This window comes from Rutidosis leptorrhynchoides, chromosome 5 (assembly GCF_046630445.1).
Source record: "Rutidosis leptorrhynchoides isolate AG116_Rl617_1_P2 chromosome 5, CSIRO_AGI_Rlap_v1, whole genome shotgun sequence".
In the NCBI taxonomy this organism is placed as follows: Eukaryota; Viridiplantae; Streptophyta; class Magnoliopsida; order Asterales; family Asteraceae; genus Rutidosis; species Rutidosis leptorrhynchoides.
Window position 1 is genome coordinate 215,395,127 of NC_092337.1, and position 72,089 is coordinate 215,467,215.

The 72,089-nt window shown below is 34.7% G+C and overlaps 3 protein-coding genes and 1 long non-coding RNA gene across 12 annotated transcripts; 2 read left to right on the forward strand and 2 right to left on the reverse strand.

The window, feature by feature from the left end:
• The first annotated feature begins 28,691 nt into the window (after positions 1 to 28,691).
• Positions 28,692 to 33,320, forward strand: LOC139847159 (uncharacterized). 9 transcript variants are annotated; one of them, XR_011759341.1, is made up of 9 exons: positions 28,692 to 28,968; positions 29,057 to 29,278; positions 29,542 to 29,636; positions 29,910 to 30,072; positions 30,602 to 30,908; positions 31,640 to 31,681; positions 31,878 to 31,965; positions 32,377 to 32,489; positions 32,588 to 33,320. It is a non-coding gene; the product is annotated as an uncharacterized lncRNA (long non-coding RNA). The 9 variants fall into 9 exon arrangements; XR_011759345.1 differs by having other exon boundaries at positions 32,599 to 33,320; XR_011759340.1 differs by having other exon boundaries at positions 28,692 to 29,020; positions 29,235 to 29,278; positions 32,377 to 33,320.
• Positions 33,321 to 36,171: 2,851 nt separating this feature from the next.
• Positions 36,172 to 36,903, forward strand: LOC139849266 (uncharacterized). Its single transcript, XM_071838924.1, has one exon. The coding sequence runs from the start codon at positions 36,172 to 36,174 to the stop codon at positions 36,901 to 36,903; it is 732 nt and encodes a 243-aa protein (XP_071695025.1).
• Positions 36,904 to 37,866: 963 nt separating this feature from the next.
• LOC139849267 (uncharacterized) lies at positions 37,867 to 39,965 on the reverse strand. Its single transcript, XM_071838925.1, has 4 exons — positions 39,567 to 39,965; positions 38,914 to 39,191; positions 38,579 to 38,718; positions 37,867 to 37,937 (listed from the first exon to the last, which is right to left on the reverse strand). The coding sequence occupies exons 1-4, from the start codon at positions 39,963 to 39,965 to the stop codon at positions 37,867 to 37,869; spliced, it is 888 nt and encodes a 295-aa protein (XP_071695026.1).
• A 170-nt stretch (positions 39,966 to 40,135) lies between these two features.
• LOC139849268 (uncharacterized) lies at positions 40,136 to 41,086 on the reverse strand. Its single transcript, XM_071838926.1, has one exon. It carries the CDS (start codon positions 41,084 to 41,086, stop codon positions 40,136 to 40,138), a length of 951 nt encoding a protein of 316 aa, XP_071695027.1.
• Between the last annotated feature and the right edge of the window lie 31,003 nt (positions 41,087 to 72,089).

Genomic DNA, 72,089 nt, shown 5'->3' on the forward strand with positions numbered 1-72,089 from the left:
CTAGACTAATTCGTTAGATTCTTCTCCTACAAGAATTCGACATTGAAATTAAAGATAAAAAAGGAGCTGAAAATCTCGCTGCAGATCATTTATCCCGTCTTGAAAATCCTAACTTAGAAACACTCGACGAATCTGTTATTCACGATACTTTTCCGGACGAGTTCCTTATGAGAATTGAAATAGAAGAAGAAATTCCATGGTTTGCGGGCTATGCTAATTATCTAGCCGCAGGAATTCTTGTTAAAAATCAAACTTATCAGCAAAAGAAGAAATTCTTTGCTGATCTGAAGTTTTACTTTTGGGAAAGCCCTAACCTCTTTCGTATAGGGGCTGACCATGTTATTCGTCGATGTGTATACGGCAAGGAAGCGCAACAAATTCTAGAGCACTGTCATGAAGGACCGGCTGGTGGACATTTCGGACCAAGCTATACAGCCAAAAAGGTTTTTGACTCAGGTTTTTACTGGCCTACAATTTTTAAAGATGCATACAATATGGTAAAAACTTGTGATTCTTGTCAAAGATCTGGAAATATATCCAAGAGAGACGAAATGCCACAACAAGGCATCTTAGTATGCGAAGTATTCGACATATAGGGTATTGACTTCATGGGTCCATTCCCCGCTTCTAACAAATGTAAATACATTCTCGTGGCAGTCGATTACGTTTCTAAATGGGCTGAAGCAAAAGCTCTACCCACTAACGATGCTCGAGTTGTTGTCAGCTTTCTTAAAAATCTTTTCTCACATTTTGGGATTCCAAAAGCATTAATCAGTGATCGTGGTACTCACTTTACAAATCAACTACTAGAGAAAGTGCTAAAAAAGTACGGAGTTAATCATCATTTTTCAACTTCTTACCACCCTCAAACGAGTGGTCAAGTTAAAAACACGAACAGAGGTCTTAAACGAATTTTAGAAAGAACGGTTAAAAATAATCCAAAAATCTAGCATCGAAAGCTAGATGATGCACTTTGGGCATTTAGAACTGCATTCAAAACGCCCATCGGTACTACACCTTTCCGGTTGATTTACAGTAAGGCGTGTCATCTACCTGTCGAAGTTGAACACAAGGCATATTGGGCTCTGAGAGAATGTAATACCGACCTTGTAAAAGCCGGAGAAAACCGATTCTTGCAACTAAATGAATTAGATGAATTAAGACTACAAGCGTATGAAAACTCTAAAACATACAAGGAGAAAACTAAAAGATGGCACGATGCACGGTTAAAAGAAAAGAAAGAATTTGAACAAGGGGATAAAGTATTAGTATTCCAATCATGTTTTAAGTTTTCACCTGGGAAACTTAGATCCCGATGGACTGGACCATATATAATAAAACAAGTTTTTCCATCTGGATATGCAGAATTATATAGCAAAGACGGTGGAACTTTCAAAGTGAACGGTCATCGACTCAAATTATACTTTGAAGGGATCAATACTACGGAAAGAGACGAGATCACATTCTACCCTAAGGACAAGTAAATTCAGGGTAACTTTAAAGCTTGTTAACTCCATTCTCAAACTTTATTTTCATCTTTAAGAGTAGGGTTCGTTTGGTCTTTCCCTAGCAGACACTAAAGAACTAGTCTTCTTCCTCCATTCTACCTTTTTATTTTCTTCTTTTCGTTTTTATTTATTATTTATTTTCAAGATGCGCAATCAATATGTCTACAACCACTTTTTTTAATGTGCGATAAAATTTTACCGAGAGATGTGGTGTTAGATATAAAGAGAAGATGCGATCAGGCGAATAAAGTGATAATGCTAAAAACGAACATATATTTCATAGCATTATTCCTCAAGAAAGACAAGCTTTTAGTTGCAATTGTTCTATTTACAAGTGATATTCGTTTAAATAATAAAAGGTGAAGACAAAAGACAGATTCGACGAATTGAAGACGCAAACAACCAAAAAGCTCAAAAGTACAAAATACAATCAAAGAGGTTCCAATTATTGATAAGAAACGTCTCGAAATTACAAGAGTACAAGATTCAAAACGCAAAGTACAAGATATTAAATTGTACGCAAGGACGTTCGAAAATCCGGAACCGGGACATAAGTCAACTCTCAACGCTCGACGCAACGGACTAAAAATTACAAGTCAACTATGCACATAAATATAATATAATATTTAAATAATTCTTATAATTATTTAATATATTATATTTATTTATAAAACGTCAGCAAACAAAGAGCCAAAAGCTGGTGAGCTGTATTCACAAACTCCGCGACTCGCGGAGTTTGAAGGCCAAAAGGGCCGCGAGTCGCGGAGCCCCAAAGTTTGAAACTCCCTATAAAAGCAACCGAATTCTGAGCATTTTTCATCCATCATATATCATTCTCTCTATCTATATACCTAAAATATATATATATATAATTTATATTTTAATTTTAATTTTAATTTTAATCCTAATAATAAGGGTATGTTAGCGAATATTGTAAGGGTATAAGTCGGAATTCTGTCCGTGTAACGCTACGCTATTTTTAATCATTGTAAGTTATGTTCAACCTTTTTCTATTAATGTCTCGTAGCTAAGTTATTGTTATGCTTATTTAATCCGAAGTAATCATGATGTTGGGCTAATTACTAAAATTGGGTAATTGGACTTTGTACCATAATTGGGGTTTGGACAAAAGAACGACACTTGTGGAAATTAGACTATGGGCTATTAATGGGTTTTATATTAACTAAACAATACCTTGTTAATTTAATATACAAACTTATAATTCGACGTATTTATATATAACCACATACGCTTTACTGGGTACGGTGGGCGGGATATCTATAAATACCAATAATTATTCATTTTACCGGATACGAAACTGGATTAATAGTTAATAGACTTGTTGAAACAGGGGTGAATTACATTCAAGGGTAATTAGTGTAATTGTTAACAAAGTAGTAAAACCTTGGTTTACACGCAGTCGATAACATGGTGTATTCATTAAACAAAGTATTAAAACCTTGTTACAATTCGAATCCCCAATTAGTTGGAATATTTGACTTCGGGAATAAGAATAATTTAACGAAGGCTTTCGCTCTTTATATTTATGACTGATGGACTATTATGGACAAATCCGTATGGACATATTAAATAATCCAGGACAAAGGACAATTAACCCATGGGCATAAAACTAAAATCAACACGTCAAACATCATGATTACGGAAGTTTAAATAAGCATAATTCTTTTATTTCATATTTAATTTCCTTTATTTTATATTTAATTGCACTTCTAATTATCGCATTTTTATTGTTATTGTATTTAATTGCACTTTTAATTATCGTACTTTTTAATTATCGCAAGTTTATTTTATCGCACTTTTATTATTCGCAATTTCATTATCGTTATTTACTTTACGCTTTAAATTAAGTCTTGTATTTATTATTTTACATTTGGTTTTAACTGCGACTAAAGTTTTAAAATCGACAAACCAGTCATTAAACGGTAAAAACCCCCCTTTATAATAATAATATTACTTATATATATATGTGTATTTTTATAAAAGTAAACTAATATAGCGTTAAGCTTTGTTTATAAAGATTCCCTGTGGAACGAACCGGACTTACTAAAAACTACACTACTGTACGATTAGGTACACTGCCTATAAGTGTTGTAGCAAGGTTTAAGTATATCCATTCTATAAATAAATAAATATCTTGTGTAAAATTGTATCGTATTTAATAGTATTTTCTGCTAAAATTAATAAGTATTTCGTATACCCCGCTGCAAACATCATAAAGAAATAAGGGAAGAACTTAACGAGAAAAATTATGCTAAAGGAAAATCAAAATCAGCTAAGAAACGTCGAGCACGTCATTTGGGCAAATGTGTAAAATGTGGAAAATCAGCTCATTATGGAAATTGTCCAAAGAACCAGACGGACTCTAATTTCGAGTACGTAACCGTATGCCGAGAAGGGCCTTTTAAATGTTCAAAGGAAAACCTCTTAAACCAACGAGGTTACGCCTACGAAGCCATGGGGGGTGAAATGGTACGACTCCACTATGAGGCAAATCGACGCGGTTTCACAATCTAAGTCTTTTTCTCGCCAATTGTGTTTTTGTGCATTTTTTGTATTTTTGCGCAATTTTGTATTTTTGAATTTTTGTGTGTTTATGTTTTGGTGTGTTTTAGTTTGTAATTGTTTGTTGTGATATTATTAAAAAGGGTCTACCATTTGAAATTGATAAACCTTGAGTTTAACCTGTTTTCATTGAAAACGATAATGCTAAGTGTAATAACTGAATTGTCGTTCTTCAAATTGCACGAAATTTATTGTCGGATTCATAATATATCTTTTAAATGGTAAACCACCAAAAACATAAGAAAAATTAAAACTACTAAAAATATACTTTTTATCAATAACCGTAAAGATATATAACTTATAAACTTTTGTCGTGGATAATGATAGGTGTAAAACCGAGATTGTCTCTACCTAGTTGATAGGAAACAAAGTTTTAAGTTTGAAAATTAGTTGATTTAAAAGTATATATATAAAAAAAATATAGTGTGTATTTTAAATTCATTTAATTTTTATTTTTCATGTACTTGTTTTTTAATTCTAAATATTAATTTTCTTCTATAAAATTTTAAAAAAATAAAAAAAAATTATTAGAGTGTTTCATTTTCAAGTTGTTTTTGAAAAATATTAAAAAGTTAACTTTTAAAGTATTAAATTATAAATTGAAAGTAAAAATTTATAAACGGATAAAGACTAGGTATACCAACCGAAATTTCCGTTACATCAAATATAAATTTAAAATTGATATTTTGAAATTTAAGTACTTATAAAGTTGGAAAAAAAATATATATATATATATATATATATATATATATATATATATATATATATATATATATATATATATATATATATATATATATATAATAAAAAATTAAATAAATAAATAAGAATGTTTTTATTTTTATTTTTATTTTCATAAAATATTAAAAACTTTAACTTTTAAATTATTAAATTTTATAAATTAATTTTTAAAATTTATAAACGGATAAAGACTAGGTATTAGAACCGAAATTTCAGTAGCAACACATATAAATTTATAAAAGAAATTTTAAAGTTTTAATTGATTATAAAGTTAAAAAAAAAAAAAAGACAGTCCACTTACGCGAAACGTGTGACACACCACACGAAACGCGTAGAATTAAATTCCACGCGAAACGCGTACTTCTACGCGAAACGCGTACTTCTACGCGAAACGCGTAAGGTTTAAAATCAGTCCAGATATCAGTCGACCAGCTCTTCTCCTCCACACTCTCTTATTATTGTTTTTGCTCTCTGTGGACGAAGGCTAACCCCAAAAATCACCAAAATCACACCCAAACACTAAATTAACACCATCAATCTCCTCCAATTCATCTACCTTTCAACATGCTGAGATTGGTAAGGGTCCTAAACCCGTTTTTACCACTTATTTTTCAAGTTTTTCATTTATTATTTTTATGGCTTTAATCTGAATTAATGCATGATATTGTTGAATTTTGCTTGATTAATGCCATAACTATGTTGTTAGTATGATGTTAAACCCGAATAGCATAAGAATTTGATGTTTAATGGATTATTGAAAAATTAGGGTTTATGTAAATTGGGAAAATTGAGGAATTATTATTGAATTGTGTTATTTTGGGTCTAATTAGATGTTTTTAGATGTTTTGATAGTAGTAGAAGCTTTGAATTTAAATTTGATTGATTGATTGTGTGATTTTTATTTTTGTCTAAATTTGATAATTTTTTGTAATTATCATGAATCAAGTATAAATTGTGATGATGATTAGAAGCTGGATTATACACAATGTGATTGAATTGGATTATATATACTTAGCTCATTGCATATTTCCATTTGTGATTCACATTTTTTTTTGAAACTTGATTTTTGATTAGGAATTTTTGATTTATTTTTGTTTGTTTTTTATTTGTTGTTAAGATATTGATTCATGTGGTGTTGAAACAAGCTTGTATGTCAAGAATAAATTCTTTGCTAACATTAACATACCTAATTGGGTCGGTTCTCTTCTTTTAAAATGTTATGCAGGGATTATTCAGAATGAGAGCTGTTAACCAACAGCAAGGGGAAGAACAAGTAACCCCAGAAATGGAACAACAACTACAGAATCTACACCCAAACCTGAGATTTCCTGATGATGTACCTAACCGATTACAAAAGGTTAAGGACTTACTTTCTCTGGTCACTAGAAACATCTCTCCAGTATACGTTGTGGACTGGGCTCCTTTAGGACCACCAGTCAATTTAGATTTGCAAATAAAGGGAATTTTAAACCAAAGTTTTACAAATGAATTTGGAATGACTTTGGTTTTTAATGATTTTGAGAGATTGTTTAGTTTAAATAGCCCTGTATACAGAGAATGGTGTTTAGAATTCTACTCTACCGTTAGAATAAGTTTACACCCAGAAAATATCGATGATATTAATTTTCTACAATTTAGGCTGGGTGGGGTAGATAGAGCAATGTTCCTAAGTGACGTGACTACCGCATTAGGGATTTACACCGTTGACGAGATGATAGCTCCCGGTTTTAGGGAATATATTTTTACAGGGGCTAGATATACAGGTAACTATGATTCTGGTTTAGTCTGGTGATCTTTCACTAATAGAAATACTTATGAGCCAGGCCAGGAATCTTATCTAAAGATCACTGATGTTCGCTTTAGAATAATTCATAAGTTTATAGCGAACACAATAAACCAAAGGTCGTTTACTAATACAGATAAAATTAATTATATTGACCTTTGGTACTTGGATGCGATCAGAGATAGGGGTACATTTATTAGTATTCCCTATGGAGTTGCTTACTTTTTGGCCCATGCTGGTAAGGGTGCTCGAGGGACGAGTGACATGTAGGGGGGTCACTATATCACGTGTCTAGGAAGCTGGTTCGGACTCGACCCGAATGAATCAGAACCTCCAATCCAACCGGTAAATCAAGCTGTTAAAACTTTAGGATTGGACGTGTATAGGACGGCTAAGGCCATACAAGTGAGGGGTGGGGTAATTAGTTTGAGACGGCAAGAAGTAGTCGCTCACGCTCCTATGGAGGAGGATGAGGAACCCGCTAGGGAAACTAGGAGGAGACGAAGATAGCCAGATGAGGCTAGTACGTCTAATGTAGGTGTGTCTGTTTTCGATATGCTGCAAAATTCATTTAATTCATTGAGTTTAGATTTAAGGAACTCGTATGATAATTGGGGACGGAGATCAGAAGAACAATACACTAGTTTGTCTAGGCAAATAGGGGAAATTAGGCATACCCAACTGGCCCAGGATAATATGTTAGAAAACATCCGCTACGATCAGAGGGGCCAGGGAGCACAGTTAGAGTGGGCGCATCATCGGGCTTATTTATACGTAGCTAACCCACAACATTACGCACCCTCAGCTTTTCCATCATACCCCCAGTGGCAAGAACACGGTGACCCTCTACCTCCACCTTATGATCCCAACGCTGCCCTAGCCGCGAGTCAGGAAGCCTATAGGCGTTTTTACGAGGAACAACGCCTAAACGAACAACGGCAGCAACAGGAGCGAGAACAGGAAGATCAGGGAGGCCCTGCGTGGTCATTGTTCTAGTTTTTCTTTTTATTTTTAGAATTATTTATTTTGTATTTGTTTGTATAAAATGATTTTTATGGTGTGTTAATTTATTCTTATCTTTATTTATCTTTACAAAAACTCTAGTGTGGGGTAAAATTTTTGTACTACTAAAGTACAACCCCATCTCGTTTGTGATTGACATATTTGTTGACAGGTATTTATGATGATGAGATTCGACATAGCGAAACACGAAAGTATTATTGTGATAAAATGGATTGGATATGTTCATACGATAAGCATTTTACAATATCCAATTACTTAACAAAGGAAGTTCTATATACTGTACACTTTTTGTCCTCTCAAATTTATACATTTTAATCTGATTTTATGTAATGAGGGCATTACATAATCTTAAGTGTGAGGTGGGAGTATATAAATTCTCGAGAACTTATAATTTAGTGGCTTCTATGAAAAAATTTTACAATTTTTAAACAAATATAACTAATCAATTTTTAAGGTAATTACGAGCAATTAAAGATTAGGTGTCAAAAACCGAAATTATTGTCTCCATACATTAAAAATACATAAGTTTATTTGATTGAAATATATAAAAGAAAACCAAGTATAACAGAATTTATAAACTCTATATGTTTAGAACTATTTATCACATGTTTCTATGAAGTATTGCAGATATCATCGCTTTGGAATGTATAAACCTGAATATCTCGTTAAGGAAGTAAAGTCTTCCAAAATGACACACTTGCTAACTTATGTTAGAAGATGTAGTCCAGAACAGCTGTAGGTTGACGAAAAATCTTGAAAAGTCATCTCTATCATCGGCTGGAAATCCACCTCACCTCAGCATCAAACAGGGTTTTTGGTGGTCAGACTTATCCTAACCATGAGATGGATCTGTCTCATACAATGGGGGGCACATTGCAAATTAGCTTTTAAGACTAATGAATCTAATCCCCAAATGGATGATCTCCGTAAAGATCAACTGCATCTATGTTTGACCGCGGTCAACATACATATGCCATAACAAATTGAGGTGTGCAAACTCATGGTTCACCGATGATATTTGGACACGATATAATTTTACTCTAAAACTTGTGCTATTTTATGAATTATATTGTGTAAAACCATTTTTAGGACATTCGGTTTCAAGTTCCATGATACTTCAATTATGGGGGCGGATAGCTTGCTAATCGTCGACTGAGACTTCGGTTGTCAGTTACCCTCGACCGGAATTTGAGGTTAAAACCGGAAAACGTGTCTAGTGTAAAAAATAGCATGACATTTTATAAAAATCATAAAACTTTTTCACAAGGTCCAATTTTCCCTAAGGATCCAAATTTTTAAACCTTAATCACGAGTTTTAACTTTGTTTCTGTTGTCAGAATTTCATTTCATGTGGTGTGCGTGTGATTCAATAAAAATTGTGTAGTGTTTCCAACTTATTCCATATAGCGTGTGTTTTATTTCGTGTAGCGTGTGTTGTGTGATTTAATGTTCGATAAGGAAAAATATGTAATGTTCCGATTCTACTTAGAAGATGTAATTGCTTGAGGACAAGCAACGTTCAAGTGTGGGGTATTTTGATATTGCTTTAAACATACATATTATTCGACACAATATCATTTATATTTCATAGGATTTTACTGTTTACTAAGACATTCAAATGTATAAATCACGAGAAAACAACAAAAGTTAACGCGAGCTTGCTGTTTGAAGAAACGACGATAAAACAACAATAAACGATGGATTTAAACCAATTACATATCAAGATAATGTTTACCCAAACGCAAGTTCAAGATGAGCGAAGAAAAAAAAGAGTTCAAATGAAAAGGTCCAAATCGATAAACGTCAACGCGGGATCAAAAGAGAACAAAACATAAAATAAAAACAAGAAAACTGTCGGCTGTTCTTACACGAATCGTGTGAAGACCTACGCGAAACGCGTAGTATTTAACTCTTACGCGGATCGTGTGGACTCCTACGCGAAACGCGTAATATCCAGTCCAGATCCAGATTCAACAGCAAATGGGACGGTTGCTTTTATGTTTTAATATCCATTCTTTTTCAAGTGGTACAGCAAGGACTACACTTTTGACCTACTACACAAATCACAAGATGTTATAATACGGAGAGAAGGCAGACACATATATTTTGCAAGAAGACTACACACACAAATATACATTAGTTACTGTAATTTTTAAGTATTCCGTACCAAATTAATTTTCAAGTTTGAAGAGTTAGGATAGTTTCAAATATTAAGGGTGTATTGTTCGTGATTAAGGGTATTATTGTACGCGCTAAAGGGGTGTTATTATTGTAATTTTCTACCATTGAAGTTAATGAAAGTGAAGAATTTTTAGTAAGTATATTCTGTTAAAATTTATCGTTTATCAATTTTTATCATTATTGTTATGTTTGCATATTTATATTTTTATGTTTACCCTAGTATAATGAGTAGCTAATTTCCCTAGTGTTTGCTTAGATGTAGAGCCCCTAGTGAAATGGATTGTTATCATTTGTAAAAATTAAAATGTAACTTTAGTATTTTTAACATTGAGCCTAATTAAAAGAACCATTATTATGTATTTGGATATTTAACTCTGTCACTTAATTTGTTAGATTAAAAATAACGAAAGTTATTTTTATTTATATAATTTAAGCTTCAACATTTAAAAAAGTGATCTAGACGAACTTATAACTAATTTACTAACACTAAATTAAAAAGCAAGGTTCGGTGGTTTGGGTAATATCACTAGTCATATAATAGTGAAATTGTAAAAAGGGAAACCGTTATGATTTGGGTTTTGGTGAAGGTCAAAACTGGGTTGGGTCTCAATTTAAATACCTAAGGACTAGTAACTATCTAAATATAATCCAATGAAAATTAGATTTAATTTAGTTAGTCAAAACTTATTATTTTTTCGAAAGGAAAATATAAGTTTTATACTAAACATTTTAATACGAGCTTAAACTTAAAACAATCCATGGACCTAGAGGTGACACATTTGAGTAAACACTCCCATTTTATTTATTGTTAATTATTATTTTTATTATTCACGTATATTTATTCAGTAAAACTAAAAAGAAAATAATTACACAACTTTATAACTCAGTTTGTTCGTCACTGTTTTGTCACATCAACCATATCATACGCGGATCGCTTATAAAACTACACGATACGCGTACATTTCAAACTATACGCGAAACGCGTAAGTATAATACGGGTACTGTACGAATTAGGTTAAAATTTAGGGTTTAATTATTTTATTATTATATTTAAATTGTTAGTTTATAATTAGTATTAATTTATATTTGGTAATTAGTTTATAACTAGTTAAATATTATAATTCCTATTAATTTATATTAATTTAGTTAAAATATGTTATTTAGTTAATTTAAATAAAATTATATTATAATTGCTCAAAACAAAATTCTAAACAATTAGTTTTATTAAAAAGTTATCATTTTATTAATTAGCATTTAGTAATAAACTTATTAGTATGATTTCAATTAATTCACTTCTAAATTAATAATTATAATTAATGTATTCGTATAAATTAATAAGTAGTTCAATTAAATTAGGATTAAGTTATATTTTATTATTATTATGTAGTATTATCAATTCCTAATCCAAAACTCCCTTAAAATAAGTTTAACTTCAAAGACTATTAAAAACCATTGAACACTGTCTCCCTGTGGAACGAACCGAATTTACCGACAAACTAAACTACGCGGATAGGACTAGTTGCCTATATGTGTGAAATCAACCTAAAATCATTAAAATACCACATATACAATAAATCAATTCGTGTAACAAAATAACTCAAATCCGTTCATAAATAAAGGTACTGTTTCAACGCATCAATTGTTAACTTAGTCATATAAATCAATTGTTAAATAAATATTTCAAATTATATTTCCAAATGAAAATATATATATATATATATATATATATATATATATATATATATATATATATATATATATATATATATATATATATATATATATATATATATTTTAACTTAGTCATAAAACGTTCTGATTTAAAATAATACATTTTGATAAATAACGAGCCACTGATTTATAGAAGCAAATGACCACAATGCTCAAGTTTATAAGTTACATTTATTATAATATGATTCATCGACGTTTAAGTCTAATGTTTGTAAAAGGTACACGTCGCGTAACGTAAAGTGTTAGTTTTCTAAGCGGCACGTAAGTCGAGCGTCAACGTACAAATTATCGGTACTAAAATTACAAATCAACTATGTACGAGAATATAATATAATATTTAATTAATTCTAAAGATTAAATATATTATATATTAAATAATATATATATATATATATATATATATATATATTAAATAATTGTGTCGGCAGATGAAATAAACCAAATGTGACCAGTTTCTCCTACCATGCGAGCGTATGGCAATTTCATGGGACACTCATGCGATCGCATGAGTGTCGGTGCCAGCAAACCTCTATAAAACGAATTGATTTTAAGCTCGGTTCATTCAATCTATTTATCTCTCGCATCTCTCCCTTTATATAATATATATTATAATTATAATTATAATTATTATTATTATTATTATTATTATTATTATTAAGATTAAGATTAATATTATTATTAATCTTATAATTAGGAGTATTATTATTAGTATTATATATAAAATACTACGACGAGGTCATGAGCGGGTTATTTCAAAATCGGATTTTATGAGCGGGATAGAGCTAAGGAAATTATTGGTTATAGCTATGGAGGTAATGGGTATGGTTCATGGGTATGCTCGTGAGGTCAATCTAGTATTTATCATCTCCGTTGCGTCTACGTACTTTCCTGCAATATTGAATCACAATATTGATACGTGAGCACTCATAACTTAACTTTTATATATTATTAGTGTATCCCTGACTAGTGCTCGAGTTTATAGGATTATGCATGCTTGTACGTTTGATATTGTCGTTAGATAGTTTATGTTGAATCCTGAATTAGATACATATGCTACTGAGATAGGGTATATGATATGCATGTCGTTGGAAAGCTAGCGAAAAATTAAGAACTTTTCATTTAGAAATCGAACGATGTCTATGAACAGATTAGAAGTTATAGTCAACTGAATTTTTTTATTATTGTTAAAATGATTATTATTACTATCGTCGTTATTATTATTATCTAATAATAATAATAATTATTATTATTACTATTAATATTATCATTATTATTATATGTATCATTATTTAAAAATCATTATTATTATTATTATTATTATTATTATTATTATTATTATTATTATTATTATTATTATTATTATTGATACTATCATCATAAATTATTATTAATATTATCATCATTATTATTATAATTACTAGTATATTATTAATATTATTATAATACTCATTAGTAACATTATCATTAAAACTAATATTAGTAACATCTAATTATTACTATTACTATTATTATCATAAATACGATATAAAAGAGGATTAAAAACAATTAAACAAATCGATTAGGAAACAATGAGTATATGTATCATGATGAAATAAAAATATTGTAAATTATTGAATTAGATAAAAATATCATTTTTATTATTTTTATCATTATTATTATTAAAAATATTATTAATAGTAAAATTATCATTTTTACAAAAATTATTATTTATAGGAATATCATTGTAATATAAAATATCATTATCATATTAATAAAAATTATCATTTTTATCATAATATCATTTTTAGTAAATATAAATATTGTTATTATTATAATAATAATTATTATTATTACAAAATTATACAATTTTTACGTACTATTGTTATTATCAATATTATTTTATCAAAATAAATATGTGATACAAAGATATTTTTCTACGTGTAATATAATTACACTAATAATACTTATCATATTATTTTTATGATATTAAATGAACTTTATAAATTTTATTACTTAAGATATATAAATGTATATTTTTATTATATAAATTTTAATATAAAATTTTATTTATTAATAAATGAATTATATTATTTACTCTAATAAATCTGTTAAAAATATTTAAAAATATAAAATGACTATATTTAAACTATATAATAATCATGTATAAATTTTGGAAATCATTTTGAGTCAAATTGACTTTTGTTAACTTTTGCATAGTAGTCTCGAGCATTAGGATTGTGGTACACTATGACTTGGCCTAATTTGTTAGACAAATATTTACCAACATATAAATATATATAATTAATATAGGTTCGTGAATCCGAGGCCAACCTTGCACTTGTTCAATGCCATCATATGTTTAATTACTATGAAATACAGTATTGTGAGTTTCATTTGCTCCCTTTTACTCTTTACATTTTTGGGCTGAGAATACATGCGCCGTTTTTATAACTGTTTTACTAAATGCCTTGAGACATATTTTTGAACTGAGAATACATGAACTGCTTTTATAAATATTTGACAAAATAGACACAAATATTCAAAACTACATTCTGTGATAGAATTATTTGGATTCAGAGGCTCGATTTCTATAAAGATTGTATTATCGACCATCAGTGAGATGATTTTGTCATTGCACGCACGCATTAGCTCCCGAAATGGTTCGATTTTGTAGTTAGTAACGGAGAGATGATTTTGCATTGCGCGCACGCATTAGCTCCCGTTTTAGCTACCATCGGCGAGATGATTTTGCATTGCACGCACGCATTAGCTCCCGATGTATTGTATTGTATTGTATTCGATTTTGTAGTTAGTAACGGAGAGATAATTTTGCATTGCACGCACGCATTAGCTCCCATTTTAGCTACCCTCGGAGAGATGATTTTGCATTGCACGCACGCATTAGCTCCCGTTGTAAAATTATATTGTATTAACTACCATGGTGAGATGATTTTGCATTGCACGCACGCATTAGCTACCGTTGATGAGTTGTTTGAAAGGTTTCAGTTTTCTTCATATGAATGATTTTACAGCAGGAGTAGACCTGCACAGATTGTTTTCTAAATATGAGTATCTTGTGGTCTATTATACTATTGGAAATGATTATTTATGATAAACTAATGAACTCACCAACCTTTTAGTTGACACTTTAAAGCATGTTTATTCTCAGGTATTAAAGAAATTTTTCGCTGTGCATTAGCTCATTTTAAGGATATTACTTGGAGTCATTCATGGCATATTTCGAAAGACATTGCATTCGAGTCGTTGAGTTCATCAAGATTATTATTAAGTCAATAATAGTTGGATGTATTATGAAATGGTATGCATGCTGTCAACTTTCGATGTAAAGAAAGTTTGTCTTTTAAAAACGAATGCAATGTTTGTAAAATGTATCATATAGAGGTCAAATATCACGCGATGTAGTCAACTATTGTGAATCATTTATGATGTATATGAACGGGGCATTTCAGAAGCTGATGAAGGCCTAAGTCAAAGACCTCAATGAACACCACGAATGTATCTTCATAGGGATCGCGAAGGTGCAACACAACGTCTATGGAAATACTATTTTTGTGATGATCTTACATTTCCTGCTCATCAATTTAAAAGACGGTTTTGAATGCGATCGCAATTATTCCTACGTATCATACAAGGTATATCCGAATGCTCTCTTAATCGTTTTCCCATGCATTTGAATTATTTAAACAAAAACCCGACGCTATTGGTAGTCAAAGTTTTTATATATATCAAAAGTGCACAGCTGCGTTGCACCAATTGGTCTACGACACATCAGGTGATATGTTTGACGAATCTTTACATATGAGTGGGCAAACATCATTAATGTGTTTAGACAACTTTTGTTTTTGTAATACTGATTTGTATCAAAGAGAGTATCTACGAAAACCAATGGCATGCGAAATTCAGCGATTATACACATAGCACGAAGTAAAACATGGTTTTAGATGGATGCTTCGAATCATCGATTGCATGCACTGAAAATGGAAGTATTGTCCTGTTGCATTGCAAGGTCAGTACACAAGTGGTTATAAAAAATACCGTCTCTTATACTCGAAGGTGTAGCTTCATATGATATGTGGATATAGCATGCCTATTTTGATGTTGCAGGTTCCAACAATGATATCAATGTGTTAAACTGGTCACCATTGTTTGATTCTATTAAGAACGGTACAACTCCACCTGCACCATTTATCGTAAATGGTCGTGACTACACATATGGTTATTATCTCGTTGATGGTATTTACCCGAATTTGGCTACACTTATTAAGGCATTTTCATCCCCAATTGAAGAGCCACGTGCAAATTTTACACGGTTTCAAGAAAGTGCATGAAAGGATGTCGAGCGCACATTTGGTGTTCTTCAAGGTAGATTCAATATCTTATGTGTGACGACCCGAAAATTTCCGACCAAATTTAAACTTAACCTTTATATGTTTCCGACACGATAAGCAGAATTTGTAATGTTGAATCTCAAAAAGTTTGGAACTACATTCATGTAATCAATTATCCTTTGACCGTGTTCGACGATTCACGAACAATTATGTGTATATAGATATGTATATATAATATATAATATTAACTGAAAACATTAACAAAGTATTAGATATATGATACTTTACATGAACGTATTTGTTTCGATATATTTATTGACAGAATTAAGAGATAATATCAAATGATTGAATTATCAGATACATTATATATGATTACGGGCCTATGTTATGAGGTCCACTGTGATTTAAGAAATCTATTCTTTTTGACCACTCATTACTTAACTAGTATGATAAAATAACGATATTTATATTTTATTTTATCAAATATATATAACGATTTAAATTAATATTATATATATTTATACGCTTATTATACGTACATAGTTTTATACTTTTACTATACTTTAACTTTACCTTTACTTTACTTTTACTTTAATTTAACTTTAATAATTCACTTTAATAATTCATACTTTAATAATTCACTTTAATAGTTCATACTTTAATAATTCACTTTAATAATTCATACTTTAATAATTCACTTTAATAATTCATACTTTAATAATTCACTTTAATAATTCAAAAATCTATTATAAATAGAATTCAATAGGTTTCATTATTTCATAGACTCTTGAAAATATATTTCTCTAAACTCTCTCAATCGAATTACATATATATATTTACTTAGTATTATTTCAAGATATTATTAGTATACATAAAATACTACGACGGAGTTATATTCAGACGATTTCAAAATAAGTTTTCAAACGGGATAGAGCTAAGGAAATTATAGGTTATAGCTATGGAGGTTATGGGTATTGTTCGAGGGTATTGCTCGTGAGGCCAACCTTGCACTTGTTAAATGACGTTATATGTATTTTTACTACGAAATACAGTATGGTGAGTTTCATTTGCTCCCTTTTATATATATTTTTGGGACTGAGAATACATGCGCTGTTTTTATAAATGTTTTACGAAATAGGCACAAGTACTAAAACTAATTCTACGTGGGTTTAAACCAGAAATATACCCTTAGCTTGGTAACATTAAACTACTTGTCTATGTACGGTAGGCGCGAATCCTAAAGATAGATCTATTGGGCTTGACAAACCCCATCCTGACTATGGGATGCTTTAGTACTTCGAGGTTATTTTAAACACACCTGATCTGGTGTACTTCAGAGGGTAAAAACTGAACGTTAAGGCTTGTTACCGGGTGCCTACAACTTATAGAATACTTTTATACACTCGCGAGTGTACGGATATTTATAGAAACTGAAATCTTGTGGTCTATTACTATTACGGAAATGATTGATTATGATAAACTAATGAACTCACCAACCTTTTGGTTGACACTTTAAAGCATGTTTATTCTCAGGTATTAAAGAAATCCTCGGCTGTGCATTAGCTCATTTTAAGGATATTACTTGGAGTCATTCATGACATACTTTGAAAGACGTTGCATTCGAGTCGTTGAGTTCATCAAGATTAATATTAAGTCAATTATAATTGGATGTAATATGAAATGGTATGCATGCCGTCAATTTTAGATGTAAAGAAAGTTTGTCTTTTAAAAACGAATGCAATGTTTGTAAAACGTATCATATAGAGGTCAAATACCTCGCGATGTAATCAACTATTGTAAATTGTTTATAATGTATATGAACGGATCCTTTCAGTTGGTATCAGAGCGGTGGTCTTAGCGAACCAGGTCTTGCATTAGTGTGTCTAACTGATAGTTGTTAAGATGCATTAGTGAGTCTGGACTTCGACCGTGTCTGCATGTCAAAAGTTTTGCTTATCATTTTTAGTCGGAAATCATCTACTTACCATCTTTAGGAAATTACCTGCTTATCATTCTTAAGTCTAGACGCGTTTTCCTACATTTATTGCATAATAGTGTATAGACGAATTCTTATCTTAGCATATCTGTTACTGTGAACTTTGACTGACATCTTTCAAAGATTCCTCTGTAATTTATGGGATTTTGGTATTATATATACATATGTAAATTATGTATTGAAGAATACCAAATCTAAATTCTACAATCTATTTCATACAAAAAAATTCTTTCCCTGATCATACAAGATAGATCCCTCAACCAGTTCGAGTTCCTCGAATTCCGACAGCTATGCCGATATGGATTTTCACATGAGCTCCGAAAGCAGCGTGACCGAAATGGATCAACCAATTAGCCATCATCTATTTTGAATGAATTGGGGATGAGTTCGTAATCTACTTAACCATTGGAGACAAGAAGAAGGTGATCCCTTTCATCCACCACATTGCCCTCTTGGCAATGAACCTGAAGCACTTACTGGCGAACATGTCCGAAACACCATTTTCTCTCTCATTTCCAGAGTATCTCGTCATGATTATATACTACACCAAATTCTAGATCTTATTTATCCACTCGTCCGAACCGACAATCACCCCGGTGTAATAGAAGAAGTCAACGAGCTTCGCGCTCGGGTAGTGGCTTTGGAGAATATGGTGCAAAGGTTACAAACACCAGCAGCAGCACCAGCAGCATAACCAGTACCACCATCAACAACATCAACAGTACCATTACCACCACCAACAACAACCGCATCGCAAACCTCAACTTCACAATCTGTCCCACGAGCATCGACGTCATACACCATGTAGATACCAAGGAATACCACAACGATTAAGTATTGATTCATAACTTCATTGGGGAAACATTCTACGGCGATTATGTAATTTCTAAAGTTTAGAAATTATCTATCCTAGCCTTAACCATAAATCAAATGAGTTTAATTTAATATTAACTCATTAAATCTATATTACATCAGAAGAAATATACATATATATATTTCCATAAAGACTGTAATAAAATTCTTTTGTACAAAATATTAATTGTGAATTTTTTTTAACGGGTAGGTAACACCCGAGAGATATATAAATTCACAATTAATATGTTACATTCTTCGAATCTGATTCAGCAAATCATCCATTATACTCCCTACTTTCACAACAATATACATTCTTTTATAGAAATCAAAACAACCATACTCATTCAAAATCTAATTACATATTCTGATTTTAAAATCTCAGAATTCGATTCAAGATATAACCGAAATCATCACTCTTAGATTTCTACATCTTTCAAAACTATACTTTGACTTCAAAACTGTCCTAGAACCTCATTTCTATTCATGGAACTCACAAAAATATTTGTATCATTCAAAATCTTAGAACATCATATGTATATTAACAATTACAATATGTGTTCAAACACTTCGAAATTCCTAAAGACATGCGAGATGATTATCCAACCACACATTACCCACTGTCATGCACCTGAAAAGCTCTCGAAACTAAAGTTATAGTTTAACACGTATCCATGTCAAATCCTTTGATATTTATTACCAAATATAATTTTTCAATATCTTTCCAAAATAGACAGTTTTGTCACAGCTCCAGCAAATCACCTTCATTTGTTTATACGAATAAACCCTTCATCATGGTTACCGGGGAACCTTTCATATCTCGTCACATTAGCAGTAAACTTATCAACAACTTCATTAACCTTCGACTTAAGCCTCTCCGAAAATCCACTATACTTATTCATTAAAACCCGATCATGTACTCACCTACATCCTGTAACAATAATTGTCACACCAACTACTGGGAATTAGCAATCAGTATTTTGAATTTCGCGACAATTTTACGTTAAAAGTTATATGTATACATATAACGTCTATCTCCTAGACTTACATACTTCGAATGTGAATTTTCTGAAAAACATCCCAAACTATGAACTAGTTCTCCGAAATTGGAAAAATGCTGATGAAGCAGCAAAAACTGTAAATGACTTTAACAGTCAAAAGTTTGATGATAAAGAATAGTATGGTGGTAAAGCTGAGAAAAAGAGAAGGTTTGAAACTGGAAAATGGATTGAGCAGACCATGAATGAGGCTGTGGACAAATCATAAAGACTAAACCTGCCTTCAAAGGATCCAAATATTTCAGTGTCTACTGAAATCGTTAGCAAACACCCTACTTCTTATTCTAAACCTTCACAGACAAATCTTCTTCATCATCCATCTATGTTAAGAATTCTAAGATATTATCGTATCTTTTATTATAAATATCTTCGATATTCCTGAAGATATTTTCACAACTATTCTTATCCGAAATCTTTTATCTCTTCGCAATATCTGTGTTACAACATAAAAAGAAACTGTGTTAGTTTCTAAATTCTGAAGAAAAAAAATTCGAATTTAAAATAGGAATGTTTTTAAAGCAGTGTTGGGAACTGAAACATGAGTTAGTATAATATAATGACACTTGATCAACGTGATTATATTACAGTAAGTCATGCTGAGTTTCTAATGGAACGTGATGATTCATAGAACATACCGTCATCATGTACTATTTACACGACTCTTACATTCTACCCAATTTCCAAACATATTAAGAACATATCATCTTGATAGCTCTATATTTTCAGATATTCTGGTAAGTTGCCAAATTAAGATCGTGCCATTACGATTTTCTTCTTGGAACATTAACTATGTTCATCCAAAAATTCATATCTACGAATTCTGGACCATTATCCGCTTGACTTAAGGCTGGGAAGAGAAAATGAAAGCATGAAGCTCCGAAATATAATGGAGAATATAAAGCCCGTTAACAACCTCGAAATTACAAACCGTGTATATCAATGCGTATAGCAATATAAAGACACGGGAGAATGAAAAACACAATAACCCCAAGGTAATGGTAGAAGAAAATAACTTCCTCCGGTGGTAGATGAAAAAGAAGAATGACATATATGAAAGTTAAGAGTATATCAAGAATCAATACTGGATGAAGCATATTAACGAATGCTTTAAAGTATGAATTGGGGAGAAAGACTAGAAGGTGTGAGCTGTGGAAATAAAGAAACGAAGGGGGTGGATTTATAGTAAAATATCGGACAGAGAAATCGAGACAGATTATCGCATTTAATCAAAGAAGGTCATGATTTTCTTAATCGCCGAAGAACCAAATCCTATTGCAAAGATTTTCTTTAAATCCAATGACTTCTGGAAATCAATCATAACTACGTCATCGGTTAAAATAAATATACGTTTACTCATTTCACTCTCGTGCGATAGCTTCACTTATACTCTTCGCGTAATCAAATTATTTTATCTATATTACTCAATGATGATAAAACTCTATTTATCAACTCATATTCGTCATGAAAACATTTTTATAGTTAGCCATGACGACCTCGATCAAATTTCGGGACGAAATTTCTTTAACGGGTAGGTACTGTGACGACCCGAAAATTTCCGACCAAATTTAAACTTAACTTTTATATGTTTCCGACACGATAAGCAGAATTTGTAATGTTGAATCTCAAAAAGTTTGGAACTACATTCATGTAATCAATTATCCTTTGACTGTGTTCGACGATTCACGAACAATTATGTGTATATAGATATGTATATATAATATTTAATATTAACTGAAAACATTAACAAAGTATTAGATATATGATACTTTACATGAACGTATTTGTTTCGATATATTTATTGACAGAATTAAGAGATAATATCAAATGATTGAATTATCAGATACATTATATATGATTACGGGCCTATGTTATGAGGTCCACTGTGATTTAAGAAATCTATTCTTTTTGACCACTCATTACTTAACTAGTATGATAAAATAACGATATTTATATTTTATTTTATCAAATATATATAACGATTTAAATTAATATTATATATATTTATACGCGTATTATATGTACATAGTTTTATACTTTTACTATACTTTAACTTTACCTTTACTTTACTTTTACTTTACTTTAACTTTAATAATTCACTTTAATAATTCATACTTTAATAATTCACTTTAATAATTCATACTTTAATAATTCACTTTAATAATTCATACTTTAATAATTCACTTTAATAATTCATACTTTAATAATTCACTTTAATAATTCAAAAATCTATTATAAATAGAATTCAATAGGTTTCATTATTTCATAGAAACTTGAAAATATATTTCTCTAAACTCTCTCAATCGAATTACATATATATATTTACTTAGTATTATTTCAAGATATTATTAGTATACATAAAATACTACGACGGAGTTATATTCAGACGATTTCAAAATAAGTTTTCAAACGGGATAGAGCTAAGGAAATTATAGGTTATAGCTATGGAGGTTATGGGTATTGTTCGAGGGTATTGCTCGTGAGGCCAACCTTGCACTTGTTAAATGATGTTATATGTATTTTTACTACGAAATACAGTATGGTGAGTTTCATTTGCTCCCTTTTATATATATTTTTGGGACTGAGAATACATGCGCTGTTTTTATAAATGTTTTACGAAATAGGCACAAGTACTAAAACTAATTCTACGTGGGTTTAAACCAGAAATATACCCTTAGCTTGGTAACATTAAACTACTTGTCTATGTACGGTAGGCGCGAATCCTAAAGATAGATCTATTGGGCTTGACAAACCCCATCCTGACTATGGGATGCTTTAGTACTTCGAGGTTATTTTAAACACACCTGATCTGGTGTACTTCAGAGGGTAAAAACTGAACGTTAAGGCTTGTTACCGGGTGCCTACAACTTATAGAATACTTTTATACACTCGCGAGTGTACGGATATTTATAGAAACTGAAATCTTGTGGTCTATTAATATTACGAAAATGATTGATTATGATAAACTAATGAACTCACCAACCTTTTGGTTGACACTTTAAAGCATGTTTATTCTCAGGTATTAAAGAAATCTTCCGCTGTGCATTAGCTCATTTTAAGGATAGTACTTGGAGTCATTCATGACATACTTTGAAAGACGTTGCATTCGAGTCGTTGAGTTCATCAAGATTAATATTAAGTCAATTATAGTTGGATGTAATATAAAATGGTATGCATGCCGTCAATTTTAGATGTAAAGAAAGTTTGTCTTTTAAAAATGAATGCAATGTTTGTAAAACGTATCATATAGAGGTCAAATACCTCACGATGTAATCAACTATTGTGAATCGTTTATAATGTATATGAACGGGTCCTTTCATTATGTGTGCCTAGACGTGCTTGGAAAGCCAAAAAAATGTCCCAAATCTTATACGCTTGTATATTATTGCACAATATGATCCAAGAAAATAACAGTATTGCTATAACTTCACTCGAAGAAGAGTATGTAAGAGATCCAGAAAACCAACGTGTTTTTGTTAGGATCGAAATACTAATCGTGCAACACGAGATAAGGAAATACGTGACAAAGATGTGCATAATCAACTTCGTGTGGACTTAACCGACCATATATGGAATCTTCCATCAAATTTTTGCCGCACAAACTATTCTTTTTATTATTGTGTGATACTCGCTAAGGGATGGAATTCATTCACTTGCATTCATGTTAGCACTACAAAAGCTCTGGTCTTAACAATGGATGACCCTAATTGGATGACCCCTACTACTATTGTGTAACGACCCTGGTTTTTCCATCTTTTATTAATAATATTTATTATTTATTATTAATACTTGTGTTTTAATGAATGTATTTTATTACATTTACTTGTTACCATACATGACTTTACATGTCCCGACACGTCTTTGTGACACGCGTACTTTTCACGAATAATATTTTCAAATATTATTTACATTCATGATTAATTTTTATTAGTTATTTTAATTAACTAAGGTTACTAGTTAATTACTTGGGCTTTATTTGATTAATTGTATACTTACTTGAACTTGGGCTTTTATTATTTGATTTTGACTTGGAAGCCCACCCTACTTATCTTAATGGATTAATTTAGGAGCCCTTTTGTTGTAAGTAGTCCATTAAGGCTTAACTAGTTTAGTTGGTGAATGAAAGGCTAGTTACAAGTATCACTACAACACCTTTCCCATGCAACTTAACTTTGTTACCATTTTAAGCTAATTACATGTAAGTAACTTGTGGACACTTCCCTCCCCCCCCCCCTTTTTGAAAACCGTCAGCTTTTGTAGCTCATGGGGGAGTGTTTTTTTTCAAATTTTGGTTACTTATTCTCTCATTTTACTTCACATTTCACACACACTCTTACTTGCATTTTCATTTACTCTTCATTCTCTCTCAAACTTGTAAGTTACAAGGCTTCTTTTCCTTTTCTTTTCTCTTCAAAAACCGAAACCTTACATACATCATCATCATCATTTGCTTGTTTAAATACTTGTTCTTTGTTGTTGTTTAATTACTTACTTTGTTAGTTTGTTGTTTGTTGTTGCAAAGAATCAAACTACCTAGTTTATTATTCATATTATCTTGTATTTACAAGAACACACAAGAACCTAAACTTACTAGTTCATGGTTCAACACTTAAGGTTTTTAAAGAAAGAAAGTTCATGTTGTAAAATCATACTTGAAGTTCATGTTGTAAACTTAAGGTTTACTTTCTTAAAGATCAAAGCCTTGGCTTGAATCTTTAAAGTATGAACAACCATGAACTTTTTATTTGTAGATTTAATTTATTTCTTCATTTTATGTACTTTAAAGTTGAAATGTTGTTAATTTGGTCAAGTATTACTAGTTAATCTTGATCTCATTTTTCTTGAACCAAAGTTAACTTTGTAAGTTCAAGAACATGAAAGCATAACTTTCTAGTTATAACTTCATATACTTGTGTTGGATCTAAGTTTCTATAGCTTATGGTCTTCTTAATTTGTTGTAAACAAGAGCTTGTAAGCTTACATACACTTTACAAGATGAGAATCTAAGTTTTATAACTTATGGATTCATGAAAGTAAAGATTTATGTCTTATAACTTAGGATTTAACTTAGTAACTTTAGATCTAGACTTTTGGGTCTTGTATCTTCAATATCTAACTAAGAATTATGTTCTACAACTTAAGATCTTGATTATTTAGTTTACTTTCAAGTTTGTAGCTTAATATTACTTTTAGAGTTCATGTATGTGTCGGATCTAAGATCTTGATGTAACTTTGATTCATCAAACTACTTGCAACACTTAATTGAGTTGTACTACTTATCTTAGACTTAAACTTGTGTTATGATGGTCAAAACTTGGTAAAGATGATGTAAACATATCAACGAGTTGTACACTTGAAGCTATATGCATCAAGGATGAGAACCGTGATGAACATCAAGCACCAAGAACCCACCGGAACACAATCTTTACTGTTTTCTGGAACTGATCAGAATACCTGGGCTACTGTAAAGTTGATTTTAAGTTATCTCTGTTCGATTAGATAATTTTTCGTTTAAGACTCGTCTTAATCCGAGTTACGGTTTAGGATCTATGGCCCTCCGAACGTCACTATGTCCTTTTAACGTTGTGCTGAAAATTCTGACCTACTCGCACTTAAACCGTCGCCACGGGCAAACGAAGACGAGTTTGGTTTTGGAATTTTTACAGCAACTAAAGGACTCATATACGGAGGCATGGCCACTAGTCTCACCTCATTTCAGTAGGTATAGAGTCCGTGGTGACTGATCCAAGTCAGCCTTTGTTTTAAACTCCTTTCTTGAATGAAACTTACTTTATACTTTTTGTTTGATGATGAATGATGATGACCCTTAAGACCTAATTTACATACATTTAAACCTATTGGAATGATTTACTGACTTGGTAATATTTGACTTAGGTCGAGGACTTTCCGGACCTACATACTTGCTTACTTCCAGACTCAACTTTACTACTACTTTACCACTGTGAGTTATAGCATCCCTTTTTACTTTAACTATTTTGGGAACTGAGAATACATGCGCATTTTACATTTTACATACTAGGCACGAGTACTTAAACTTTATATATGTGTGGGTTATACAACGGCATAAACTTTCCCCTTAGCTCGGTAACGTTTAGTCATTGGTCTTTGAACCGGTGAACGCGAATCTTAGATATGGATCCATAGGGTTTGACATCCCCACTCTGGCTAGTAGCGCTAGCATTTAACGGGTGTTTAATACTTCGTAAACATACGCACTCGCCAAGTGTACTTTCAGGGGGTTATAAACGTTAAGTTAGTTACCAAGTGCCCACGGTTAAACATATACTTTATCATACTGTTTTGAAATGCTCTTTGTAGCACTGAAATCTCGTGGCCTACCTTACATTACTGTTATACTTAAACTATAGCTCACCAACCTTTGTGTTGACGTTTTAAGCATGTTTTTCTCAGGTGCTTAAGGTTGTTTGCTTCCGCTATTGTACTAGTCATGCCTTGTAGACTCCGCTGCGCTTTTATAGAGATGTCACCGCATGAAACATTTTATCTTGCATTTAAACTTTATTACTTTTGAAACAATGATCTGTAACGACCTAAGGGTCACGTAATATTATTACTTGCTTCCGTTCATAGAAGCATACTTTTGGTTGTAAAACAATTGACGTTGGTTATGACGTCAACTTTTATCATGAATGCAAACTTGTTTTGAAAACGCATATAGTGTTTGACCTTGTAATGATCCTGTTGTTGATGGTCCGTACATGGTGATTTAGTACGGGGCGTCACATTTGGTATCAGAGCATTTGTTGTAGGGAATTAGGATGCATTAGTGAGTCTGTACCGACCCGAGTAGGATTCACTAATAGGACTAATCTACAACTTACTAGTTTACTTGTTTTCACTGAACTTACTGCATGCTGCTGCTTACTTATACTGCGATATGCCGTATGCTACTTGTTTTCACTACTGCATGCTATTATTTGCTTTCGATTGCATACTACTTCTGTACGATTCGTTATTATTGCCATGCTACTTACTGTTACACATGATCTAGACTGTCGTAGTTACTTTGCCTAATACGTGCTTGCTTTATGACTTACTGACGTGGAAAAAGTTATTTTTCCTTGTTCAGATGTCGGATATTCCACCTGTCATCATTTTTTACAGTGACTCAGGCTCGTCCGCCACTTCACCGACCGTTGTTGCCGATTCCCAGATGCCGTCGTCGACACCCATCAGTGACCCTGGCGCTTCATCATCGGGTGCCAGTAGTCATGCACCTGCCCCAGTGGTTACCTCTGACGGAGCCGAGGACCTCCAGGAGATTCCAGCTCCACTTGCCCCCGGACCCTCGGAGCCACAGCACCATCCCGGTGGTGCTGTGATTCCCGCGGATCTTGGGGAAGGTCCAGTCCGTAATGAGCATAACCATTGGTGCTGATGCGCTCCTGATGGACATCTCGTGCCGATCGGACCCGCCAGATACCTCCACATGATTCGGACGACCCATCCTCCGCTGACTCTTTATCCGACGACACCTCCTCAAACGACTCCAGTGACGATAATTCTGATGAGGACCCTGATGATGCACCGTTTCGATGGTACCGTCATTCCAGGGATTAATGGAGGTCGAGCATTCACTGACGCATATGGTCGGCGTCGTAGGTTTACCGCCCGTAAGCGGCTTGTGCCGTATCCTGCTGATCCCTTCATCCGTAAGCCTTACCGCTTCGCAGCCTCTACTTCTGGAACCGGACCGTCTGCACCACCAGCTCCACCAGCTCCACCAGCACCACCCGTACCGACTGCACCGCCTGCCCACCATCCCCCTCTGTCGAGGAACTGATGAGGGAGGTGGAGATCCTCCGTGCTCGGGTAACTGTGTTGTTGTTATTTAGAGCAGAAGTAGAAACAGCGTCGGGTGGGTAACGGTGTGAAAGGGATTTAACGCCGATTTAACGGCGAGGCGGAGTGGTGTTTGCCACCATCCACACTGTTAAATCCTTGTAACGGCGGTAACGCGATCCGACTCCTGGTGCTCTTAACGGGCGAGGAAGGACGTTAGTCGCTCCTAACGATCAAAATTACTTTCAATGTATTTGTATGTAATGTAAAGTTGTTAACTAGCCAGTCAGCCACTAAATCACCTCATGTTATTTTAGAATATATATTGCCCCCATTGAACCGTCACTATTAACATTTACAAGAGATAAACCCAACACATCTATATCTATATCTATCTATATTTATCTATCTATCTATCTAACTATCTAACTATATCTATATCTATATCTATATCTATATCTATCTATCTATACTTCTATACTATACATTAAAAGAAAAGAAAAATTCAGATACACTTTTTTAGTATTATTGAATCTAGACCACTAGATCAAAAAAATGACCTCCGTTGCCCTCACTTTTTAACCCTTAGATCTAACTATAACCTTATAACCAAGGTTGCAAAATTTGTTATTCGAGGATTAATCGGTCGGGACTTTAGAAGGATTAATCGGTAATTCGGAGATTAATCGGGGATTAATCAGATTGTACTGTATACATTTAAATATTAAATTTCAAAAATTATATGTGTAAATATGAAAAAAGCGATAAATATAAAAATAAACTTTACATAATTGTCTAAAATTATTCATTTTGCTCAAAAACTATAAAGTTCTAGTGTAAATTCGTGTTAAAATGTTAATCATATTTGACTTTAACCGACTTTGATTACCAAATTCGATTTTGACCCATCAATTGACGTTGACCGTTTAATTAAATGGATTTTTGAAAATCAGAACGGATTGCTCTTAAAAATGATTAATCGGAGATTAATCGGCGAGTAATCGGGTTTTTTACAACACTGCTTATAACTATTGTCTATATCACAAATCTTCCTATAATACCCTTACACCAAACGAAGGGAAACAATTAGAAAAATTAGATCAGTCGCCACTTCATTAGCAGCACACACAGAGATTAGGGCAAAATCTCTCATCTACCTTCCTTCTACTTCAATTTTCTTCAAACATCTATCCCAACAAACGTGTATCATTCGGATAGCGGGTAGATTTCTGCTGAACAATCCATTGGTAAATCATCGCATACAAAGCTTCATCGTATAACATCGCTACCATCGCATAACCTCGCAACCAGTCGGAAGCTTCACAAATCAAATGCAAAAATTATCATCTATAATAGTTTACGGGTCGATATCTTGAATCAATATCTGTTGAATGATCTTCAATCGCAAATCGCGAGTTAGTAATTCTTTTTTTTTTTGTTTCGATTTTCAGGTTTTTGATTATCATGTCTGATGTATTGAAGATCGATATATCCATATTTCAAGTGACTTATGAAGATACCATATACATGATTCAAAACCCTAAATTATGTTTTTGTTCGTTACTTTATAGATCAGATTTAAAATCAAAACCCTAATTTTGTTTCTGTAAAAACTATTCATTTTTGTAGGGTTGATTCATTGAATTGATTTCGGATTCTAAAAACGGCATCAGGTATGCATTATCGATTTCATTTTGATTTATGTCTAACGAATAGATTTTAATAAACTATTTGTTATTGTCCGTTTAAATCAACATAACAAGGGTTAACAATCGAAATTTTTTTTGAAGTAAAATGATTTCCTTATAAATTGGTTGTTAACGCCTGCCGCAAACGATGTTAACTCTGAGTTTGTTAATGTTTAAGGGCATTGTAAATCGATTTAATTGTTAGATTTATACTAACTACGATGATTTCGTTATGCTGTTTTTTGTAGGTAAATGTAAGATCGAGATATTATAATCACATCACTCATCTTGATGAGCATAAAGGATTGATGAAACATGATTTTCATTCTCATAAAAAACTCAGGTTATTTGATCTATTTTTATAAAAAAAAAAAATTTAGATTATCAAAATTTCAATCTTCATATGTTTATTCGGTTTTAATTAAAATATGTTTAACTCATATAGAATTCGAGTAATAAAATGTTATTAAAACTGTTTGAAAACTGAATTCGTTTTAGTTTGACAGTTTCTTCTTTAGGAACAGCAATAATTATGTTGAATTAACATATTGTGAAGATTAAGCCATGATCATCATCAATATCTTCTTGCAACTAAAATATAGGAGTACGTTTTTAGGATGATAAAGTTATTTAGAAGAGCCATTTGAAGCTAAAAGTTCAACAACATTGCCCATTATGCGTGTAGAAGATGGAGATCTTACAATTTTGGGGAAATTTTGCTATTAATGAGCCTTTAAAAAAAGTTGTGAAGAGGGAACTGTGGTATACTATCCAAAAAGGTATTTATATCTTTACTAATTTGAAGTGGCAACCTGATAAAACTTTTCAAGTATATTATCATGCTCTTCTTCTACATACCTGCTTAATGTGCATCCTTTTCATGGTAGTATAGCTTACTGTTTTTATTAAGAGGTGACAATTTGAACCCCTTTACAATCAAATTAATGGTGAATATATTATATCTTGAATGGAGCTAACTGGTAGAAGAGGTAGCTAATAGCCTACGATTTCAACGGGTCAAATAGGTTGAAGTTGGCAAAAACTTTTGATTTAATACATAATACCCTCTATCATACACAATATCAAATTTTTGTTGAAATAATATAAGTTTACGGCATAAAAGTGTTACATGCCCGACACAAATTTGTAGCATATCACATGTTATCTACATAATTGGCTAGCATATCTAACCAGATCTAGTGTTGATCCATCTACGAGTATCAGATGTTCAACACTACAATAGTCATTTAATAAAAAAATCTCATAACCTTTTGGTCATTGAACATTATTTTTGTATATACGTTACAGAAAAGTACCAGAGTATGCATGCATGCATTTGATATTGTGGAGGAGGATGAAGAGGGTTTTTTGAAGGGATCAGTAAAAGATTTTTCTTATGCTACACATTCCCATGCATTTCAAGATACGTTATCGACATAACATGGTGATAAAGTCGAGCTTCCAAAATCCGAGATTGTGGATGAGGAAGAATGTAGTATATGGTTTCAGAAATCGATGACCAAAAAGAAAGATGATTGTCATGGTGTCATACCTTTCGTTGACGATTATTTTCCACTCAATCAGCAAGACTGGGAAAATAGAATCATATATGGTGGTAATAATTCTCTAGATGAAAGTGATAACTTGGTGCCCTACGAGAAAGATCACGGTCTTTTTTTTAAAACCTGACCCGTTTCTATAGAACCGTTAGGGTCGAGAAAGTCTCTAAAGTGATACACCTCTTATGAGAAGACGGTTTACCATCCTCATCTTTTGAGATTAAAGTATCAATTGGAAACTAACGATGATGGTAAACGAGACCCGTTAGTCAAAGAATTAAGGTTTAGGTTAATAAAGATGTTTGATACCCAGTGTGCGTTAAGGCTTGGACTTAGTTACCTTAGGCTCTTTGTTTAGTTTTGATTTGCGTCTGGTTCGATTGTATTTTATTCGTCTTTTTCATCGCTTGATGAAGAGATTCAGTTATGTCATCAGCTTAGAGACTAATTAGTCTTTCAAATTTTGTGATTAAAAGTAGATTAATCCTCAAAATTATAAGAAAAAAACACGTGTCCTTCAAAACCCCTTTGAATCAGTTTTTATTACGATCGCTCAACTTAATCTTCCCATTTCTCTCTCTCTCTCTCTCTCTCTCTCTCTCTTCAAAAAAAACCACCAGATCCTTTTCACCTTCGATTGTGTGTTCATCCCGCCGTATTAGGTGACACAACCACCACCAATGAATCCTTCATGTTTTTCTCGACAATACCGTACAAATTCTATATATGTTATCGTTATTTCATCCAAAAAAAATGATGGATATCTGTAAATTTTTTCTTCTTTCAGATCCTGAAACATCTGATGTTGATGACTCGGTATTAAAAAAAGGTACAAATTGATCCTAATTGGATTCTGATATGTTTTCTCCATCAATAATCTCAGTATGCTGTTATCATGTTTATTTCTTTGTACCTAAAGCTTTTTTCACACTTATAGTACCGTGCTCATTAGTCTATCTTCAAGTTATTATTAGAATTAGAATTTATAGTATCATAATTTATTCTCCCATCTGATGTATTTGCAGCACTTATGGAGATGAATATGTGACATTCTGGTGTTTCATAATGAGTTATAGGACTTTTCAATGTGGATGACACTCAATACATTGCCCGGTAAGTTATAATCTCCATATTATTTGATGTTCTATTACTTATATATACATGTTGATTAATATTGTTTTAAAGTAAACAACTATTGAAATTGAATGTTTACCTATTCTCATGAGATGAAGTAACAAATGTAGGTTATACAAAATTCAGCTCCCTTTGTGCAGTCACCTAACAAATTTTTAATTTTTACACTACAGCTTACAAGGTTTACTTAAAATATGTGTTAGGTAGTTTTTGTTATCTTACTATATTAAGTATGTGCATGCCCATACTATAAAGGGAAAATGCTAATGACAACCCTAAGGGTTTTCATTAGCATTTCCCTACTATAAAGTATAAACAATATATACTAACAATATATACTATGTAAACTGTAACCATGCCCAGATTCTGTTAGCATCTGCATTCTCGCAGGTCTTCAATCCCGTTATAAAAAAGGAATAGAAAAGAAATTTTCGCTAACAAAAGAAGTCGGGTATTAAATCGTTGGAGAACAATATGATGTCCTTCTGAATCTACACTGACAGGTATTTTCATGTAACCCATTAATGTCTTCTATTAAGTAAAGTGTTTTGAATTATAAGTGATGCAATATGAGCCAAATTTTTATTCGTTCTTATTGAAGTGGTTCTGTAGTCAAAGCAACTTTGCCACTTATGTGTACCCATCGGACGGCAGCCCTTTCAATTTTTATGTGTTGTTATGTACAGTACAAAGTGACAACGAAAGGTAATAATAGTCAATATTTTTGGGTTTTGATTCATGCCATATGTTACTCTTTTCTATCGGATGATAAATGTTGTTGCTGCATATTGGATATGGGCCAATTATGGTTTTATGGTTGTTTTATGCATCAAGATTGCTCCTCATGCTCCTCAGTGGGTCATAAAATCTGCTTCAAGGGTAAATAATGGTATTACATTTGTTATATGGGTCAGGTTTGATTCTTTGAAGATGAGCTGCATTAATATTATCAGATACGATTTTTATTTGGGTCAATGTTGGTCAAATATGTCTAAAATTTGGTTGAATGATTTGGATTTAGGTCTCCACTGCTGCTACTGCCATTTCTATTTTTCTGATATGGGTCGAAAATACTTATGTTGGTGGTTGCTGAATCAAGAAAAGAGCTGGGTCAATGGTTGGATCAAAATAATTGACTTTGCAAGTACTTAGTCAAAACTGATTTTGTACAAAGAATTGTGGTATGATTTGAGTTGTAATTTGCTTGCTGATGATCCTGTATATGACTAATAATTTGTCTATTGGTTCTTCTTTTTAGAAGTACTAACGTAGAGGTAAAACATTTGAATTCATATTCTTTTTGTATATGTTTTGTACTTGCATTTGTATCGTAACTAAAGTAAACTCTTTTGGGTTTAGGATCATGTGTATCAAATATCCTCATCAACACACTACTTTTTTGTGAATATTGATACACAATATGATGCAACTGTGACCTTTAATGGAAATTATTACAAATGAGTTAAGGGCTTCTAAGGCAATTTCATTAGGGATGGCAATTGGCGAGAAACAACCCGTGACCCGCGAGTACCCGATCCGTGATGGGTGGGTAAAATCATTAATTCTTACCCGCGGGCACGGGTACGGGTAAAAATTTATCCCCGTCGACAGATCACGGGCGGGTCGCGGGTATATACTACCCGTCACGGCCTCGCGGGTAAAACCCGACCCGTGAATACATGAGACTTTTCTCAATTTACCCATGAATTAATACTTACTATTATTAAATTTAAAAGCTATTTTACTAGTATTTAAATAATTATTTAAAATATAATATATTTTTTTTTTAGTAAGTAAGGAAACCCTCCTATGAACGAGCATATTGGCTCTTCCATAGAAGGTAAAACCTCGGTTAATCAAGTCCCCCGAACGCGAGACCTGGTACCGGGTGAATTGCGCATTATGCGCACCCTCTAGTCACACTCCCTTTTTGAACAATTTGGCATAGCCAAGGATTGAACCCGGGTGGGGTGCTTCATTGGGCAACAAAATATAATATTACATATAAGTAAAAACCCTAATTTTCACGTCATTATACATATACCTAGTACATATGGTTTTATAATTAATAAAATTATTTGAATTTTCTAATAAAAAGTTGTATATTATTATTACCCGCGGGTCACGGGTATCCGCGGGTCACGGGTATGGGCGAAAAGTTTTTACTCGTGGGCGGGTAACGGGTCTCAACGTGCAAAAAAGAAACCCGACGGGCGGGTCGTGGGTATATAGAACCCGTGCCCGTTACCCATGGGCGCCATAAATTTCATAGCAAAATGGAGTTATGTAAGAGAATCCGTGGGATCTCAAGTGCTGATCCATTCTAATAATGACCATTAGTGGAGCAAATTAACACCACTACTAATCAAAGTGATTATTTATGATATTGAGTATGGTAAATATATCCTAATTACTGTTATGATAATATTTTTTATGGGATGTTATGATAATATTTTTTAATTATACCGAAAACTGAGAGATTACGCGCTGTTATTTTAAAGGAGATTTAAGATATATAATGAAAATAAAGTAATTTGCTTATGCTCTTAGTACAATTCATCAACACATTAAGAGATTATAATCGAAGAGTAATATGTGCGAAACCAAAACAATTTTTTTTTATTCGTCACTTTCAAAAACCCACAAATTTCGCGGGTCTTAAGCTAGTAAGGATAATAACCACAATGTCGTTTGTTCAAATGTGTCATAACAATAAACGGGGAAATAAAAATTATAAATCCGCTCGCTAAACATACATTGTACCTATTTACAAGCAATTGACAGGGACGTAAGGTAAAATATTGCATGTCTTAAAGATGTTCAAATCTTTAGTCAATCATTTCATTATTAAACCACTTACAAGTAATTAACTAAATCATAACACACATTTACTTTGCCCTTATCTAAATTAACAACTAATTGTACTGTGTTATTTATTTATTTTCTTATTTTAAGAATAAAAAAACAAAACCCAAAATACTCCTTGTTACTCGTCCAATAGAGTAGAATATGTTCGCTGAAGTGAGTTGTAAATTTAGGCTCCAACATTATAAATGAACATTCATAAAGGGGGTTTTATTTTTTAAATTTTTTTTTTTGGCAAAAACTGAAGTATATTAAGAATTTTCACAATTAGTGAAAATAAGACATACATCAGAAAGATGAGCTTAATAGTTCATACAAGAATAAACACCAAAAGGATCTCATGGACAAGCCCATCTAAGATCCATAACACAAATAAGACCATAATATATAAGACTAAATCAAAATAAACAAGAAAGCTACTGCACTTGTGAAAAAACTAAGCATGCCTGCACTATGAAATCTTAAGCTGTTGTTCACCTTCAGATACACCTTAGATCCCACTGCTGCTCTCTCCATACATAAAATTGGAGACTTTCGGCTTTTTATGAATTGAGAACCATTGGAAAACTTTAAACTTGATATGATCAACTACTACCGCTCCATCTTTAAATATCCCATTAAAAATCAAATTATATCTAGCGATCCAAATAGACCAAAACGAAGCCGGATCAATTAACCTCCAATCATTTATAACACCAAATCCTAACCCGAAATAATCGAGAGAGAATTCAATAAAGGACACCAATAAAACAAAGCCGGCCATATTTTACGAGACCATGAGCAATGAAGTAAAAGATGATCAATCGACTCAACTTGAAACATACACCGCTCGCAATTGTCATCCGAACCATTTTGAAGACAATGACTATGGCTCAAAAATTCTATCCCCGGAACACCACCTTGAATTTCTAACCAATGTATCATGGCAATGTTTGAAGGCACTTTTAATAACCCAACCCAACCTTAACCGAATCAAAATCCAACTCTAAATTAGAACCATCATAACACGAACACATACCGCAACCATAAATCAACCAAAAGAACCACAAAATAACATCATCTTTTTCGAGTTCAAAGACCGTACTCCTTATAACACGCTTTAACCTTTGCACTTGAAATGCCTCAAACCCATCCAACACGTTAGGAAACGCAAAATCTCATTCAAATTCCCCATAAGAATGAAAAACCCCAAATCCGCAATATATCCACCTCTTTTAATGTTTTAAGGAATAAAGATGGCATTAAACTGCAATTGAAACTTATTGATCAAATTGAACACTTTACTACCTTTATATAAACTCCCAAGACCCCTAGAGTTCCATGTGTCAATGCAATGATACTCAATATAAATGCAATGATGGCTGGGGTTGGAAATGTATCTTAGACCTTAGAAATAAAGTGAAGTCTCATGTTAAAGATGATAATGGTAGCTTTAAATGGATTTCCAACACTGGTAAAGTTGTTAATTTTACAACCTATCAAGCTTGGAGTGATTTGAGGATTAACAGGAACAAAGTTAGCTGGCATCATGTGATTTGGTACCAGGGTTTTGATCCTAGACATTCTTTTATCATATGGTTAGCTATTCTCAGTAGACTTAATACACAGGACAGAATGCAGATTTGGTTACCTAATATCCCTATGTCCTGTTCCCTATGTGGTAAGATAAAGGATTCAACTAAGCATCTCTTCTTTCAATGTGAATTCAGTGCTTATATCTGGAAGGAGTTGAAGTCAAATTTGCTTTTTAAAGGTTTACCTAATGACCTGGAAAGTATTGTGAATAGATTGGCTTTGTATCCTTTTACAAGAAATATTTGGAACATTATTAATCGTTCAGTGTTGGCTGCTTGTGTTTATCATATATGGCATGAAAGAAACTCGAGGCTTTTTAGAGGAAAGAAAAGAACTGCAGAAGCTATATGTGAAGATATTCAGAGCTATATTCGTTTAAAGTTGATGCAATTAAAAGTCAAAAAGTCCCCTGCAATTTTGAAGGCCGCCAATGTTTGGAAGCTGAATTTGGAAAGCAATTGTTTCAGTTTGAAGTAGTGTTGTGGGCTTGTGGCCTTGTATTTTCCTTTTGGATTCTGTTTTGTATTGTTGTTTTTTTTTTTGGGCTGTGGGCCTTTTGTATTTGGGCTTTTGGGAATGTCCTGGCACTTTTTATTTTAATATATTTTTCTCCTTTGCCGTAAAAAAAAAAAAAAAACATTATAAATAAACAAAACAGATCCACTGACCTCTCTTGCACGCTAACACTTACACCCACGACAACATAAACTGCCCGTTTAAACCACATTAGGATGATTAATAAATCACGACCCAAGTTGTTGTAAAACATTTTTTTTTTTTTTTTTTTTTAACGAGGAACCCCTACTACGAACGGGCACATTGGCCCCCCGCAGCGGGTAAACCCCGGGTAAACGGCAAGCCAACCCTCCACCGCTACCAGGTAAATCATCCTCAGGCTATTGGTCTCTTAAGTTCGCCCCAAGCGTTTGAAGTGCCTTGAAGGGAATCGAACCCGTGACCTCACCTTCATTGAAAGTGTTGGTGACCATCCAAGCTATGCCCGGATGGTTAAGTTGTTGTAAAACATGGTAACAAATATTTTTTAATTTTAATAAATCACAAACATCAAATAAACAAATAAACGTATTATGATAGATTAATATAAGAAATTATGAATAATACTAGTTTTTTAGAAGAATATTACATTAGAATACTCATAATTCTACAATGATAAACTAGCTACTACTATTGAAACATGCTCAATCTCATACTTACGGGTCCCACCTCCTCTCTATCTTAATCAAAATTATCTAGAGAAGGAGATAGTAAAGGAAGAACCAATATAACAACAACAACAACAATACCCAATTCTACTAAAGTGGAGTATGGGGGAGGTTAGATGTAGACAGTCTTTCCTCTACTCTAGAGTAAAAGGAAAGTCATTCCTCCCCCCACGGATACTTATCGGTCCGCGGGTAAAAGAAGTCGTCCCTCCCTATACTATAGGGCAGAGAGGCTGCTTCCCAAGGACCTCCGGCCAGCAGAACCATGAAATCCGTTAAGTGAAGTAACTAAATGCAAGTAAAGTAAAGTAGATAAAAGGAACCTTACCGTGGAAAATGTAAAGGTAAATATGACATGTAACAAAGTAAAGTAAAGTAAAGTAAAAGAACATATAAGTGAAAAAAGTAAGTGTCAATTATGCAAGTATAACAAGCAATGTAAGTATAAAATGTGTATGTAAGCATGTAGGTATAGAGCATGTAGTTATACAATGCAGTATAAAACATATAAGTATACAATGTAAGCATAAAGACATGTAGCATGTAAATGTAAATACGTGTAATTTAATGCGATATAATGTAATGCGACATGTAACGGTATAGTGCTATAAGGCAAGTAAATAAGTATAATGTAATGCACACAATATGTTGGGATATGCTACAATAAGTATTAGTATATGAATGAAAAAAAAAATTGTAATACAAAACATATATGAAGCAAAAAAGCAAGTAGGCAAAAGGCATACGATAAAAATATATAAAACTAAATAGAAAATTAAAAAAGAATATAAAATAAAATATATATACAACCTAGTCATCAATCCTAATTCTACTCCTCCATAAATTTCTATCAGAAGTCATGTCCTCGGTCAATAAAAGCTCCTTCAAGTCAAGCTTCAGTCTATCCTCCAACCTACGTGTAGGTCTACCTCTTCTCCTTACGCCGCCAACCGTGAGGGCTTCCACTCTCCTGACCGGTGCTGTGGGTGGCCGCCTCCTTACATGGCCAAACCATCTAAGTCGTCCTTCTCTCATCTTGTTGACGATATTCCCAACTTCTAAGTTCTTTCTAAAAATTCCATTAGGTATCATGTCTAACATGGTCTTACCACACGTCCACCTAAGCATCCTCATTTCTGCCACCTCCATCCTCCTCTCTTGGGCCTTCGTCATTGGCCAACACTCCGATCCGTACAACATGGCCGGTCTAATCGCTACCTTGAAGAATTTCCCCTTCAATTTAAGGGGTATCTTCTTGTCGCACAAAACCCCTTTCGCAGCTCTCCACTTCAGCCATCCTACTCTTATACGGTGAGACACATCCTCATCTATCCTTCCTGATTTGTGTAGCATTGATCCTAAGTATCTAAAGGAATCATGTGGATGTAAGACCTGATCCCCAATACGAATATCCACAGTATCATTGTGATCTTCGATCCTCCCGTAGCCGCATCTAAGATACTCCGATTTAAGTCTACTAATCCGAAGTCCATTTTGTTCCAGGGCATTCCTCCATTGCTCCAGCCTTCTGTTTAGCTCATCCTGGGATTCCGATACTAAGAAAATATCATTGGCAAAAATCAAGCACCAAGGGATACTCCCTTGTATCCTATGAGACAGGTCGTCTAAGACTAAAGCGAACAAAAAAGGGCTAAGAGCAGATCCTTGATGTAAACCTACTTCTACTGGAAAAAAACTCTGTGTATCCTACTGTCGTCCGAACGCGAGTTTTTACCCCTGGTACATGTCCATAATAGCTCTTATATACCTACTTGGGATACCTCTACCATTAAGGATCTTCCAAATCAACTCTCGTGTTACACTATCATAAGCTTTTTCCAAGTCTAAGAAAGCCATGTGTAGGTTCTTTTGTTTCTCTCTATACTTCTCCATAAGACTTCTAATAATGTGAATTGCCTCCATCGAGGAGCGTCCTGGCATGAACCCAAATTGATTCTCTGACACCTTAGTCTCTCGTCTAAGCCTAGTCTCAATCACTCTCTCCCATAGTTTCATGGTATGGCTAAGTAACTTTATACCTCTATAGTTACTACACGTCTGTGCATCCCCTTTGTTCTTGTAAATCAGAATAACCTCGCTCAGTCTCCACTCCATTGGCATTTTTGCGCTTCTAAACGTCATGTTGAAAAGGTTTGTCAACCACCTAACCCCATCATCGCCTAGGCACCGCCACGCCTCTATGGGGATTTGGTCCGGTCCTACTGCTTTGTTTCTCCCCATCTTGCGTAGGGCCACTCTAACTTCCCCATGGTTGATCCTCGTGCAGAAACAGTTGTTTTGATATTGTGGGGCCATATCATAGACATGAGGTTCTCCATTCCTAGTCCTTCCCCCATCGAAAAGGGATGAGAAGTATTCTTCCCATCGTTTCCTAATTTTGTCTTCCTTCACTATGATTTGACCTGCTTCATCCTTGATATATTTGATGTTATCCAGATCCCTTCGCCGATGCTCCCTAGCTTTGGCTATCCTGTAGATGTCGTTTGCCCCTTCTTTTCTAGTCTCTTATATAAGCCTTCGTAAGCTTTATCTTTTGCACGTGTAACGGCGATCTTTGCTTCTCTCTTGGCTTCTTTATAGCTATTTTCTATGCTAGTTCTGTCTGCTAGTGTACCCCCTCTAAAGGAGGTGAGCTCCCGAAACCTCGCTTGTTTAAGCGCGACTTTAGTTTGGACCTCGTCGTTAAGCCACCATGATTCTCTACAACCATTTTGGGCTCTCGACGTCCCAACTGCCACTCCCAAGGATTCTTTTGCCACCCCTCTAATAGTGGACGCTAGGTTGTTCCACATCTGATCTGCATCAATAAAGGCTGCATTTTCCAATTCAGCACCCATTCTTTCAACAACATTAGCCCTAAAAGTCTCCGCCTTCTCTCCATTTAAGTTCTTCCAGAGGATTCTGGGTTGTTGTACTTCTCTCGCCCTCCTGTTTACCCGTCCCTGGGTACCTAACTCCATGACCAACAGTCTATGCTGGGATGAACAAGTCCAGGTTGGGAGGACCTTACAGTCCTTACAGTTTCTAAGGTCACCCCTGCGAAGAAGGAAAAAGTCAATTTGGGTACTATGACCCCCACTATGGAAGGTGGCTAGCTGAGCATCCCTCTTCTTGAAGAAAGAGTTTGCAACAACCAGATCATGGGCAATGGCGAACTCGAGAATTGAGCGCCCTTCTTCATTTCTAACCCCATACCCAAAGCCCCCATGGGCTCCCCTATATCCCTCTACCTCCGCTCCTATATGACCATTAAGATCGCCCCCTATAATCAATCGATGGTCCGCTGGACATCCCCTTACAACCTCATCTAACAATTCCCAGAAACTCTTCTTCTCCGCTTCTCCTAAACCTACGTGGGGTGCGTAAGCGCTAATGACCGTGAACGTCTCCTCATTAATTATAAACGTAACCGACATAATCCTATCGCTAAACCTACCCACATCAACAACATGATCCTTGTATGTTGGACCTAAAAGGATTCCTACTCCATTTCGAGCTGTCCTAGAGCCTGAGTACCACAACCTGTAGTTATTAAAGTCCACCTCCTCCTGTCCCTTCCATCTAGTCTCTTGAACGCACACTATTTCCACCTTACACTTAAGAAAGATATCCACAAGCTCAATCCTCTTGCCCGTCAAAGTTCCTACTGAAATGTCCCGTTCTTATTGATTAAAAACGTTCCATATTAATTGATTTCGTTGCGAGGTTTTGACCTCTATATGAGACGTTTTTCAAAGACTGCATTCATTTTTAAAACAAACCATAACCTTTATTTCATAAATAAAGGTTTAAAAAGCTTTACGTAGATTATCAAATAATGATAATCTAAAATATCCTGTTTACACACGACCATTACATAATGGTTTACAATACAAATATGTTACATCGAAATCAATTTCTTGAATGCAGTTTTTACACAATATCATACAAACATGGACTCCAAATCTTGTCCTTATTTTAGTATGCAACAGCGGAAGCTCTTAATATTCACCTGAGAATAAACATGCTTTAAACGTCAACAAAAATGTTGGTGAGTTATAGGTTTAACCTATATATATCAAATCGTAACAATAGACCACAAGATTTCATATTTCAATACACATCCCATACATAGAGATAAAAATCATTCATATGGTGAACACCTGGTAACCGACAATAACAAGATGCATATATAAGAATATCCCCATCATTCCGGGACACCCTTCGGATATGATATAAATTTCGAAGTACTAAAGCATCCGGTACTTTGGATGGGGTTTGTTAGGCCCAATAGATCTATCTTTAGGATTCGCGTCAATTAGGGTGTCTGTTCCCTAATTCTTAGATTACCAGACTTAATAAAAAGGGGCATATTCGATTTCGATAATTCAACCATAGAATGTAGTTTCACGTACTTGTGTCTATTTTGTAAATCATTTATAAAACCTGCATGTATTCTCATCCCAAAAATATTAGATTTAAAAAGTGGGACTATAACTCACTTTCACAGATTTTTACTTCGTCGGGAAGTAAGACTTGGCCACTGGTTGATTCACGAACCTATAACAATATATACATATATATCAAAGTATGTTCAAAAATATATTTACAACACTTTTAATATATTTTGATGTTTTAAGTTTATTAAGTCAGCTGTCCTCGTTAGTAACCTACAACTAGTTGTCCACAGTTAGATGTACAGAAATAAATCGATAAATATTATCTTGAATCAATCCACGACCCAGTGTATACGTATCTCAGTATTGATCACAACTCAAACTATATATATTTTGGAATCAACCTCAACCCTGTATAGCTAACTCCAACATTCACATATAGAGTGTCTATGGTTGTTCCGAAATATATATAGATGTATCGACATGATAGGTCGAAACATTGTATACGTGTCTATGGTATCTCAAGATTACATAATATACAATACAAGTTGATTAAGTTATGGTTGGAATAGATTTGTTACCAATTTTCACGTAGCTAAAATGAGAAAAATTATCCAATCTTGTTTTACCCATAACTTCTTCATTTTAAATCCGTTTTGAGTGAATCAAATTGCTATGGTTTCATATTGAACTCTATTTTATGAATCTAAACAAAAAAAATATAGGTTTCTAGTCGGAAAAATAAGTTACAAGTCGTTTTTGTAAAGGTAGTCATTTCAGTCGAAAGAACGACGTCTAGATGACCATTTTAGAAAACATACTTCCACTTTGAGTTTAACCATAATTTTTGGATATAGTTTCATGTTCATAATAAAAATCATTTTCTCTGAATAACAACTTTTAAATCAAAGTTTATCATAGTTTTTAATTAACTAACCCAAAACAGCCCGCGGTGTTACTACGACGGCGTAAATCCGGTTTTACGGTGTTTTTCGTGTTTCCAGGTTTTAAATCATTAAGTTAGCATATCATATAGATATAGAACATGTGTTTAGTTGATTTTAAAAGTCAAGTTAGAAGGATTAACTTTTGTTTGCGAACAAGTTTAGAATTAACTAAACTATGTTCTAGTGATTACAAGTTTAAACCTTCGAATAAGATAGCTTTATATGTATGAATCGAATGATGTTATGAACATCATTACTACCTTAAGTTCCTTGGATAAACCTACTGGAAAAGAGAAAAATGGATCTAGCTTCAATGGATCCTTGGATGGCTCGAAGTTCTTGAAGCAGAATCATGACACGAAAACAAGTTCAAGTAAGATCATCACTTGAAATAAGATTGTTATAGTTATAGAAATTGAACCAAAGTTTGAATATGATTATTACCTTGTATTAGAATGATAACCTACTGTAAGAAACAAAGATTTCTTGAGGTTGGATGATCACCTTACAAGATTGGAAGTGAGCTAGCAAACTTGAAAGTATTCTTGATTTTATGAAACTAGAACTTTTGGAATTTATGAAGAACACTTAGAACTTGAAGATAGAACTTGAGAGAGATCAATTAGATGAAGAAAATTGAAGAATGAAAGTGTTTGTAGGTGTTTTTGGTCGTTGGTGTATGGATTAGATATAAAGGATATGTAATTTTGTTTTCATGTAAATAAGTCATGAATGATTACTCATATTTTTGTAATTTTATGAGATATTTCATGCTAGTTGCCAAATGATGGTTCCCACATGTGTTAGGTGACTCACATGGGCTGCTAAGAGCTGATCATTGGAGTGTATATACCAATAGTACATACATCTAAAAGCTGTGTATTGTACGAGTACGAATACGGGTGCATACGAGTAGAATTGTTGATGAAACTGAACGAGGATGTAATTGTAAGCATTTTTGTTAAGTAGAAGTATTTTGATAAGTGTCTTGAAGTCTTTCAAAAGTGTATGAATACATATTAAAACACTACATGTATATACATTTTAACTGAGTCGTTAAGTCATCGTTAGTCGTTACATGTAAATGTTGTTTTGAAACCTTTAGGTTAATGATCTTGTTGAATGTTGTTAACCCATTGTTTATTATAACAAATGAGATGTTAAATTGTTATATTATCATGATATTATGATATATAATATATCTCAGTATGATGTATATACAGTTAAATGTCGTTACAACGATAATCGTTACATATATGTCTCGTTTCGAAATCATTAAGTTAGTAGTCTTATTTTTACATATGTATTTCATTGTTAATACACTTAATAATATATTTACTTATCATTTAACATAATTAACCAAGTGTATCAATATCTTAATATGATTCATATGTACCTAGTAAGACGTTGTTATAACGATAATCGTTATATATATCGTTTTCGAGTTTCTTAAATTAATAGTCTCATTTTTATGTATATAACTCATTGTTAAAATACCTAATGAGATACATACTTATAATAAAAACATGTTAACTATATATATAACCATATATATGTCATCGTATAGTTTTTACAAGTTTTAACGTTCGTGAATCACCGGTCAACTTGGGTGGTCAATTGTCTATATGAAACATATTTCAATTAATCAAGTCTTAACAAGTTTGATTGCTTAACATGTTGGAAACATTTAATCATGTAAATATCAATCTCAATTAATATATATAAACATGGAAAAGTTCGGGTCACTACAGTACCTACCCGTTAAATAAATTTCGTCCCGAAATTTTAAGCTGTTGAAGGTGTTGACGAATCTTCTGGAAATAGATGCGGGTATTTCTTCTTCATCTGATCTTCACGCTCCCAGGTGAACTCGGGTCCTCTGCAAGCATTCCATCGAACCTTAACAATTGGTATCTTGTTTTGCTTAAGTCTTTTAACCTCACGATCCATTATTTCGACGGGTTCTTCGATGAATTGAAGTTTTTCGTTGATTTGGATTTCATCTAACGGAATAGTGAGATCTTCTTTAGCAAAACATTTCTTCAAATTCGAGACGTGGAAAGTGTTATGTACAGCCGCGAGTTGTTGAGGTAACTCAAGTCGGTAAGCTACTGGTCCGACACGATCAATAATCTTGAATGGTCCAATATACCTTGGATTTAATTTCCCTCGTTTACCAAATCGAACAACGCCTTTCCAAGGTGCAACTTTAAGCATGACCATCTCTCCAATTTCAAATTCTATATCTTTTCTTTTAATGTCAGAGTAGCTCTTTTGTCGACTTTGGGCGGTTTTCAACCGTTGTTGAATTTGGATGATCTTCTCGGTAGTTTCTTGTATAATCTCCGGACCCGTAATCTGTCTATCCCCCACCTCACTCCAACAAATCGGAGACCTGCACTTTCTACCATAAAGTGCTTCAAACGGCGCCATCTCAATGCTTGAATGGTAGCTGTTGTTGTAGGAAAATTCTGCTAACGGTAGATGTCGATCCCAACTGTTTCCGAAATCAATAACACATGCTCGTAGCATGTCTTCAAGCGTTTGTATCGTCCTTTCGCTCTGCCCATCAGTTTGTGGATGATAGGCAGTACTCATGTCTAGACGAGTTCCTAATGCTTGCTGTAATGTCTGCCAGAATCTTGAAATAAATCTGCCATCCCTATCAGAGATAATAGAGATTGGTATTCCATGTCTGGAGACGACTTCCTTCAAATACAGTCGTGCTAACTTCTCCATCTTGTCATCTTCTCTTATTGGTAGGAAGTGTGCTGATTTGGTGAGACGATCAACTATTACCCAAATAGTATCAAAACCACTTGCAGTCCTTGGCAATTTAGTGATGAAATCCATGGTAATGTTTTCCCATTTCCATTCCGGGATTTCGGGTTGTTGAAGTAGACCTGATGGTTTCTGATGCTCAGCTTTGACCTTAGAACACGTCAAACATTCTCCTACGTATTTAGCAACATCGGCTTTCATACCCGGCCACCAAAAATGTTTCTTGAGATCCTTGTACATCTTCCCCGTTCCAGGATGTATTGAGTATCTGGTTTTATGAGCTTCTCTAAGTACCATTTCTCTCATATCTCCAAATTTTGGTACCCAAATCCTTTCAGCCCTATACCGGGTTCCGTCTTCCCGAATATTAAGATGCTTCTCCGATCCATTGGGTATTTCATCCTTTAAATTTCCCTCTTTTAAAACTCCTTGTTGCGCCTCCTTTATTTGAGTAGTAATGTTATTATGAATCATTATATTCATAGATTTTACTCGAATGGGTTCTCTATCCTTCCTGCTCAAGGCATCGGCTACCACATTTGCCTTCCCCGGGTGGTAACGAATCTCAAAATCGTAATCATTCAATAATTCAATCCACCTACGCTGCCTCATATTCAGTTGTTTCTGATTAAATATGTGTTGAAGACTTTTGTGGTCGGTATATATAATACTTTTGACCCCATATAAGTAGTGCCTCCAAGTCTTTAATGCAAAAACAACCGCGCCTAATTCTAAATCATGCGTGGTATAATTTTGTTCGTGAATCTTCAATTGTCTAGACGCATAAGCAATCACCTTCGTTCGTTGCATTAATACACAACCGAGACCTTGCTTTGATGCGTCACAATAAATCACAAAATCATCATTCCCTTCAGGCAATGACAATATAGGTGCCGTAGTTAGCTTTTTCTTCAATAACTGAAACGCTTTCTCTTGTTCATCATTCCATTCAAATTTCTTCCCTTTATGCGTTAATGCAGTCAAGGGTTTTGCTATTCTGGAAAAGTCTTGGATGAACCTTCTGTAGTAACCAGCTAGTCCTAAAAACTGGCGTATGTGTTTCGGAGTTTTCGGGGTTTCCCACTTTTCAACAGTTTCTATCTTTGCCGGATCCACCTTAATACCTTCTTTGTTCACTATGTGACCGAGGAATTGAACTTCTTCCAACCAAAATGCACACTTTGAAAACTTAGCGTACAATTCTTCCTTCCTCAATACTTCTAACACCTTTCTCAAATGTTCACCGTGTTCTTGGTCATTCTTTGAGTAAATAAGTATGTCATCAATGAAAACAATGACAAACTTGTCAAGGTATGGTCCACACACTCGGTTCATAAGGTCCATGAACACAGCTGGTGCATTAGTTAAACCAAACGGCATGACCATAAACTCGTAATGACCGTAACGTGTTCTGAAAGCAGTCTTTGGAATATCATCTTCTTTCACCCGCATTTGATGATACCCGGAACGTAAGTCAATCTTTGAATAAACAGACGAGCCTTGTAGTTGATCAAATAAGTCATCGATTCTCGGTAGTGGGTAGCGGTTCTTGATGGTAAGTTTGTTCAACTCTCGGTAGTCGATACACAACCTGAATGTACCATCTTTCTTCTTGACAAACAAAACAGGAGCTCCCCACGGTGATGTGCTTGGTCGAATGAAACCACGCTCTAAAAGTTCTTGTAATTGGCTTTGCAGTTCTTTCATCTCGCTGGGTGCGAGTCTGTAAGGAGCACGAGCTATTGGTGCAGCTCCTGGTACAAGATCTATTTGAAATTCAACGGATCGATGTGGGGGTAATCCCGGTAATTCTTTCGGAAATACATCGGGAAATTCTTTTGCAATGGGAACATCATTGATGCTCTTTTCTTCAGTTTGTACTTTCTCGACGTGTGCTAGAACAGCATAGCAACCTTTTCTTATTAGTTTTTGTGCCTTCAAATTACTAATAAGATGTAGCTTCGTGTTGCCCTTTTCTCCGTACACCATTAAGGGTTTTCCTTTTTCTCGTATAATGCGAATTGCATTTTTGTAACAAACGATCTCCGCTTTCACTTCTTTCAACCAGTCCATACCGATTATCACATCAAAACTCCCTAACTCTACTGGTATCAAATCAATCTTAAATGTTTCGCTTACCAGTTTAATTTCTCGATTCCGACATATATTATCTGCTGAAATTAATTTACCATTTGCTAATTCGAGTAAAAATTTACTATCCAAAGGCGTCAATGGACAACTTAATTTAGCACAAAAATCTCTACTCATATAGCTTCTATCCGCACCCGAATCAAATAAAACGTAAGCAGATTTATTGTCAATAAGAAACGTACCCGTAACAAGCTCCGGGTCTTCATGTGCCTCTACCGCATTAATATTGAAAACTCTTCCACGGCCTTGTCCATTCGTGTTCTCCTGGTTCGGGCAATTTCTAATAATGTGGCCTGGTTTTCCACATTTATAACAAACTACATTGGCATAACTTGCTCCGACACTACTTGCTCCGCCATTACTCGTTCCGACACCATTTGTTCCTTTCGTTCTATTAACCCCTGGTCCGTAGACCTCACACTTCGCCGCGCTATGACCATTTCTTTTACACTTGTTGCAAAATTTGGTGCAGAACCCCGAGTGATTCTTTTCACACCTTTGGCATAGTTGCTTCTGATTGTTGTTGTTGTTGCGGTTATTATTGTTGTTGGGATGATTGTTGTAGTTGCTGTTGTTGTTGTTGTTGTTGTTGTTGTTGGGCCGTTTGTTGTAGTTGCGATTGATGTTGCGATTGTTGGGATAATTGTTGCGATTATTGTTGTAATTGCTGTTGTTGTTGTATTGGTGATTCTTATCACCGTTTTCCTCCCACTTTCTTTTGACTTGCTTCACATTGGCCTCTTCAGCAGTCTGTTCTTTAATTCTTTCTTCAATCTGGTTCACTAGTTTGTGAGCCATTCTACATGCCTGTTGTATGGAGGCGGGCTCGTGTGAACTTATATCTTCTTGGATTCTTTCCGGTAATCCTTTCACAAACGCGTCGATCTTCTCTTCCTCATCTTCGAATGCTCCCGGACATAATAGGCAAAATTCTGTGAATCGTCTTTCGTACGTGGTAATATCAAATCCTTGGGTTCGTAACCCTCTAAGTTCTGTCTTGAGCTTATTGACCTCGGTTCTGGGACGGTACTTCTCGTTCATCAAGTGCTTGAATGCTGACCACGGTAGTGCGTACGCATCATCTTGTCCCACTTGCTCTAGATAGGTATTCCACCATGTTAACGCAGAACCTGTGAAGGTATGCGTAGCGTACTTCACTTTGTCCTCTTCAGTACACTTACTTATGGCAAACACCGATTCAACCTTCTCGGTCCACCGTTTCAATCCGATCGGTCCTTCGGTTCCATCAAATTCCAAAGGTTTGCAGGCAGTGAATTCTTTGTAGGTGCATCCTACACGATTTCCTGTACTGCTAGATCCAAGGTTATTGTTGGTATGTAGCGCAGCCTGTACTGCGGCTATGTTTGAAGCTAGAAAAGTACGGAATTCCTCTTCATTCATATTCACGGTGTGTCGAGTAGTCGGTGCCATTTCCTTCAAAATAGTTAAATGGAACAAGTTAATCATACAGAATATTAAGAGTAGTTAATAGTATTTCGTAGCATAATATGAACTCATTTATAAAAGCTTTTTCTTCATATTAGCATTTTATAAGTTTAAATTCGGGTAGTACCTACCCGTTAAGTTCATACTTAGTAGCTAATATACAATTCAACTACTACAATTCTATATGAAAAACTGATTATAATAATATTTCGCGTTCAAACTTTTATACAATATTTTACAAACTTACAATACCGCTTATTTTACATAAAGCATGAAATATAGCACACAATAACTTTGATACAAGATAGTTGTGAAGACAATTCTAGCTAGTACACAAGTCGTTCAGCAAAGGCAATAAAGACACGTAATTCATACGTCCAGAAACAAGTCATGCATTCTGGTTTTACTAGGACTACTTCCCATCCTTGGTCTTGTGCAACATAACCGTTATGGCCGTTGATAAGACAGCGTGTTGTAACGTCATCAAAGGGACGAGGGTTACGTAATGTCCAACAGTCCCGTAATAATCTAAAAACCTCATTTCTTACCCCAATTACCGACTCCGTCACTTGTGGAAACGTTTTGTTTAATAGTTGTAGCCCGATGTTCTTGTTCTCACTTTGGTGAGAAGCGAACATTACTAATCCGTAAGCATAACATGCTTCTTTATGTTGCATGTTAGCCGCTTTTTCTAAATCACGAAGTCCAATATTCGGATATATTGAGTCAAAATAATTTCTTAACCCGTTGCGTAAAATAGAATTTGGGTTCCCCGCAATATATGCGTCAAAGTAAACACATCGTAACTTATGGGTTTCCCAATGTGATATCCCCCATCTTTCAAACGAAAGTCTCTTATAAACCAAGACATTCTTGGAACGTTCTTCGAATGTCTTACAAACTGATCTCGCCTTAAATAGTTGTGCCGAAGAATTCTGGCCGACTCTAGACAAGATTTCATCAATCATGTCTCCGGGTAGGTCTCTTAAAATATTGGGTTGTCTATCCATTTTGTGTTTTTAAACTGTAAAATAGACAAGAGTTAGATTCATAAAAAAAATACTTATTAATACAAGCAATTTTTACATATATCATAAAGCATAAGAACACTATATTCCATATATTACACCACACGAATACAACTATCTTATTCCGACTCGCTCGTTTCTTCTTCTTCGGTTTTGGTTCGTTTTGCCAAGTTTCTAGGGATATATGATGTTCCCCTAATACGAGCCGTCGTTGTCCACATTGGTTTAGAAAAACCTGGTGGTTTAGAGGTTCCCGGGTCATTGTTACAACTTAAGGACTTCGGGGGTTGACGATACATATAAAGTTCATCGGGGTTGGAATTAGATTTCTCTATTTTTATGCCCTTTCCCTTATTATTTTCTTTTGCCTTTTTAAATTCAGTTGGGGTAATTTCTATAACATCATCGGAATTCTCGTCGGAATCCGATTCATCGGAGAATTGGTAATCCTCCCAATATTTTGCTTCCTTGGCGGAAACACCATTGACCATAATTAACTTTGGTCGGTTGGTTGAGGATTTTCTTTTACTTAACCGTTTTATTATTTCCCCCACCGGTTCTATTTCTTCATCCGGTTCCGATTCTTCTTCCGGTTCCGATTCTTCTTCCGGTTCCGACTCTTCTTCCGGTTCCTCTTCGGGAACTTGTGAATCAGTCCACAAATCATTCCAATTTACATTTGACTCTTCATTATTATTAGGTGAGTCAATGAGACTTGTTCTAGAGGTAGAAATCTATCACATAATATCAAACGCGTTAAGATATTAATATATCACATAATATTCACATGTTAAAAATATATAGTTTCCAACAAAATTTGTTAAGCAATCATTTTTCAAGTAAACACGGTCGAAGTCCAGACTCACTAATGCATCCTAACAAACTCGATAAGACACACTAATGAAAAATTCTGGTTCTCTAAGACCAACGCTCGGATACCAACTGAAATGTCCCGTTCTTATTGATTAAAAACGTTCCATATTAATTGATTTCGTTGCGAGGTTTTGACCTCTATATGAGACGTTTTTCAAAGACTGCATTCATTTTTAAAACAAACCATAACCTTTATTTCATAAATAAAGGTTTAAAAAGCTTTACGTAGATTATCAAATAATGATAATCTAAAATATCCTGTTTACACACGACCATTACATAATGGTTTACAATACAAATATGTTACATCGAAATCAATTTCTTGAATGCAGTTTTTACACAATATCATACAAACATGGACTCCAAATCTTGTCCTTATTTTAGTATGCAACAGCGGAAGCTCTTAATATTCACCTGAGAATAAACATGCTTTAAACGTCAACAAAAATGTTGGTGAGTTATAGGTTTAACCTATATATATCAAATCGTAACAATAGACCACAAGATTTCATATTTCAATACACATCCCATACATAGAGATAAAAATCATTCATATGGTGAACACCTGGTAACCGACAATAACAAGATGCATATATAAGAATATCCCCATCATTCCGGGACACCCTTCGGATATGATATAAATTTCGAAGTACTAAAGCATCCGGTACTTTGGATGGGGTTTGTTAGGCCCAATAGATCTATCTTTAGGATTCGCGTCAATTAGGGTGTCTGTTCCCTAATTCTTAGATTACCAGACTTAATAAAAAGGGGCATATTCGATTTCGATAATTCAACCATAGAATGTAGTTTCACGTACTTGTGTCTATTTTGTAAATCATTTATAAAACCTGCATGTATTCTCATCCCAAAAATATTAGATTTAAAAAGTGGGACTATAACTCACTTTCACAGATTTTTACTTCGTCGGGAAGTAAGACTTGGCCACTGGTTGATTCACGAACCTATAACAATATATACATATATATCAAAGTATGTTCAAAAATATATTTACAACACTTTTAATATATTTTGATGTTTTAAGTTTATTAAGTCAGCTGTCCTCGTTAGTAACCTACAACTAGTTGTCCACAGTTAGATGTACAGAAATAAATCGATAAATATTATCTTGAATCAATCCACGACCCAGTGTATACGTATCTCAGTATTGATCACAACTCAAACTATATATATTTTGGAATCAACCTCAACCCTGTATAGCTAACTCCAACATTCACATATAGAGTGTCTATGGTTGTTCCGAAATATATATAGATGTGTCGACATGATAGGTCGAAACATTGTATACGTGTCTATGGTATCTCAAGATTACATAATATACAATACAAGTTGATTAAGTTATGGTTGGAATAGATTTGTTACCAATTTTCACGTAGCTAAAATGAGAAAAATTATCCAATCTTGTTTTACCCATAACTTCTTCATTTTAAATCCGTTTTGAGTGAATCAAATTGCTATGGTTTCATATTGAACTCTATTTTATGAATCTAAACAAAAAAAATATAGGTTTCTAGTCGGAAAAATAAGTTACAAGTCGTTTTTGTAAAGGTAGTCATTTCAGTCGAAAGAACGACGTCTAGATGACCATTTTAGAAAACATACTTCCACTTTGAGTTTAACCATAATTTTTGGATATAGTTTCATGTTCATAATAAAAATCATTTTCTCTGAATAACAACTTTTAAATCAAAGTTTATCATAGTTTTTAATTAACTAACCCAAAACAGCCCGCGGTGTTACTACGACGGCGTAAATCCGGTTTTACGGTGTTTTTCGTGTTTCCAGGTTTTAAATCATTAAGTTAGCATATCATATAGATATAGAACATGTGTTTAGTTGATTTTAAAAGTCAAGTTAGAAGGATTAACTTTTGTTTGCGAACAAGTTTAGAATTAACTAAACTATGTTCTAGTGATTACAAGTTTAAACCTTCGAATAAGATAGCTTTATATGTATGAATCGAATGATGTTATGAACATCATTACTACCTTAAGTTCCTTGGATAAACCTACTAGAAAAGAGAAAAATGGATCTAGCTTCAATGGATCCTTGGATGGCTCGAAGTTCTTGAAGCAGAATCATGACACGAAAACAAGTTCAAGTAAGATCATCACTTGAAATAAGATTGTTATAGTTATAGAAATTGAACCAAAGTTTGAATATGATTATTACCTTGTATTAGAATGATAACCTACTGTAAGAAACAAAGATTTCTTGAGGTTGGATGATCACCTTACAAGATTGGAAGTGAGCTAGCAAACTTGAAAGTATTCTTGATTTTATGAAACTAGAACTTTTGGAATTTATGAAGAACACTTAGAACTTGAAGATAGAACTTGAGAGAGATCAATTAGATGAAGAAAATTGAAGAATGAAAGTGTTTGTAGGTGTTTTTGGTCGTTGGTGTATGGATTAGATATAAAGGATATGTAATTTTGTTTTCATGTAAATAAGTCATGAATGATTACTCATATTTTTGTAATTTTATGAGATATTTCATGCTAGTTGCCAAATGATGGTTCCCACATGTGTTAGGTGACTCACATGGGCTGCTAAGAGCTGATCATTGGAGTGTATATACCAATAGTACATACATCTAAAAGCTGTGTATTGTACGAGTACGAATACGGGTGCATACGAGTAGAATTGTTGATGAAACTGAACGAGGATGTAATTGTAAGCATTTTTGTTAAGTAGAAGTATTTTGATAAGTGTCTTGAAGTCTTTCAAAAGTGTATGAATACATATTAAAACACTACATGTATATACATTTTAACTGAGTCGTTAAGTCATCGTTAGTCGTTACATGTAAATGTTGTTTTGAAACCTTTAGGTTAATGATCTTGTTGAATGTTGTTAACCCATTGTTTATTATAACAAATGAGATGTTAAATTGTTATATTATCATGATATTATGATATATAATATATCTCAGTATGATGTATATACAGTTAAATGTCGTTACAACGATAATCGTTACATATATGTCTCGTTTCGAAATCATTAAGTTAGTAGTCTTATTTTTACATATGTATTTCATTGTTAATACACTTAATAATATATTTACTTATCATTTAACATAATTAACCAAGTGTATCAATATCTTAATATGATTCATATGTACCTAGTAAGACGTTGTTATAACGATAATCGTTATATATATCGTTTTCGAGTTTCTTAAATTAATAGTCTCATTTTTATGTATATAACTCATTGTTAAAATACCTAATGAGATACATACTTATAATAAAAACATGTTAACTATATATATAACCATATATATGTCATCGTATAGTTTTTACAAGTTTTAACGTTCGTGAATCACCGGTCAACTTGGGTGGTCAATTGTCTATATGAAACATATTTCAATTAATCAAGTCTTAACAAGTTTGATTGCTTAACATGTTGGAAACATTTAATCATGTAAATATCAATCTCAATTAATATATATAAACATGGAAAAGTTCGGGTCACTACACCTACATTCCAACTTCCCACTCTAATCTTACCTGGGGTTGCTACTCTACTCCCTCCTCCAACCCCTCTAAAGCTACCCGCCCCTAAACTAGGAGGACATGACCTCACGTGACCATACGAAAGTGTGGTGTCTATATTATAGATGTAAAAAGAGATACTATATATAAATATAGAAATATAAAATGAAACAGTAGGAGCCTAAGATGAGTATAACAGGTGCCAAAATACACTAAACGCTATTGAAGGATACCGAGTACAAAGGGCAATAAATAGGCCAAATAGATACAGATAGAGAGAATATATAGAGATCTAGCACATATAAGTATACATATACAATGAAATATCAGTATAAGCTATGTATAAATAGATAGAAATATAATATGTTATAAATATCTATATATATATCTATATATCTATATATGTATAAAAAAGGAACGGGCAAATAGGATAAGAAATTGAAACGCAAACCCAAGCGGACGACAGCAGTCAGCAGCGACAGTTGGTTTGCCGTGGTTCAAGAATTTTGGCCAGGTGCGTTTCCGGCCAAGTTACCGCGACTGCGCGTTCGGCGCGTGGAGGGTCGTGGCACAACAATCGCCGGAAAAAAGAGTACGGTTTGGTCCGCAAAATTACTGCGAGTTCGATGGTGTGGGTCTCCGCTTGTAATTTTGGAGAACCAATATAAAGCGAACTGAAAAAGCCAAAGAGTGAAGGTGTTTGTGTGTGTTTTCTTTAAGATGTGTGAATTGAAGTGTGTGCGTTGAAATAAGAAGCTAGAACTTATATTTATAGCCAAAAAATGAGCCGCATCAAATAGACATGGTCCATATACGATGCTGCTTGGTGCGGTATACAACATCACTGAATGGAAAAGGTCCGTATAAGTTGCTACTTAGTGTTGCACATGGTAGCACCGAAAGAAATAGGTTTGTATACGGTGTTGAGGGTGTCGTACGTATACGGTGCTGTTTGGGGTATTTTTAAGTAGTGCTAACTCCTATTTCCGTCATAACATCTTCGTTTTGTTCCCGTATTCGATGATTCTTGAACTCACGTGTTCGTAATTTCATTAGTTTCTCGTACACAAACTTAGTCCGTCTTCCTTTGGTCATTATAAAAATACCAAATTCAATTCGAGAATCAAACACTCATAATTTTCGGGAACTTGCTATGAAGCCTAAACAAGTTTTTTCTTTTTTTTCCCCCTTCTTTTTAGTTTAAACTAAAATATATCTAGCATGCAGTCTACGTTCTACTCACGCTCATAGTTGTGTGCTATGTTTGTTGGGCACAACCAAGGTTGTAAAAGTCGCGAGTCGGGGACGTATCGGTCGAGACCTAAAAAGGACGCTCGGGGACGCGTCGGTGACGCATCGGTCGTTGACCAACGTTGACTTTATTAATAATTTCTTGAAGATATATTTATATATGTATAAAATAGTTGATTCTGTACCATAAATTTCTTAAATAAGAACTTGAATTTAAATACAATCAAACTTCAAACTCAATTAATGTTACTGAGTACATAATCAGTAAGGACACAGAGAAAAGGACGGCCCAAAAAATGAAAACAAACCCTAATTTTAGAAACATATCACATCTTGACGAAAATTTGACTGATTTTGACCGTTTTTGACCAACTTTGACCGTCTTTGACAGACTTTGACCGAACTTTTAACTTTGACCGCCTTTTGAGTCGTTTTCAGAAAAACGGGACGGAGAACCCAAAAAAGCGACGCATTGGCCGACGCGTCGGCCAAGTCGGCCGACTTTTACAACACTGGGCACAACTATTCTCACTCAAACTATAACAAAGATTGCTACACATGTACTTCCTCCTTCCGTTCTATATTGACTTTTCAAAGTTTTTTTTTCCTTCAACTTTGATTTCAATTATTTTGTTTGTGTTATAAAATTCATATAATATAATTTTTATGAAGTAATAAATATATTTAAAATTAAAGTTTTTAAAGTAAGATTTTGAAAAGTTAAATTAAAACACTTATTATGACGAATGAAATAATACTAGTGCAAAGATCCGTGAAATCACGGAATTTTTTTTAATTTTTTTTTTTGATACATTATATAATTAACGTGCATACAAACTAAAGAAATTCATCAATAAGCATGATCATAATCAAGGAGCTGCACTCTAGTAGTCTAGTGCACTGATAGAACAAAAAAAGACTAATCGTTGATTATTAAGTAGATGAAGTAGAAAATTAATAATGTATAAGAGAACATATATTTTTACTAAAGTTGGAAAATTAACATGATAACATAATAGTGCAGTTTGCTACTGTAAAGTTCCTTTTCAGATATACACAAAGATTTGACTAGGCTTTCGATTTAATGGATGTTCAAAAGCCATACGGCCGCTGTACAGAGAGTCATGAACTACAATATTAAATTTCCTCATCTTTGCATTGGCCACATTGTTGGTTATAGTTTTGGTTAGAAGATGGATATGGTTGCTAGCTATATTAGTAAAATGGATGTTATCCCACATAGGTGGGAGGAAGAACCTGGAAGGAGGTGACTTGGTTATAAAAGGAGTGTTAAGCCTCACTTTCAAATTGCACCAATCAATACACTTTAAGTATTTGATTATTTCTTTCTTTCTTACCCTTGTTTGAGAGTTGTATTAGTTAAATATTTTGGAGAGTGTAGTTGGCTTAAGAGAGTCGTCTATATCATTGTAACAATTTGTAATATAGTGTATTTTCTCTCTTTTGGGGGCCGGTGGTTTTTCTCCTGTTTTGGATTTTCCACGTTAAATCTTGTGTTGTGTATTGTTCTTATTTCTTTACTATTATTGTTGGGCTGGGTGGTGGGAATTAGTGAGACCGTAATTTCCCAACAACTGGTATCAGAGCGTCAGGTTTGACGGGGGTCTCGGTTATAGGAGTCGGAATATGCTCTGTGGTTGCCACGGGAGTGGATCGTCCACATCAGAAACAAATTCTATTGATCGTATAGGGTATCTGGTTAGACAATATTTTTTCTGATTCGTAGTAATAGTTGGATTTGTTAGTGGCGAGTTGTGGATTTCCGATTTAAAGGGTCCTGGCTACCTGCTACATCTTTTGGCTATTTGAAACGTGAGCAAAATCAGAGAAAGTGTTGTTTATAGGATACGAATACGATGTCGAAGTTTAGTCCAATGAGGTTTGATGTAGAAAAATTTGATGGGAGGATCAATTTTGGCTTATGGCAGGTTCAAGTTAAGGATGTGTTGATTCAATCCGGTTTACACAAGGCGTTGAAAGGTAAACCCACCTTTGTTTCTGGCAGTGATTCTAGCAGTAAGTTCGATGAAGAAGAATGGGATGATATGGATTTGAGGGCAGCAAGTGCGATTCGTTTGTGTCTTGCAAAGAACGTGCTTGCAAATGTGCACGGGTTACCAACGGCAAAGGAGCTTTGGGTTAAACTAGAGCAGTTGTACCAGGGCAAGGGCATCTCAAATCGGTTGTGTCTTAAAGAACAATTTCATACTCTGCGTATGGATGGAGGTTCAAAGATTTCAGATCATCTAAGTATTCTTAACGGTATTGTTTCGGAACTGGAGGCTATTGGAGTTAAAACGGATGATGAAGATAAAGCTTTAAGGTTGATATTATCTTTATCATCGTCCTATGAGCACATGAAACCTATTCTAATGTACGGAAAAGAAACGGTGAAGTTTGAAGATGTTACTAGCAAGCTCCTATCCGAGGAGAAAAGATTGGAAGGTAATGGGGTCTCGTCATCAGAAGTTACGGTACTGTTGTGTTCGGATAGGCAGAAGAGAAACTCTAGAAAGAATCTGACATGCTGGAAGTGCGGGAAGACTGGACCGTAATTTCCCAACACACATGTCTCCTACCTTCACTGAACTACAATATTAAATGTTAATAATACAAAATATACTCGTACTCATGAAATGTTAGAATGAATGGTCCACATACTTGCCAGTGATTATCCATGTTTATAATATATACTCGCACTCTTTATAACGGGGTAACAAACTATCATAGGCATTGTCACAATAAAAGATTACACATGTGTTCAAATCGTTATAAGTAAAACATCAGCAGAATATAAAAAATCACATAGGAAATAAGTTAACCATATGACCCGTTTGAAATAGAACATAAGCAAAATTGATCCATTTACATATACACACAGAGGATTAAGCAAATATTCTTGAACTCAATGTTTTCAACAATAACTCCAGAGAATAAACCATTCAAATAAAGCATTTTACGCTTCAATGTTGTCATCATTCTTATTTTTTCAAGCACACATACTCTTCAAGTTCATGACTTAAGCACATACTCTTATTTTTTCAGTTCCACTAAATCATGACTAAAGTCAGATTAAGAGCATAAATCGTACATAATCGATCATTTCTAGATGAATAACTCAACCTTAGAAAAATTTACCATTTAACTCGTAATACTCGCAGTTGACTGTTCATTTGTCTTATTAACTTTATCATAGCAAGATTGATGATGAAAGAATATGAATGAATTGATTTATCAGAACTTTATCATAGCAGGATGTATGGTAACTAACCCAAGACACACTTCCAACTATACAAACATTTGGTCCATTTCAAAATTTCCATTTTTCAAATTTAAAAAATATTCTAGTTTACTCTTAGGTTTAATTTTTCAATTATGCATACTGCATCAACAATTCAATTATGCACATTGCATCAACAATAAGTGAAATCATTATTAAGAGGATTCATGAAGCATATAAAACATACCCATTCAAGAAGAAGTTGTATTCTTTTATCAATGTCTTCAAGTAGTCCAGTACCATAAAATCTCAATCCCTGCTTATGCCATGCTATGAATCACATTCATCACAACAAACTGAAAATAATATAATTAAGATAAATAAATAAAATCAAATAATATGCAACACCAATTTAGAAGGATCTCATCAGTAACCTCACCACCTTACTCAGTAAGGCCCTTGAGAGTGATACCAACATCAACACTAGCACCAACGCGTTCCTCAACGCGTTCCCCATACCGAGTCTTAACAGTAACAAATATTAAATAATTTAACAAAAAATCAAAATGATAAATAAAAAATTATATTCGATATGTAAGATGTCAGTTAAATACTTTATGCACAAAATTGACATCTTGTAATCCCAAAGAGTTTCCATAATCACCATGACCATTTTTCTGAAATATTTGGTAACGATAATCAGTAAGCTTTACATTTAATAAAAGAGTAAAACTTTTGTTAAATGATTAAAGGTTGTCATAACAGAGTCAGCCAAGTTAGATCATTGATGACTTTCATAACCGTGTAAACTTGATAGGCAGAATGTGAAACATCAACCTTAAAGAGAACTTTTGTTAGAATCCATGTCTTAACATGACATATAACACAATCCTGTATGAAATGTATATCTAACCTTGCTGAGAAACAAATACCCGAGAGCGTTTTTCAGGACTTCTTATTGTAAAAACCAATATCTACATCAACTTGAAACAACCCAACCTGTATTCCATACGATAATTTTTTTTTTTTATAATACACATTTACGCGCCAATTAAACATGTAGACCATTCCACAAGTTCCATTTAAACGTACAACCATTTAAATGTTTACAAAAGGCTCGAAGGCCATTAATTAAGTTTAATACAAGTTTGACCTATTACAATGATAGTTTATAATCCAAACGACACTCGAGCATGGTTTGGGGCTAAACTACCCAAAACGTTAGGCCAACTTCAAAAGCTAACATCAAAAGCACCCTCGACAACATAAGCGGGAGACCACTAGTCCAAACGTATGCCCTTACCCTTGTCCAAGCCGGAACCTATAAAAATGGTAAACAACGAGAGGGTAAGCAAGGCTTAGTGAGTGCAACAATTATACATACATATATATAACCTATCCATTTGCAAACACAATACCAAATACCTCATACGAACTTGTAACTCAAATAGCATATCAACATACCCGTAACACTAACAAGTCGTACATTGTCACACCACTTCATTAGCATATACTCAACTCAACATATATGTATAATATGCTAAACAAATCAACAATCTCAATATGGTTAACCAAATAACGCTATGGTGCTACCGGCTCGTGGTTCACACCATACGCTTGAGTCATACTCTTTTATAGTGCTACCGGCTCGTGGTTCACACTCGATGCTACCGGCTCGTGGTTCACATCTTATTTTATAGTGCTACCGGCTCGTGGTTCACACTCGATGCTACCGGCTCGTGGTTCACATCTTATTTTATAGTGCTACCGGCTCGTGGTTCACACTCGATGCTACCGGCTCGTGGTTCACATCCTATTCCACACATGTTATGGCACTACCGGCACGTGGTTCATACCATAACATTCACAAATAAACACGCCATATACATGAACGCATAATTATTCTACTCACCTTGTCACAAGGATGATGATTTAGCACTTCCGAGCTTCAACGCAATGTACCTAAATCATTAAGTGCACATTCAATTTCACAACTAGTGGGATTAACCACAATACCCCCACTTGAGCATTTAATGACCCAATTTGCATTAAATGACTCAACTACTCACAACCGCCCATAAATGGCCAAGACTCGACTTTAATCACTAAGACTAGTGAATTAAAGTCTATTAACTTCAATTAACACAAAACTTAGGATAATCCATACCCATTTCATCTAATTAGGTCAACTAGTACATTTTGACCCATTTTATATTACTTAGACTCACAATCAAGTCAAACTCACCCATTAACACTTCTTTCCTAAATCTTAAAGTGCATTAGTGACTAACGACACCAATTGACACTTACAACCTCAAATCACAAGGCCAAAACCCTAGATTATGGTAATTAGGGTTTCCTTTCAACAATCTAACCCAAGATCCACCCATTTATCCCTCAAATGGGTCATACAAACCCCACATGAACCAAACCCTAGCTTAAACAAAATAAAACTCAAAACATAGAGTTAAGACTTACCAATACAATCACAACGTAGCTAGAGACGTAGGGAACAACTTTAAAACTTGGATTCGGGTGAGATTTGGTCTCCTTCTTCTCCAAGTGAGCTTTCTCTCACTAAACCCTAACTCTCTCTCTCTCTCTAAATTGAATGTGGTGTAGGTGAAGATGTGTTAAATGAGTTAGGATAACTCATTTATTATTTTTCTAGATTTAAAACCGTCCACAAGTGAAAAGACTTAAACACCCCCAAAAATGCCATTTAAATTGGGTCAAATTAGTCAAACAGCGACATCTGTCGCGTTTCGCGACAACCCATCGCGTTACGCGACAACCAAGACGCGGCAAACCTCATCAGAACGCGACAAAGTGGACAGGTCGAAGGATTTTTAACCCGTCGCGTTCCAACCTGACCTGTCGCGTTTCGCGATGAGCTGAAACGCGATACATAGGCCCAAAACGCGATAGGAGGCCTGATCAAACCTTTTTCCAATATTTTCACACATTAAACTAAAATAAACGATCATAGATGCAATAATAAACGTACACGAGGTTAATTACGCACCTTAAGTCATATTCGAGGAAAACAGGATGTTACAACTCTCCCCCACTTGAATCGGAGCGCGTCCTCGCGATCCAAGCCGCATGACAAGAGGGTAGGTAAACCAACACGAATTCTTCGGGCTCTCAAGTAAATTCGGAACCTTTTCTACGACGCCATTGAACTTTAAAAGTCCTTACCTCTTTATGTCTCAACCTTTTGACTTTCTCATCAAGTATGGCAATCGGTTCCTCAATATACTCTAACCTATTATTTAGCTCAATCTTATATAATGGCACCCAAGATGAATCATCCGCAAGACACTTCCGGAGATGGGAAACATGAAATGTATTATGGATCCCCGTAAGCTCTTCGGGTAATTCCAAACGATTCGTGACTTCACCAACACGAGCTAAAACTTTAAATGGTCCAATAAACCGAGGAGCTAACTTTCCCCGTTTTCGAAATCGAATAATACCTTTCCATGGCGAAACCTTAAGCATCACCATGTCACCTTCTTGAAATTCGATCGTTCGTCTACGTTTGTCGGCATACGACTTTTGCCTATCTTGAGCCTTCTTCAAATGCTCTCGAATCACATCAATCTTGCTATTCGTCTCTAACACCAAATCGGTACTCCCGATTTCCTTTTGTCCCACTTCACCCCAACAAATCGGGGTTCGACATCTACGCCCATAAAGCATCTCATAAGGTGGCATCCCAATACTAGTATGATAACTATTATTATACGAGAATTCCACCAAAGGTAAGTGCTCGTCCCAACTACCACCAAAATCGATAATACACGCTCGTAACATATCTTCCAAAGTTTGATTCGTACGTTCGGTTTGACCGTCCGTTTGAGGATGATACGCCGTGCTCAATTTCAATTGTGTACCCATATCTTCGTGAAACTTTTCCCAAAACCGAGATGTAAAACGGGTATCTCGATCCGAAACAATCGATATAGGAACACCGTGTCGAGAGATGACTTCCTTGATAAACAACTTAGCCAAGGTCTCCGACGATATCGCTTCCTTAATGGGAAGAAATAAAGCACTCTTCGTCAGTCGATCGACTATAACCCAAATCGAATCAAACTGGGTTCTCGCCGTTTTAGGTAACTTTGTGATGAAATCCATGGTAATGTGCTCCCATTTCCATTTCGGGATTTCTAACGGTTGTAACTTACCATACGGCTTTTGGTGCTCGGCTTTAACTTGCAGACACGTGACACATTGCTCAACATACTTCACAATATCATGTTTCATGCCCGGCCACCAATAATCTTTCCTTAAATCAAGATACATTTTCGTTGCGCCCGGATGAATGGAATACTTTGAATTATGTGCTTCATCAAGTAGCACTTGTCGATAATCTCCCATCTTAGGCACCCACACTCTTCCTTGAAAAGACAATAAACCCCGCGAGCCCCATAGTAATGAACTCCGATTGTCCCACAATTCGCTCCGCATGCTTGTTGTGAACGTAAGCCTCTATTTGAATCACGCCGAGTTTTTCAAGAAAATCGTTAGCAATAATCATACGTAACAATCCCAATCGTAACGCCGGGTGATGACTCTTTCGACTTAACGCATCCGCGACCACATTTGCCTTGCCCGGATGATAAAGTATTTCACAATCATAATCTTTCACCACATCCATCCACCTACGTTGACGATAATTCAAGTTTCATTGATTAAAGAGATGTTTCAACGCTTATGATCCGAATAAATCGTACTCTTGACACCATACAAGTAATGGCGCCAAATTTTTAACGCATGCACAACTGCCGTCAACTCAAGATCATGAGTCGGATATCTCGTCTCGTGTTCCTTTAATTGTCGAAAGGCATAAGCGATGACTTTACCTCTTTGCATTAGGACACACCCGAGTCCATTTAACGAGGCATCACAATAAATCGTCATGTCTTCCACCCCTTCCGGCAAAACTAACACCGGAGCTTGACATAACTTCTCCTTTAACAATTGAAAAGCAATTTCTTGCTCGTTCTCCCAAACAAACCTCGCGTTCTTCCTCATCAATTTCGTCAATGAAGAAGAGACCTTAGAAAAGTCTTGGATAAACCGACGATAATAGCCGGCCAATCCGAGAAAACTTCGGATCTCCGTAGGCGTAGTCGGTTGTCTCCAACTCTTCACCGTATCTTCCCCGGATCTACTTGAATACCATCTTTGTTCACAATGTGGCCAAGGAATTGAACCTCCCTTAGCCAAAATTCACATTTGGAGAACTTGGCATACAACTTCTCCTTTCGTAATGTCTTCAAAACCTTCCGCAAATGACGTTCATGTTCGTTCATACTTTTCGAGTAGACTAGTATGTCATCAATGAACACAATCACCGACTTGTCCAACATAGGTTGGCACACTCGGTTCATAAGATCCATGAATGCCGCCGGTGCATTCGTAAGACCAAAAGGCATAACTACGAACTCAAAATGCCCATAACGCGTTCGAAAAGCCGTTTTCTCAATATCTTCCTCACGGACCCGCATTTGGTGATAGCCGGACCGTAGGTCGATCTTAGAGAAATACGTCGCACCTTGGAGTTGGTCGAACAAATCGTCAATCCGAGGCAATGGATAACGATTCTTGATCGTCACTTTATTCAACTCCCGGTAATCGATGCACATACGCATACTACCATCCTTCTTTTTCACGAATAAAACCGGAGCGCCCCACGGCGAAGCACTCAGTCGAATAAAACCCTTCTCAAGCAACTCTTGGGTTTGATTTAACAACTCTTGCATTTCCATTGGTGCTAAACGATAAGGAGTTTTAGCAATGGGAGTAGCTCCCGGAACCAACTCAATACGAAATTCAACTTGTCTTTCCGCCGGAACACCTGGTAATTCATCCGGAAAAACGTCTTTGAATTCACTAACCACCGGAATTTCACAAACAAGTGGTGACTCATCGCAAGTATCAACCACATGGGCAAGAAAAGCCATGCCACCACTAACAAGAAAACGTCGTGCCTGCGCAAAAGAACATATCGGCACAAGTCTTCTTCGCTTTTCGCCATGAATAATTAACTCTCCCCCACTAGGGGTCTTCACACGAATAAACTTCTCATGGCATGCAATATCGGCTCTATTGTGATCGAGCCAATCCATGCCCACAACAATATCAAAGTCGCCCAAGGTCATCGGAATGAGATCTATCTTAAAGTTTTCGGCACCAAACATAACATCACAATTTTTGCACACATCGACCACTAGCACCGTCTTGCCGTCCGCTATTTCGACTTCTACAGGATGACTTAACTTAGCTAACGGTCTATTAAGTTTAGGCATAAATTTTGGAGACACAAACGACAAATTTGCACCGCTATCAAATAAAATCTTTGCCGGATTAGAATTAACTATGAAAGTACCTGAGACTACTTCGTTTGATTGTTTGGCTTCGTCATTGGTCATCAAATAGTTGCGACCCCTAGCCGTACCCGCCGCTTTCTCTAACCACTTAACGTTATCATTATTCAAATCGGGGCATTCCGGCCTCTTGTGCCCCTCTTTACCACAATTAAAGCAAGTGACTTTAATCGACGCCTTGGTACAATCACGGGCCATGTGTCCTCTTTGATTACTATTATAACACGTGGGCCCGAAACCCCCGGAAGCACCCTTCTTCACACTATTAACGCTTTCGAAGCCTTTCTTGTTCTTTTTATTGGAAAAGTTCGAATGACTCGAACCTTCAAACTTTCTTTTAGAAAAAGTGAAATCGCTTTTCCTTGGAACCTCCGGCTCAAAACCCCGAGCCAACTCGAATAGTTCTTCAAAAGTCTTAGCCATTCCCCGACTAATCTTACCCTTTAACTCATCGTTCAAGGTACGGTAGAAATCTTTCATTAGCTTGTGATCTTCACCAACATATTCCGGGCAAAAACGAGTCTTTGCCAAAAAGGTAGACTTGAGAGTAACCAAGTCCATTGAACCTTGTTGCAAATGATGCAACTCGTCCCGGATTCTATCAAGGTCGGAAGAAGTTCGGTATTCTTGGAAAAATTCCTTCTTAAACTCCTCCCATGTCAAGCTCATACATTGCTCTTCACCATATAAATTGATTTTATCGTCCCACCACAACTCGCCCTCTTCGCGCAACATGCTAGACCCATACCTCGTCTTCCTCTCGGGAGGACACTCCACGGTACGGAACACTCCCTCGATATCGGAAATCCAACAAGTGCTTTTCAATGGATCCCTCACCCCATTAAACATCGGAGGTTGAGTATCCTTGAAATTCTTGTAGTGGAAGTCCCGCCTTCCTTCACCTCCTTCACCGCGAGGATAAATGTTTCTAGCATCAAGGACCTCTTCGATAGTGGCCTTCATTCGTTCATTTATCAAATCGGTCACTTGCCCATCGACCGAATCTTGGAAGACCTTTCGAACGTCCGTAAGAAAATCCGCTTTTAACTTTTTAAAGACGGCCTCAACCTTAGCCGAAAACTCGACGTCCTCGCTCGTACGTCCGTTATCATGATCGGGACCGTTTCTCGTCTTCATTCTATAAAACGGAATAGGTTAAACCATGTAACAAAAGACATAACACGTAAGTATATACATGTACACCACACTACCCCATCTTGCTTAACAATCGTCGTACATTACTCGTTGGACACGATTTGCACCCGTAACACGGTAGCTAATCATTGTTACGCGAGCACGTCGCATTAACTCGCTAGTACAACGTCCGTCTTGCTTGATGATTGCTAAACACAATACAAAACAATTAGCACAAGGTTAGTTCACATAAACCAAGGCGCTAACAATTTCCGATTAGACCCAAAGTCCTACAAGTCCCGCATAAAGCACTCACACAATAAAGCCCAAGTCTAGGCACCTATCTCAAGTCGCCTAAATCCCTTAGACCATGCTCTGATACCACTTGAAACAACCCAACCCGTATTCCATACGATAATTTTTTTTTTATAATACACATTTACGCGCCAATTAAACATGTAGACCATTCCACAAGTTCCATTTAAATGTACAACCATTTAAATGTTTACAAAAGGCTCGAAGGCCATTAATTAAGTTTAATACAAGTTTGACCTATTATAATGATAGTTTATAATCCAAATGACACTCGAGCATGGTTTGGGGCTAAACTACCCAAAACGTTAGGCCAACTTCAAAAGCTAACACCAAAAGCACCCCCGACAACATAAGCGGGAGACCACTAGTCTAAACGTATGCCCTTACCCTTGTCCAAGCCGGAACCTATAAAAATGGTAAACAACGAGAGGGTAAGCAAGGCTTAGTAAGTGCAACAATTATACATACATATATATAACCTATCCATTTGCAAACACAATACCAAATACCTCATACGAACTTGTAACTCAAATAGCATGTCAACATACCCGTAACACTAACAAGTCATACATTGTCACACCACTTCATTAGCATATACTCAACTCAACATATATGTATAATATGCTAAACAAATCAACAATCTCAATATGGTTAACCAAATAACGCTATGGTGCTACCGGCTCGTGGTTCACACCATACGCTTGAGTCATACTCTTTTATAGTGCTACCGGCTCGTGGTTCACACTCGATGCTACCGGCTCATGGTTCACATCTTATTTTATAGTGCTACCAGCTCGTGGTTCACACTCGATGCTATCGGCTCGTGGTTCACATCTTATTTTATAGTGCTACCGGCTCATGGTTCACACTCGATGCTACCGGCTCGTGGTTCACATCCTATTCCACACATGTTATGGCACTACAGGCACGTGGTTCATACCATAACATTCACAAATAAACACGCCATATACATGAACGCATAATTATTCCACTCACCTTGTCACAAGGATGATGATTTAGCACTTCCGAGCTTCAACACAATGTACCTAAATCATTAAGTGCACATTCAATTTCACAACTAGTGGGATTAACCACAATACCCCCACTTGAGCATTTAATGACCCAATTTGCATTAAATGACTCAACTACTCACAACCGCCCATAAATGGCCAAGACTCGACTTTAATCACTAAGACTAGTGAATTAAAGTCTATTAACTTCAATTAACACAAAACTTAGGGTAATCCATACCCATTTCATCTAATTAGGTCAACTAGTACATTTTGACCCATTTTATATTACTTAGACTCACAATCAAGTCAAACTCACCCATTAACACTTCTTTCCTAAATCTTAAAGTGCATTAGTGACTAACGACACCAATTGACACTTACAACCTCAAATCACAAGGCCAAAACCCTAGATTATGGTAATTAGGGTTTCCTTTCAACAATCTAACCCAAGATCCACCCATTTATCCCTCAAATGGGTCATACAAACCCCACATGAACCAAACCCTAGCTTAAACAAAATAAAACTCAAAACATAGAGTTAAGACTTACCAATACAATCACAACGTAGCTAGAGACGTAGGGAACAACTTTAAAACTTGGATTCGGGTGAGATTTGGTCTCCTTCTTCTCCAAGTGAGCTTTCTCTCACTAAACCCTAACTCTCTCTCTCTCTCTAAATTGAATGTGGTGTAGGTGAAGATGTGTTAAATGAGTTGGGATAACTCATTTATTAGGTTTCTAGATCTAAAACCGTCCACAAGTGAAAAGACTTAAACACCCCCAAAGATGCCATTTAAATTGGGTCAAATTAGTCAAACAGCGACATCTGTCGCGTTTCGCGACAACCCATCGCGTTACGCGACAACCAAGATGCGGCAAACCTCATCAGAACGCGACAAAGTGGACAGGTCGAAGGATTTTTAACCTGTCGCGTTCCAGCCTGACCTGTCGCGTTTCGCGATGAGCTGAAACGCGATACATAGGCCCAAAACGCGATAGGAGGCCTGATCAAACCTTTTTCCAATATTTTCACACATTAAACTAAAATAAATGATCATAGATGCAATAATAAACGTACACGAGGTTAATTACGCACCTTAAGTCATATTCGAGGAAAACGGGATGTTACACAACTTGACCAATATTAGTTCAATACAATCCCAAAATACATACCATTTTCGATTAACCTTATATTCCAATATCGAAATTGAATGCACTGCTTGAATCATCTGTGCCAGAATAAAAATGATAATCAAAATAATCCATTATATTGACCCTCAAATCAAAACAAATATCGCACAATGTCAAATATAAAAATAAATAAATATTTAGAAGTGAACAAAGAATCTTATGGGGTCAGCCCAACCCGCCCATTTTGACAAATAAAAGGGTTTAGGATTTAACAAAGAATCTTATGGGGTCAGTCTAACCCACCCGTTTTGACACATAAAAGGTGTCTTATTATTAAATCTTCCAAAATTATTATTCAGATCAATATATTACTTTGAGAACTGAGAATACACATCCAAACACTCCTAAAAACTTCAAAGACACTAATGTTGCTAACCTTTGAAAGCTTTATGCAATCATGTACACATGCGCTCAGCTCGTTGGGTGTACCACGAAAACCTATCATTCTTCTGAATGCTCTGGTTTCATCCTGAAATAATACTTGATTACTCACAACTAAATTCTGAAACTAATGACACATAATGGGAATAAAAAGATACTTACAAAGGTCATGTTTTGACCAAACTCTGCTACACGATGACAGCTTGGCGTTAACGGGAAACTTTGAAGAAAGATCTTGTTAATCTTCCCTAAAGATCCTTTAAGAAAGCTGGGATCAACATCTTTCAATATTTCATATAACTAACAAACAATAGCACGTCGATAATGTTACAAACATGAATGAAAAAAAAAAATCAGAAATACAAAAAATAAAAATTACTACCTGTGCATGTGTAAGAACCCTTCGATTAAGAGCTGATAATGATAAGTCTTGCTGAAGATCAGTAGGAACGAAATCCCAATAATCGGGACGCAAGCTTTGATCTGAAACGGTCTTCTTTGAACTAATTTATGCAATAATTGCGTTCTTTCCGAATACGTCTTTAGTTGATACTTTAAACCTGACAGGCGGATAATCATCTTTTCGGCTTCTCTGTTAATTTGAAAAGTAAAAAGTAAATATTAAAAACCTTTCACTAATATTGTTAACACTTAAAAACCCAACAATGTAACAACAAAAAGATACTTACATCACAAAAGTTACAAATTCCTTGTATTTGAGTTGCAGTTTTCTGTAAACAAAGAAAAAGAAGACAATTTTAGTAACAAATAACAAAACAAAATACTACATGTACCATGAACATAACTTCAAGTAATCAATACACAATTTAATACCTGACCTTGGCCTTATCTTTTTTAAATTTTTTTACATCCGAGACAGATTTTATTCAATATGTGTGCCACTTCAGGTAAGAAATACGGATGAAGTATAGTGAAAGGGAGTTTAATTGACCCTATGTGACCTGCATTACGACAAGTTAAAGATAGAACTATAAATTCATCAAGAACACAGTGTAAAGTTAAGAAATAGATAAATAATTACGACAAGATCAAACTTTCACAGGTTCGATAATCTTTGGCTCCACACGTATTGCACTGTGATGAGGGATTTGGGAACCCTAACGCTGGATCGGTAACTTCATTCGCAGAATTAATGTCCTTCACAGATGCCTTTTCCTGATGTACATTCATATATCACAGATGTCCTTCACTGTACTGGAGCCGCCATTGTTGATTATATCAAACCCTGAACAAAAGTAAACGCAAATAAAAAATTAAAAGAAAATAATATATAATATATACGTACAAATTGATCTGAATCGATTTAGAAAAGTATATGTGTATATGTACCTGTATAGAACGGAGATGAATGAGGAAGGAGAATGAAGAAGAAGCGACTGCTACTACACAAATTAGATCAAGAAGTACTCACACAAATCAGATAATTCATATTAATGAAAAGCGAAAAAAAAAAAAAAAAATCAACAATAAGAAAACCTAGAAAACACCTTCTAGTGAGGGGACTTTTGGTATTTTTTCTTGGCATATACTACAACAACCAGCAAGGGCATATAGCGTTAATGTAATGAAACAAATAATGTATACGTGCATTATCTTACACAATATAATTGTTGAAGATAATGGTTTTGCTCTAACCGAAAATGATTGGGTTTACGAACCCGTTCATAATATGCAAACAACTTGGATCGAGAGGTGCGAAACTTACAGGAGGAGGACGAAAGAATTACGAGATAGGGAAGTGCATGAAGGCCTACGATCGGATTTGGTTGAACATGTATGGGCTAATCGTGAGACGCCGGAGTCCGAGTCGGATTAAGTATTGTGTTTTTTATTAAGTAATGTATTTTTTTAATAAGTGTGTTTTTTTATTAAGTATTGTTTTTTTTTTTAAATTTATGTAATTTTTTAATCAATGAAATTTAGTATTGCATTTGTTTTTATATTTTTAATATATAATTAAACTAAATAATATTATTAAAAGTATTAAAAAATAATATTTAATAATTTTAACACTGAGATTTAACACTGAATCATTTCCCCTGTTTTGACCTCAGTGTTAAATTTAACACTGAGATTTAACACCAAACGACTCCTAGTGCTCTAAGCGTGCAAAAATTTTCTAGGGAAGAGGAGAAGAAAATAACAGTGATTTCTTTAAACTCGTGATTATGGGCTGTTTTTTTTTTTACTTTTTGTTAATTCATCTTAATTTTAAATAATTAAATACTAATTTATATTAATGACATCACTAAGATGCTTTCACACTTTTTCTTTTTTATTTTTGTAAATGAAAATAGTTTTTTATGACATCATTCCAATAGACATTTATAAGCATCGTATAAATTTTTTTTTTTGGCGAA

Excerpts from the sequence above, each read along its gene's own strand:
- LOC139849266 (XM_071838924.1), top strand. The coding sequence starts at position 36,172 with ATGTGTCAATGCAATGATACTCAATATAAATGCAATGATGGCTGGGGT.
- LOC139849267 (XM_071838925.1), bottom strand. The coding sequence starts at position 39,965 with ATGGCCCCACAATATCAAAACAACTGTTTCTGCACGAGGATCAACCAT. Across the intron at positions 39,192-39,566 it reads CAGGACGCTCCTCGATGGAG|GATGAGCTAAACAGAAGGCT; the intron begins GCAATTCACATT and ends TCGGAATCCCAG. Across the intron at positions 38,719-38,913 it reads AGAGCTGCGAAAGGGGTTTT|AAAGAACTTAGAAGTTGGGA; the intron begins GTGCGACAAGAA and ends TGGAATTTTTAG.
- LOC139849268 (XM_071838926.1), bottom strand. The coding sequence starts at position 41,086 with ATGTCGGTTACGTTTATAATTAATGAGGAGACGTTCACGGTCATTAGC.